General features: G+C 42.0%; 4 protein-coding genes across 7 annotated transcripts; 3 read left to right on the top strand and 1 right to left on the bottom strand.

Moving 5' to 3' along the window:
* Positions 1 to 14,653: 14,653 nt before the first annotated feature.
* LOC311138654 (serine/arginine-rich splicing factor 3-like) lies at positions 14,654 to 21,935 on the top strand. The gene is made up of 7 exons (XM_084173433.1): positions 14,654 to 15,006; positions 15,411 to 15,469; positions 15,696 to 15,906; positions 16,062 to 16,208; positions 17,858 to 17,896; positions 18,866 to 18,952; positions 21,440 to 21,935. Exons 2-7 carry the CDS (start codon positions 15,463 to 15,465, stop codon positions 21,465 to 21,467), a joined length of 519 nt encoding a protein of 172 aa, XP_084029559.1. The 5' UTR covers positions 14,654 to 15,006; positions 15,411 to 15,462; the 3' UTR covers positions 21,468 to 21,935.
* A 752-nt stretch (positions 21,936 to 22,687) lies between these two features.
* On the top strand, positions 22,688 to 35,688 carry LOC311138630 (uncharacterized protein). Of its 2 annotated transcripts, none has more exons than XM_084173395.1 (10): positions 22,688 to 22,775; positions 23,501 to 26,593; positions 33,338 to 33,485; positions 33,665 to 33,799; positions 33,935 to 34,016; positions 34,185 to 34,299; positions 34,431 to 34,535; positions 34,730 to 34,806; positions 34,950 to 35,048; positions 35,602 to 35,688. In XM_084173395.1, exons 2-9 carry the CDS (start codon positions 23,519 to 23,521, stop codon positions 35,041 to 35,043), a joined length of 3,831 nt encoding a protein of 1,276 aa, XP_084029521.1. In that variant the 5' UTR covers positions 22,688 to 22,775; positions 23,501 to 23,518; the 3' UTR covers positions 35,044 to 35,048; positions 35,602 to 35,688. The 2 variants fall into 2 exon arrangements, with proteins under 2 accessions (XP_084029521.1, XP_084029520.1); XM_084173394.1 differs by having other exon boundaries at positions 34,950 to 35,088; positions 35,602 to 35,673.
* LOC311138645 (ectonucleoside triphosphate diphosphohydrolase 8-like) lies at positions 35,637 to 47,391 on the bottom strand. Of its 3 annotated transcripts, none has more exons than XM_084173423.1 (10): positions 47,171 to 47,391; positions 46,202 to 46,358; positions 45,575 to 45,692; positions 45,101 to 45,251; positions 44,046 to 44,205; positions 39,399 to 39,629; positions 38,101 to 38,367; positions 36,580 to 36,690; positions 36,216 to 36,347; positions 35,637 to 35,852 (listed from the first exon to the last, which is right to left on the bottom strand). In XM_084173423.1, the coding sequence occupies exons 2-10, from the start codon at positions 46,328 to 46,330 to the stop codon at positions 35,643 to 35,645; spliced, it is 1,509 nt and encodes a 502-aa protein (XP_084029549.1). In that variant the 5' UTR covers positions 46,331 to 46,358; positions 47,171 to 47,391; the 3' UTR covers positions 35,637 to 35,642. The 3 variants fall into 3 exon arrangements, with proteins under 3 accessions (XP_084029549.1, XP_084029548.1, XP_084029550.1); XM_084173422.1 differs by having other exon boundaries at positions 39,399 to 39,632; positions 47,171 to 47,344; XM_084173424.1 differs by lacking the exon at positions 46,202 to 46,358 and having other exon boundaries at positions 39,399 to 39,632; positions 47,171 to 47,344.
* Positions 47,392 to 61,893: 14,502 nt separating this feature from the next.
* LOC311138834 (pseudouridylate synthase TRUB2, mitochondrial-like) lies at positions 61,894 to 63,509 on the top strand (the record flags this gene model as incomplete). Its single annotated transcript, XM_084173639.1, has 5 exons — positions 61,894 to 61,998; positions 62,136 to 62,226; positions 62,322 to 62,394; positions 62,635 to 62,732; positions 63,175 to 63,509. The coding sequence occupies 5 exons, from the start codon at positions 61,894 to 61,896 to the stop codon at positions 63,507 to 63,509; spliced, it is 702 nt and encodes a 233-aa protein (XP_084029765.1).
* Positions 63,510 to 71,655: the final 8,146 nt, after the last annotated feature.

Raw genomic sequence — 71,655 nt, 5'->3', positions numbered from 1 at the left:
TCTGGGATTGGTTTGATGTCACTTGAGAGGGAAATTCTTGCATGAGATCAGTATGAAAAAATAAATAATGTATGCACTCATTAACTGTAAGTCGCTCTGGATAAGAGCATCTGCTAAATGACTTAAATGTGAAACATGACATAAGGCCTCCCACCTCTGACTAAGGTCAATGATCTGCTGTTCTGCTGCTCAAAGTCTAGCCTACATTCACATCGCTTTCCATATCAGATTCAATCAATGTCCTGGGAATTTTAGAACATGCATAATAACACACAGTAATTGACATACAGGAAAGGTTCACCCTTTCATAAGAGTTTTGTTTTGTTTCACTTTGTAACCATTGTCCAGTTAATTACATGATATTGTCATTTAAATGTAGTTAGTTACTGTGTTATTAGTGTTAATAGTGTTATTTATCCTCAATACACAATTCAGTGGTGGGGGTATGATTTAATTCTAGACTGAGAAGTAGTGGTGGTGGTGACCAAAGATACCTGTCGGACTAAAAGATGGTCTGTCAGAGAGCCATGAGTTATTGGATGGAACATTATGTTCTTGTTAATTATAACAGTGACATAGCACAGGTGGAAATGACTCGGCTGACCAAACCCACAGGGATGTTACCAACACTGTGTACCGCGTGGGGACGGAGTCATCTTACAAGAATATATAATGCAATAACATAGTTGATACTTCATTTGTTGCATTTTTAAATCCTCAGTCATGACTCATTGCCTAACCCATTTGAAGTTGTCATCACTTTTATGTTCACTAAAAGCAGCTAGGACAGAGTGTTACTCAAGATAATTGGTTTACATTGTATCACTAAGCTACATGTTATCCTGTAATTAGTGCATTTAGGTTTCTGAAAATAACAATTATGATATCATGTATTAGCTATGACTATGAATCATAATACTCTGGCACTATTCCTATTTCCCCATCCATCACAGTAACTGTCACTTAATATGTTGGAAATAAGATAATCAGCATGATGATATTCTGTTGCTGTACTATAATAAATTCAACAATATACTGGACTTACATTTCTAATAAGTAATTTGTGTCTATTTCACAATAAGCTGTGATTGTGTGTTGACTGGACTAGGTAAGATGCACAGACAATCAGGAAAGCCTAATTCTATAATTCATTTGTTTTATATCCCTCAGGTAAAAGGAGTCAAGCCATTGGATAGTCAGTCCAATAAAGTAAGTTCTTTATTGGCCCTGTCCTGTCCGGTTCTGTTTTTGCTATGCAATGCCTACTGCTGGTTTGGTTACCCAGTTGGAATGAAACTACGCCTATACACAAATGTTGACATTGCACATTGCTCACCAGAATTCATTCCAAAAAAGAACTGTGATGCTAACATAGTTTTGGGGTTTTCGGTTCAAATAATGTTTTTCCCAACACAGCAGAAATGTATTTTTGAGTATGTGAAATTGTGAATCTCTATGTATTTATACAACAGTTTTTACAGTGAGCTAATTTAACTTAATTTGTCCATTCAATGTACACTACATGACCAAAAGTATGTGGACACCTGCTCGTCGAACATCTCATTCCAAAATCATGGGCAGTAATATGGAGTTGGTCTCCCCTTTGCTGCTATAACAGCCTCCACTCTTCTGGGAAGGCTTTCCACTAGATGTTGAAACATTGCTGCGGGGACTTGCTTCCATTCAGCCACAAGAGCATTAGTGAGGTCGAGCACTGATGTTGGGCGATTAGGGCTGGCTCACAGTCGGCCTTCCAATTCATTCCAAAGGTGTTCGATGGGGTTGTGGCCAGGGCTTTGTGCAGGCCAGTCAACTTCTTCCACACCGATCTCGACAAACCATTTCTTTATGGACCTCACTTTGTGCATGGGGGCATTGTCATGCTGAAACAGGAAAGGGCCTTCCCCGAACTGTTGCCACAAAGTTGGAAGCACGAATCATCTAGAATGTCACTGTATGCTGTAGCGTTAAGATTTCCCTTCAATGGAACTAAGGGGCCTAGCCCGAACCATGAAAAACAGCCCCATACCATTATTCCTCCTCCACCAAACTTTACAGTTGACACTATGCATTGGGGCAGGTAGCGTTCTCCTGGCATCCGCCAAACCCAGATTCATCCGTCGGACTGCCAGATGGTGAAGCGTGATTCATCACTCCAGAGAACGCGTTTCCACTGCTCCAGAGTCCAATGGCGGCGAGCTTTACACCACTCCAGCCGACGCTTGGCATTGCGCATGGTGATCTTAAGATTGTGTGGGGCTGCTCAGCCATGGAAACCCATTTCATGAAGCTCCCGACGTCTTGTGCTGACATTGCTTCCACAGGCAGTTTGGAACTCAGTAGTGAGTGTTGCAACCGAGGACAGACAATTTGCATGCGCTTCCGCACTTGGTGGTCCCGTTCAGTGAGCTTGTGTGGCCTACCACTTGGCAGCTGAGCCGTTGTTTCTCCTAGACATTTCCACTTCCCAATAACAGCACTTGCAGTTGACCGGGGCAGCTCTAGTAGGGCAGACATTTTACTAACTGACTTGTTGGAAAGGTGGCATCCTATGACGGTGCCACGTTGAAAGTCACTGAGCTCTTCAGTAAGGCCATTCTACTGCCAATGTTTGTCTATGGAGATTGCATGGCTGTGTGCTCAGTTTTATACACCTGTCAGCAACGGGTGTGTCTGAAATAGCCGAATCCACTAATTTTATGGGGTGTCCACATACATTTGTATATATAGTGTATGTTTGTGTTGACATTTTAAGGAATTGTTGTTATCATGGTATTATTGTTGAACTATTCCTTTGGTTATCGTCAGCAACAACAGATGTTTAGAAAATAATATAGCCTACGTATTCTTCTCCAGAATTCAATGCCGCTATTATAAGAAAGTGTGTGTGTGTGTGTGTGTGTGTGTGTGTGTGTGTGTGTGTGTGTGAGTACGGTAACTGCAAGCACGAGGACGGGTTCATGCAAGGATACCAAGTCATCAGGAAGTGAAACAGAACAGAATGTGCTGTACTAATCTGATTGAAAACACTGTGGTCGGAAGAAAGAAAGAAGATGTTTTATTTCAGCAGGCTAAAAGAGAATACTGTGTCACAGGGGAAGAAGAGCAACAACAATAACAAAACAAAAAAGTTGAACCACCACAGACACAGTGTGTTGGCCCATAGGTGTGAGAAAAGCTGCCTGGTACATTCAAACATGCACACAGAATGAAAATAAACCTGAGCAACATCATGCTCTTTGTTTGTTGACAAGGCATCTGTAATACAGAACCTCGTCAGTTTAATTTCCTGTCCTAATCCTTTTTAGCTGTGGACTTTTGGCCTCCAGAGGTCAGAGGGGGTGACAGTTGAGGAACATGGAAGTCGGCTGAACTCTAATTCATACATTCCGTTAGATATTGTGTCAAAGCTTAGAGCTGTAGGCCAGAGTCAACGACTAAGCCCTGTTTTTTGAATAACAACAAGATAACAATATGAATGTCAAAAGTAGGATGCAATAATATGTGGTGTGGTAGGCCAAAGCTAAAGTAGGCTAAATTGGCAGTGGCTATATAGTGTAGCATATAGCATGTGGGGTATACATTAAACAGTAGATACAACTCAAAGCTAGTAGGCAAACAAGCCAGCAGTATTAACACAAAAGCAGGCCTTAATTTGCATATAAATCAAGTGCACGAAAGGATGAAATGTGTCAATTAACAACCACATGCAGCATCAAGAAAACTGATCAATGAATCAAAATGGCTGTTTTACTTGGACTATTAGCATTAGAGGCCGAAATGCTACACAAAGCAAATGTTCGTATTGAGTGAATTCCTTTTGTTTCCTTCATCAATGTGATACCATTGTGTACTCACGTTTTCATTGAAGCATACTTTCTTGGATTATTTTGGAGCGTTTAATCTGAGCATTTGATGTGCTCTCACATGTCTGAGTTTGTGATGTACCCGAATACAGGGGAGGCACCTGCAAATTTGCCTGTTTTTATACTTCACCATAGAGTTTGCTAGAGGGCACACCTGCCCATGAATGCCCTCCCGCCACCTCTTATGCCTCAGACTGGGGAAATTCTGAACAGTACAAAAGCACAATGTTTGAAGATCACATTTTTCCTTTAATCTAAACATTTGTCTTCTGATATGAAGGTATGAAAAATAAAGGTGGAATTTCACACAAAAAACATTATGGTAAGCCCTATTCAGACTTGAGATAAGTTGATTTAACGTGGAATTTAAAAAATGATGACCATAGTCCTTTTTTCTTCAGTCCATGTTAAGTCTACTTATCTCAAGTCTGAATCGGGCCCAATGTGATCAGTGTAACAAAGGTGGTTCAGCACAATAGTTTACTCCTGAAGACTGACTGAGTGGACTAAGGCAGTGTTTTGACAAGCAACAGACATGGGTTCACATCCACCTTCTCACATGAATACCAGTGATGAAGTCTCACTTTATCAAATTAAATTTTATTTGCCACATGCGCCGAATACAACAGCTGTAGACATTACAGTGAAATACTTACTTACAAGCCCTTAACCAACAATGCAGTTTTTTAAAGATTTTTTTTATAAAGTGTTAAGTAAAAAATAGATTAAAGAGCAGCAGTAAAATAAAATAACAGTAGGGAGGCTATATACAGGGGGGTACCGGTACAGAGTCAATGTGCGGGGGCACCGGTTAGTCGAGGTAATTGAGGTAATATGTACATGTGGGTAGAGTTAAAGTGACTATGCATAAATAATAAACAGAGTAGCAGCATCGTAAAAGAGGGGGATGGGGTGGGGGGGGGTTGGGGGTTGGGGGGCAGTGCAAATAGTCCGGGTAGCCATGATTAGCTGTTCAGGAGTCTTATGGCTTGGGGGTAGAAGCTGTGAAGAAGCCTTTTTGACCTAGACTTGGCGCTCCGGTACCGCTTGCCGTGTGGTAGCAGAGGGAACAGTCTATGACTAGGGTGGCTGGAGTCTTTGACAATGTTTAGGGCCTTCCTCTGACACCGCCTGGTATAGAGGTCCTGGATGGCAAGAAGCTTGGCCCCAGTGATGTACTGGGCCGTACGCACTAACCTCTGTAGTGCCTTGCGGTCGGAGGCCGAGCAGTTGCCATACCAGGCGGTGATGCAACCAGTCAGTATGCTCTCGATCGTGCAGCTGTAGAACTTTTTGAGGATCTGAGGACCAATGCCAACTCTTTTCAGTCTCCTGAGGGGGAATAGGCTTTGTCGTGCCCTCTTCACGACTGTCTTGGTGTGTTTGGACCATGATAGTTTGTTGGTGATGTGGACACCAAGGAACTTTAAGTTCTCAACCTATTCCACTACAGCCCCGTCGATGAGAATGGGTGCATGCTCAGTCCTCTTTTTTTTCCTGTAGTCCACAATCATCTCCTTTGTCTGGATCACATTGCGGGAGAGGTTGTTATCCTGGCACCACACGGCCAGGATCTCTGACCTCCACCCTATAGGCTGTTTCATCGTTGTCGGTAATCAGGCCTACCTACCACTGTTGTGTCGTCGGCAAACTTAATGATGGTGTTGGAATCGTGCCTGGCCATGCAGTCATGGGTGAACAGGGAGTACAGGAGGGGACTGAGCACGCACCACTGAGGGGCCCCTGTGTTGAGGATCAGCGTGGCAGATGTGTTGTTACCTATCCTTACCACCTGGGGGTGACCCGTCAGGAAGTCCAGGATCCAGTTGCAAAGGGAGGTGTTTAGTCCCAGGGTCCTTAGCTTAGTGATGAGCTTTGAGGGCACTATGGTGTTGAACGCTGAGCTGTAGTCATTGAATAGTATTCTCACGTAGGTGTTCCTCTTGTCCAGGTGGGAAAGGGCAGTGTGGAGTGCAATAGAGATTGCATCATCTGTGGATCTGTTGGGGCGGTATGCAAATTGGAGTGGGTCTAGGGTTTCTGGGATATGATGTGAGCCATAACCAGCCTTTTTCAAAGCACTTCATGGCTACAGACGTGAGTGCTACGGGTCGGTAGTCATTTAGACAGGTTATCTTAGTGTCCTTGGACACAGGGACTATGGTGGTCTGCTTGAAACATGTTGGTATTACAGACTCAGTCAGGGACATGTTGAAAATGTCAGTGAAGACATTTGCCAGTTGGTCAGCACATGCTCGGAGTACACGTCCTGGTAATCCGTCTGGCCCTGCGGCCTTGTGAATGTTGACCTGCTTAAAAGTCTTACTCACATCGGCTATGGAGAGCGTGATCACATAGTCATCCGGAACAGCTGATGCTCTCATGCATGCTTCAGTGTTGCTTGCCTCGAAGCGAGCATAGAAGTGATTTAGCTTGTCTGGTAGGCTTGTGTCACTGGGCAGCTCGGAGCTGTGCTTCCCTTTGTAGTCTGTAATAGTTTTCAAGCCCTGCCACATCCGACGAGCGTCAGAGCTGGTGTAGTACGATTCAATCTTAGTCCTGTATTGACTCTTTGCCTGTTTGATGGTTCGTCGGAGGGCAAAGCGGGATTTCTTATAAGTGTCCGGGTTAGAGTCCCGCTCCTTGAAAGCAGCAGCTCTACCCTTTAGCTCAGTGCGGATGTTGCCTGTAATCCATGGCTTCTGGTTGGGGTATGTACGTACAGTCACTGTGGGGACGACGTCATCGATGCACTTATTGATGAAGCCAGTGACTGATGTGGTGTACTCCTCAATGTTATCTGAAGAATCCCGGAACATATTCCAGTCTGTGCTAGCAAAACAGTCCTGTAGCTTAGCATCTGCGTCATCTGACCACTTTTTTATTAACTGAGTCACTGGTGCTTCCTACTTTAGTTTTTGCTTATAAGCAGGATAGGAGAATAGAGTTATGGTCAGATTTGCCAAATGGAGGGCGAGGGAGAGCTTTGTACGTGTTACCTCTGCTATAACTTACATAGCCCTAAACATTTTGATTGTAACATTATTTATAATCTCACAAAGTTGCCTGGCAACTGCAGTCTATAATTAGTGCCAAAGTCTACCCTAGGAAAAGTATTCAATTCCCAGTGTCTTCATTAAAATGTTGATTAAAATCTTACCAGAAAATTCAATTTATATTTATAATCAATATTTATGCTATAAACCATTTGCAATTTAGAAACATTTGATTATATGAGAGACACAGTCTGCCAAAACATTTTGTGTTTGGATGCTACCTTTTATACTGAAACACCCCAAAAAATCACAACACTCTTAAAAACACAATTATTCAGATTGAATAACCACTTTCGGTGGCTCAGAACTTCCATTCTGTTTTGAAATACATTCAGTGTATTATAACACTTATATTGGTTTTACATTCAAACCCCCTCCAAGCACCAGATCTCAGCTTAGGTGCAGTACTTATCATGGTTTTACTACACAATGATGGTGTTTTGAGTCTTTCTATTTTAACAGTGTAGGCCTATCAGGGTGTTTCAAGTTTCACATTTTTCTTGTCACGTGCACAAGTACAGGTACAATGCCTTTCTTGCTTGCTCTTTCCCAACAATGCAGTAATCAATATCAGTGGTACTATAAAACATAAATACAAAAGTAAAGTAGAACAAAAAAATAAGAAGAACACAAGAGAGTATGTAAACTTTATACAGGGTCAGTTCCAGGGTCAATGCCAATACCATGTTTACAGTGTGCAGAGATACTGGAGTGGTAGGGGTACATATGTATAGGGGTAAGGTGATTAAGCATCAGGATACAGTATATGATAAACAGAGTAGCAGCAGAGTATATGATGATTGTATGTGAGTGTGTGTGCGTGTGTGTAGAGTCAGTATGAATGTGTGTGTGTGTTATGTGTGTGTGAGCAACTTAAGTGTGTGTGTGTGTGTGAGTGTGTGTGAGTGCGTTGGAGTGTCAGTGCGAATGAGTGTGATTGAGTGTGTGAGTGTGCATAGAGTCAGTACAAAAATAAACAAAATTATAGAAGGGTAAATGTAGATAGCCTGTGTAACCATTTTGTTGGCTATTTAGCAGTCTTATGGCTTGGGGATAGAAGCTGTTCAGGAGGCTGTTGGTCTCAGACTTGGAGCTCCGGTACCGCTTGCCGTGCAGAAACAGAGAGAACAGTCTATGGCTTGGGTGCCTAGAGTCTTCAACAATTTTCCGGGCCTTCATTTCACACCGACTGATATAGATGTCCTGGATGGCAGGGAGCTCGGCCCCAGTGATGTACTGGGCTTACTGCACCACCCTCTGTAGCTCCATGCAATCGAGGGCAGTGCAGTTGCCCTACCAAGCAGTGATGCAGCCAGTCAAGATGCTCTCAATGGTGCAGCTCAATAACTTTTTGAGGATTTCAGGGCCCATGCCAAATCTTTTCAACCTCCTGAGGGGAAGATGTCATGCCTTCTTCACGAATGTTTGTGTGTGTGTGGGCCATTTTATGCCCTTAGTGATTTGGTCACAGAGTAACTTGAAGCTCTTGATCCGCTTCACTGCAGCCCCGTCAATGTGGATGGGGCGTGCTCGCCCCCCTCGTTTCCTGTAGTCCACGATCATCTCCTTGGTCTTACTGACGTTGAGGGAGAGGTTGTTGTCCTGGCACCACACTGCCAGGTCACTGACCTCCTCCCTGTAGGCTGTGCCATTGTCACCGGTGATCAGGCCTACCACAGTTCGTCGTCAGCAAACTTGATGATGGTGTTGGAGTCGTGCATGGCCACGCAGCCGCGGGTGAACAGCGAGTACAGAAGGGAACTAAGCACATAACCCTGTAGGGCCCCCGTATTGCGGGTCAGCGTGGCAGAGGGGATGCTGCCTACCCTCACCACCTGGGATCGGCCCGTCAGGAGTCCAGGATCCAGTTGCAGAGGGAGGTGTTCAGTCCAAGGGTCCCAAGCTTGATGATGAGCTTGAAGGGGTCTATGGTGTTGAACACTGAGCTGTAGTCAATGAACAGCATTCCCACATAGGTATTCCTCTTATCTAGGTGGGTAAGGACAGTGCGGTATGCAAATTGTAATGGGTCTACCATGTCTGGGATGATGGAGTTGATGTGTGCCATAACCAGCATTTCAAAGCACTTCATGATTACAGATGTGAGTGCTACAGGGCAGTAGTCATTGTGGCAGGTAGCCTTAGGAATGATGGTGGTCATCTTGAAACATGTGGGGATTACAGACTGGGTCAAGGAGAGGTTGCAAATGACTGTGAATATGCCTGCCAGCTATTCTGCGCATGCTCTGAGAACGCGCCCTGGAATTCCATCCCCGCAGCCTTACGAGTAGTGACCTGATTAAACACCTTAGTCATGTCGGCCTCGGAGAGCAAGGGTCGCTCATGCGGGGTCGCTCATGCACAGCTAGGTGTTGTTTTTGTCAAAGCGTACATAAAATGCATTGAGTTCGTCTGGTAGAGAGGCATCGTTGGGCAGATCATGGCTTGGTCTTCCTTTGTAATCGATAATGAACTGTAGCCCCTGCCACAATCAGCAGGCGTCAGAGTCTGCTTAATAGGATTCCACCTTGTTCCTATATTTTCCTTTTACTTGTTTGATGGCTCTGCGGACGTCAAAGCAGGACTTCTTGTTCGTGTCCTCAGCTGTTGCCTCGGGATTGGCTGCGATAGCCCTGTGAGTGGTAGCCCTGTCCTTTACAGTGGCTTGTGAAATTATTCACCGCCCTTGGCATTTTTCCTATTTTGTTGCCTTAAAACCTGGAATTAAAATGGATTTTTTGGGGGGTTTGTATCATTTGATTTACACAACATGCCTACCACTTTGAAGATGCAAAATACATTTTTGGGTGAAACAAACAAGAAATAAGACAAAAAACAGAAAACTTGAGCGTGCATAACTATTCAACCCCCCAAAGTCAATACTTTGTAGAGCCACCTTTTGCAGCAATTACAGCTGCAAGTCTCTTGGGGTATGTCTCTATAAGCTTGGCACATCTAGCCACTGGGATTTGTGCCCATTCTTCAAGGCAAAACTGCTCCAGCTCCTTCAAGTTGGATGGGTTCCGCTGGTGTACAACAATATTTAAGTATTACCACAGATTCGCGGTCAAACGACCACCCCTCATCACTGTCAAACACTCCCTAAAACACTTTAGCGAGCAGGCCTTCCTAATTGACCTGGCCCAGGTATCCTGGATGGATATCGATCTCATTCCGTCAGTAGAGGATGCCTGGTTGTTCTTTAAAAGTAATTTCCTCTCAATCTTAAATAAACATGCCCCATTCAAAAAATACAGAACTAAGAACAGATATAGCCCCTGGTTCTCCTCAGCCTTGACTGCCCTTGACCAGCACAAAAACATCCTGTGGCGTACTGCATTAGCATCGAATAGCCCCCGCGATATGCAACTTTTCAGGGAAGTTAGGAACCAATATACACAAGCAGTTAGGAAAGCAAAGGCTAGCTTTTTCAAACAGAAATTTGCATCCTGTAGCACTAACTCCAAAAAGTTTTGGGACACTGTACAGACCATGGAGAATAAGAGCACCTCCTCCCAGCTGCCCACTGCACTGAGGCTAGGAAACACTATCACCACCGATAAATCTACAATAATCGAGAATTTCAACAAGCATTTTGCTACGGCTGGCCATGCTTTCCACCTGGCTACCACTACCCCGGCCACCAGCTCTGCACCCTCCGCTGCAACTTGCCCATGCCCCCCCCCGCTTCTCCTTCACACAAATTCAGACAGCTGATGTTCTGAAAGAGCTGCAAAATCTGGACCCCTACAAATCATCTGGGCTAGACAATCTGGACCTTTCTTTCTCAAATTATACGCCAAAATTGTCGCAACCTCTATTACTAGCCTGTTCAACCTCTCTTTCGTAACGTCTGAGATCCCCAGAGATTGAAAAGCTGCCGCGGTCATCCCCCTCTTCAAAGGGGGTGACAAGCTAGATCCAAACTGTTACAGACATATATCCATCCTGCCCTGCCTTTCGAAAGTTTTTGAAAGCCAAGTTAACAAACAGATCACCGACCATTTCGAATCCCAACGTACCTTCTCCGCTATGCAATCCGGTTTCTGAGCTGGTCATGGGTGCACCTCAGCCACGCTCAAGGTCCTAAGCGATATTATAACCGCGATCGATAATAGACAGTACTGTGCAGCCGTCTTCATCCTCCTGACCAAGGCTTTCGACTCTGTCAACCACCGCATTCTTATTGGCAGACTAAATAGCCTTGGTTTCTCAAATGACTGCCTCACCTGGTTCACCAACTACTTCTCAGATAGAGTTCAATGTGTCAAATCGGAGGGCCTGTTGTCTGGACCTATGGCAGTCTCTATGGGGGTACCACAGGGTTCAATTCTTGGGCCGACTCTTTTCTCCGTGTATATCAATGATGACGCTCTTGCTGCTGGTGACTCTCAGATCCACCTCTATGCACACGACACCATTTTGTATACATCTGGCCCTTCATTGGACACTGTGTTAACAAACCTCCAAACGAGCTTCAATGCCATACAACACTCCTTCAGTAGCCTCCAACTGCTCTTAAACACTAGTAAAACTAAATGCATGCTCTTCAATCGAACGTTGCTGGCACCCGCCCACCCGACTAGAATCACTACTCTCGACGGGTCTGACCTAGAGTATGTGGACAACTACAAATACCTATGTGTCTGGTTAGACTGTAAACTCTCCTTCCAGAATCACATGAAGCATCTCCAATCCAAAGTTAAATCTAGAATCGGCTTCCTATTTCGCAACAAAGCCTCCTTCACTCATGCTGCCAAACATGCCCTCGTAAAACTGACTATCCTACCGATCCTTGACTTCGGCGATGTCATTTACAAAATAGCCTCAACACTCTACTCAGCAAACTGGATGTAGTCTATCACAGTGCCATCCGTTTTGTCACCAAAGCCCCATATACTACCCACCACTGTGACCTGTACGCTCTTGTTGGCTGGTCCTCACTACATATTCGTCGCCAAACCCTCTGGCTCCAGGCCATCTATAAATCACTGCTAGGCAAATCCCCGCCTTATCTTAGCTCATTGGTCACCATAGCAACACCCACCCGTAGTGTGTGCTCCAGCAGGTATATCTCACTGGTCATCCCCAAAGCCAACACCTCCTTTGGCCGCCATTCCTTCCAGTTCTCTGCTGCCAATGACTGGAACGAATTGCAAAAATCTCTGAAGCTGGAGACACTTATCTCCCTCACTAACTTTAAGCATCAGTTGTCAGAGCACCTTACCGATCACTGCACCTGTACACAGCCCATCTGAAATTTGCCCACCCAACTACCTCATCCCCACATTGTTATTTATTTTGCTCATTTGCACCCCAGTATCTCTATTTGCACATCATCTCTTGCACATCTATCATTCCAGTGTTAATACTAATTGTAATTATTTTGCACTCTGGCCTATTTATTGCCTTACCTCCATAACTTGCTACATTTGCATTACATTTTAGTCATTTAGCAGACGCTCTTATCAAGAGCGACTTACAGTTAGTGAGTGCATACATTATTGAATTTTTCATACTGGCCCCCCGTGGGAATTGAACCCACAACCCTGGCGTTGCAAATGCCATGCTCTACCAACTGAGCTACATCGCTGCCGGCCATTCCCTCCCCTACCCTTGACGACGCAGGGCCAATTATGCGCCGCCCCATGGGTCTCCCGGTCGCGGCCGGCTACGACAGAGCCTGGATTCGAACCAGGATCTCTAGTGGCACAGCTAGCACTGCGATGCAGTGCCTTAGACCACTGTGCCATTTGCACACACTGTATATATATTTTCTGTTGTATTTTTGACTTTATGTTTTGTTTTACCCCATATGTAACTCTGTGTTGTTGTTTTTATTGCACTGCTTTGCTTTATCTTGGCCAGGTCGCAGTTGTAAATGAGAACTTCTCAACTGACTTACCTGGTTAAATAAAGGTGAAATAAAAAAAAAGATTCTCAATTGGATTGAGGTCTGGGCTTTGACTAGGCCATTCCAAGACATTTACATGTTTCCCCTCAAACCACTCTAGTGTTGCTTTAGCCGTATGCTTAGGGTCATTGTCCTGCTGGAAGGTGAACCTCCGTCCCAGTCTCAAATCTCTGGAAGACTGAAACAGGTTTCCCTCAAGAATTTCCCTGTATTTAGCGCCATCCATCATTCCTTCAATTCTGACCAATTTCCCAGTCCCAGCCGACGAAAAACATCCCCACAGCATGATGCTGCCATCACGCTTCACTGTGGGGATGGTGTTCTCATGGTGATGAGAGGAGTTGGGTTTACGCCAGACATAGCGTTTTCCTTGATGGCCAAAAAGCTCAATTTTAGTCTCATCTGACCAGAGTACCTTCTTCCATATGTTTGGGGAGTCTCCCACATACCTTTTGGCGAACACCAAACGTGTTTACTTATTTTTTTCTTTAATCAATGGCTTTTTTCTGGCCACTCTTCCGTAAAGCCCAGCTCTGTGGAGTGCACGGCTTAAAGTGGTCCTATGGACATATACTCCAATCTCCGCTGTGGAGCTTTGTAGCTCCTTCAGGGTTATCTTTGGTCTCTTTGTTGGCTCTCTGATTAATGCCCTCCTTGCCTGGTCCGTGAGTTTTGGTGGGCGGCCCTCTCTTGGCAGGTTTGTTGTGATGCCATATTCTTTCAATTTTTTAATAATGGATTTAATGGTGGTCCGTTAAAGGTTTAGGATATTTTTTTATAACCCAACCCTGATCTGTACTTCTCCACAACTTTGTCCCTGACCTGTTTGGAGAGCTCCTTGGTCTTCATGGTGCCGCTTGCTTGGTGGTGCCCCTTGCTTAGTGGTGTTGCAGACTCTGGGGCCTTTCAGAACAGGTGTATATATACTGAGATCATGTGACAGATCATGTGACACTTAGATTGCACACAGGTGGACTTTATTGAACTAATTATGTTTGTTTTTTTTTGTTTTTTTTTTAGTCATTTAGCAGACGCTCTTATCCAGAGCGACTTACAGGAGCAATTAGGGTTAAGTGCCTTGCTTAAGGGCACATCGACAGATTTTTCACCCAGTCGGCTCGGGGATTAGAACCAGCGACCTTTCGGTTACTGGCACAACGCTCTTACCCACTAAGCTACCTGCCGCCCAATGTGACTGTTATGTGACTTCTGAAGGTAATTGGTTGCACCAGATCTTATTTAGGGGCTTCATAGCAAAGGGGATGAATACATATGCACCCACCACTTTTCCGTTATTTATTTTTTAGAATTTTTTGAAATAAGTTATTTTTTTCATTTCACATCAACAATTTGGACTATGTTGTGTATGTCCATGACATGATATCCAAATAAAAATCCATTTAAATTACAGGTTGTAACGCAACAAAATAGGAAAAACGCCAACCTCAGTTTTAATCCAGGGCTTTTGATTGGGGAAGCAGCTAACCTTCATTGTGATAATGTCAGCGATGCATTTTGTAATAAAGAATGGTGACACTGAGGTGATTAGCGACGATCTATATATTACCACACCCCTTCAGGCCTTATTGCGTAATTGTAGACTTGGTGGTTCGAGGCCTGAATGCTGATTGGCTGGCAGCCGTGCGGTACGACAAAACATTTATTTTTACTGCTCTAATTACGTTGGTATTCAGTTTATAATAGCAATATGGAACCTCGGTGGTTTGTGATTTATGGACAATATACCACGGCTAAGGGCTGTGTCCAAGCACTCTACTTGCGTGGTACATAAGAACAGCCCTTAGCCGTGGTACAGTATATTGGCCATATACCACACCCCCTCTGGCCTTATTGCTTAATTATACAACATGCTGGATAAACTATATATTATGTACCCTGCAATGTATGCCTAAGAAGAACTATTGTATAAATAAATACATACAGGTATCTGGTCTCTACACAGCGCTTTTTATTGAAAGAAAAACATACTTGGTCAGTTAGTCATAATACTCCACTCCAGTAGACGGCGATAGGTTAGGGGTAAAGCACTTTACTGACCCCGCGCTGTCTAGATTATTTATTTCCGGTCAACGCCATTTTCGAACACCTTGTGGACTGCTGCTACGATTCGTCTGAGCCGTGCTGGGAGACTTTGACGCAGATATAACTGGTACAATTTTGATTAATGGATGTGGGAATGAAAAGCGTTTACTGTTTAACAACATCATGCACTGTAACATTGTTTTGCTTTAGTCGAATAGTTCGATTGAATCGTCAACAAAAGCCAGCAGCTCGCTAAGCTAACCGCGATGCTCCTCCACGGCTAATACTAGCTAATGGAAGCTAATAATGAACAGCATTTCTAGATTAATATAATACATGTTTTGTGTTGTCTATAATTTATGAATGCATTTAAACATGCACTTGTTACTTAAAGATGTAACTACCTAGCGATCGTATTAAGCTCAATTTAAACAATCGCATTGTTTTTGGGAGCTAGTTAAGCACGGTAACTTGTTAGCTAGCTAACACAGTAGCTTAGTTAACTAATCAAGTCTCCCTTTTTTCTTCCAGTTATTGATTGATATTTTTGTCAACCCTTCAAAGGAAACCAGGATCCTTCAAAATGGGAGGTAATTACCTAACGTGCTATGCATGCAGCGTCTTTTCTGGTCTCACTACTTATTTGGTAAAAAAAAAGATTACCTTGGGCGTTTGGCCACCTAATACAGCGTTGTCACAAATTACGTCGATAGGAGTGATATGAATTGTATAATAATGAATGTATTTGTAAATGACTGGATGTAGTACGTGTGGTATGTTATTTTCCTCTTTCCTTTCACTCTCTCTCTCTCTTAGAACCTGCTCATCTCAGAGATTGTCCTCTGGATTGTAAGGTATATGTTGGGAACTTGGGCAACAGTGGAAACAAGACTGAGTTGGAGAGGGCGTTTGGGTACTATGGCCCTCTGCGTAGTGTGTGGGTGGCGAGGAACCCCCCAGGCTTTGCCTTTGTCGAGTTTGAGGACCCCAGAGATGCAACTGATGCTGTGAGAGAATTGGATGGACGGTAGGCCACTACTTACTTACAACTTTATTGCCCCATAAGAAGGGGAAATTCAGTTGATCACTTGAGCAAAACAGAGAGTCATATATCATGACATATGAACATCCAAATAATATTCCAGCCTAACTAGTATGCTTCTGCAATTACTTTGTGAACAGGACGCTGTCTGGCTGCAGAGTGAGAGTTGAGTTGTCCAATGGCGAGAAACGCTCAAGGAGCCGTGGACCTCCTCCCTCCTGGAGCCGTCGCCCTGGACGTGATGACTACAGCAGCAGGCGCCGTGGGAGCCCGCCTGTCAGACGCCGGTATGATACATCGCCTTTCACCTACACTTGTTCTCACCCATCTTTAACATGTAGTCCTACAAGTGTTTATAAGCAGTCAACCCCACACCCTCCCATCACTTCCAACTGTACCATATATCCTATCATTTCAATTTACATGGCTGGATTTGGCAAATAGACACACACTCCTGCACTGTCTGTAGGTTGGTTAATACAGTGATACATTATAACGTTTTTACTGTGGACACAATCCGAGCTGGGAAAGGATCAATTACTCATCAGAGGGATTGGGTGCTTTTTTCAGGTCACAATTTAGGTGATTTTGAAAGGTTTAATTCAGGCATAATTTGTTGATCTAGGCAACACATTTTTTAAGTGAAATTCTTTTAGATAATAAACATTTATCACCTATCAAATTTCGGTAAAGGGGGTACATGTTTGATCATTTGATTGCTATCTGGATGTTAGTTTTGTTTCATTTTTCTCAGTTTCGTTTTTTGCCATCGATCTATATTAATAAAAATGAACCCCGTTGCAGAGTCATCACCATGCCTCTTCTCACCACCCCCTGAGACAGTCAGTCAACTAGTCCTCTTACAGCATCATGTGACCACTGACCAGCGCCAGCACCGTGCCCCACCCAATCAGCTTCGCTGGTGCCATGTCACATGACCCACGCATGGCCAGTCGTCATGTTCCGCTCCAGCCTATTGGTTCCTGAGCATGCAGCTCTCATCTTCCTCCTCCTCCAACCTTAACCCAATCGGCAGCGTCGCAGCCCACCCCACAATTCCGACCAATCAGCGATTTAACTACTTTCCCCAATTATCAACACAACTACCTACAAGCAGCACAGCAGGCCCCGGCTAACCACACAGACAGGGAAAATCTACAACTACTGTACCCCCTCCAGCCAACCAACTCCATAACTCCAACATTTGCAACATGTGGCAAATCCTCTCTGCAAATTCTACCTCCCTCGCCATCAGTCTGGCTTCCTTGCGTCATTTCTATCTTGTGTCCAAACCCCCCAAAATAGTAAGTTGCTTTTCTCCTGCTTTTTGTAGTGTCCTGCTTACCACAGGTTTGGTTTTACAGCTGCTTGACAATATGCAATTGGCAGTTTAGAAATTGTGGTGTAAATTTAGTTTCAAACATCAACTTGTGAGTACAATTATTATAATTTAGAATCTCCCTCTCATAGATTACAAATAAAAAGCCTTTATCCTGAAACTCAAAAGTTGTGGGGTCTTGGCGCTGCCCTGGTTAGCATGAACTGTGAATTATGTTTTATGAGGTCCAATATTGGTAGTGATTTAACAAATGTGCCCAAAACAGTACAGGTATGTAGCTTATAAGTCTGCCTACTTGTAATTATTTCCTTCTATATCTTCTAATTCATTCTCACTTTCTTTATATGCTTGTGTTCATTTAAACTTCCATGTTCTCCTGAGTTTATAAGAGATCTCATTTTGAACTCAGTTGGTTGTCCAGGCATTCTGTCCTCTAGCAGGGGTGCAGAGGATCCCCTGTTCTGTCTGCAGAAAGAGGAAGGCTGTGTGTGGTATTGTGGAATGATGCTGCTTCAGGAATAAGGAATGTCATATTTGACAGGTGTTTATTGATGCAATAATACCCTGTATTAAACCCGTTTTTCCTTCTCCATCCAGCTCTCCAAGGAGGAGGAGCTTCAGCCGCAGTCGCAGCAGGTGAGTCTAAATGCCTCTGCTACAGTCTCCATTGCATGCCTCTTTGCCCAGCCTCCACAACTTAAACAGTGATGTGGTAACTATCTAACTAGTAGGGATGTAAAGATTCACCAATCCGCGTCAGTCCCTGATTAAAATGTTTAAGATACAAGTTAATTGGTCGGTGGACTACAAACCGATCAAAATGTAGCATGCATCGGACAAACTATTCAAACGTTATGAATCGCCGGCTCATATTGCATTCTTTCTACCTTCCGAAAATACCTTTTATATTTTGTGATGCGTCCTCTCATTCAGTGGCAAACTTCATGTAACTGTTTACAGTCATTGATCTACAATTCATTTTGCATGCCGAACAACACTGGCAACATCAGTAGCCTAGTCAAACTGCACACTGTACCCAGCTTTGCATGCTGACCAATGCGAGTTAGGCAGCCTGTTCCTGATCTTGCACATCTGCTCGGCACCTTCAGCATTCAAATGCTAAAATGGCTTGCGTGATATTAGGCTTTATTAGTTGAGTGAGAACCTATGCAATTTGCTAGGTTTTTGTTATCTCTGCTCTGTTGAATTGTTTTACTGGAATAAACATTACTCATCTGGCTATACCTGCTGAACGGGGCTTAATATAGATTTTATTTTGATTTGTTCAGGTTCAACATCAGCAATAGTTTTGGTAATTTTGCAGTATTCCGGTTATGTAACGGTACCAAAACATCATGATACTTATGATACCAACATTTTAGAATACCGTAGTACCATTTCATATACTACAAAAATGTTTGTCCCTTCCGATCTAAAGAACCCACTGCCGCCTGTTATAAAATATTTATACATGGTTCTGACATTGTTAATACTAATTGGTGCTGTATAGTTTTAAGTGACCGTTGTTCAAATGTAATATTTCTGATTAGTCTGAAATACATGTGAGTACATCGGAAACACTCTAATTGACTTGTTCTTCTCTAGGTCTCTGTCACGAGACCGAAGAAGAGAGAGGTCTATCTCCAGAGACCGGAACCATAAACCTTCAAGGTCCTTCTCAAGGTCCCGAAGGTAAGTGTGTGTTCATGTTGTTAATTTCTTGTCGTTGTGTATCCACAGGCGTCTTCCTATATGGACAAGTACAGTGGATTTCAGAATTATTGACACCCTTGATGAAGATGCACAAACATTTATGTATAAAATAAATTTAAATACTGGATGCGGCAAACATTTTGTGAATTATATTAATACAATTGCGCATAAATATATTTTAAGTATTTAAAAAAGGTATGGGTAACTATTGACACCCCTGTTTTAATTACCTTTCAATACCTCACCTAGTGAGTATAACGCACGCCACTGAGCCTTTTTCAAAAATATTTTATGAGTTGGTGAACACATTGGGAGGAATGTGTTCCAACCTTAGTCTGCGCTTATGGACTGCCCTCTACAATTCAAACTACAGGTTTTCAATGGTTTTCAAGTCCGGAGACTGAGATGGCCATTCAATGGCATCATGAACTTTACACAGTACCAGGACATTTTAGCCAAGACACCCAATGTGTTTGAATAAAATAATCTATGTGCACTGAGCTTGTCTGATGCTTTAAGCGCACTGTCTGATTAAATAATTAAGACACAAATGACTCGAGGGAGCCTGATGGTCATGCGGTGTAAATTTAATAAGAATAAAATTACATTGAGTGACTGAAGAACGTCAAAGGCACTCGCGAACCGGTAACACAGTATAGTAACAAATAATTAAAGAGCAGCAGAAAAAATAACAATAGCGAGGCTATATACAGAGGGTACCGGTACAGAGTCAATGTGTGGGGGCACAGGTTAGTCGAGGTAAAATGTACATGTAGATAGTTATTAAAGTGACTATGCATAGATAATAAACAGAATAGCAGCATTGTAAAAGGGGGGGGGGGGGGGGGGGGGGGGGGCACTATGGTGAGGGCACTATGGTGTTGAACGCTGAGCTGTAGTCATTGAATAGCATTTTCACATAGATGTTCCTTTTGTCCAGGTGGGAAAGGGCAGTGTGGAGCGCAATAGAGATTGCATCGTCTGTGGATCTGTTGGGGCGGTATGCAAATTGGAGTGGGTCTAGGGTTTCTGGGATAATGGTGTTGTGAGCCATGACCAGCTGTTCAAAGCACTTCATGTCAGTGAAGACATTTGCCAGTTGGTCAGCGCAGGCTCGGAGTACACGTCTTGGCCTGCGGCCTTGTGAATGTTGGCCTGTTAAAATGTCTTACTCACATCGGCTACGGAGAGCGTGAACACACAGTCATCTGGAACAGCTGATGCTCTCATGCATGTTTCGGTGTTACTTGCCTCGAAGCGAGCATACAAGTTATTTAGCTAGTCTGGTAGGCTCGTGTCACTGGGCAGCTCGCGGCTGTGCTTCCCTTTGTAGTCTGTAATAGTTTGCAAGCCCTGCCACATCCGACGAGCATCGGCGCCGGTGTAGTACGATTCGATCTTAGTCCTGTATTGATGCTTTGCCTGTTTGATGGTTTGTCGTAGGGCATAGCGGAATTTCTTATAAGTGTCCGGGTTAGAGTCCCGCTCCTTGAAAGCAGCAGCTCTACCCTTTAGCTCAGTGCGGATGTTGCCTGTAATCCATGGCTTCTGGTTGGGGTATGTACGTACAGTCACTGTGGGGACGACGTCATCAATGCACTTATTGATGAAACCAGTGACTGTGGTGTACTCATAAATTATTTTTTTATTTAACCAGGTAAACCAGTTGAGAACAAGTTCTCATTTCCACTGCGACATGGCCAAGATAAAGCAAAGCAGTGCGATTAAAAAAATAACACAGTTACATATGGGGTAAACAAAACAGTCAAAAATACAACAGAAAATATATATACAGTGTGTGCAAATGTAGCAAGTTATGGAGGTGGGGCAAAAAATAGTCCATAGTGAGAAATTATTGCAATTTAGTATTAGCACTGGAATGATAGATGTACAAGAGATGATGTGCAAATAGAGATACTGGGGTGCAAATTAGCAAAATAAATAACAATATGGGGATGAGGTAGTTGGCTGGGCTAATTACAGATGGGCTGTGTAAAGGTGCAGCTCTCTATTGATTATGGACCTAATTAAGTTGGTGTCTTCTCTCTCCTCAATTTTCTTAGACAATTAAGGCAAGGGCTGTTTCCTCGTCTTCTCACTCCGCTGCTGCCTCTGCCGCATTGTTCTCAACACCAATATGCCGGTTAACTTTGATATTACGCACGTAGCAACAAAAAATCTATTTGTGACTGCTCGACTACAGAAATCTTGGTTGACCAACAGTCTATTGACTGAACAATCGACCAGTCGACTAAATTGGGTCTACTATAGTATGCGCACTACTGTACGTTGCTCTGGAGAACAGCATCTGCTGAATGACTCAAATGTAAATGTCTTTACACAGTCATTTTTGCTCATCTTTATCAAGGAGTCAATACTTTCAGACCCCACTGTATTTATAGGGCTATGGGGGATTGGATTGTAGTGCAAGTTATTGTTTCTGACAGGTCCTCGTTTTCCCCCCAGCCGCTCTAGGACCGCGGAGAGAAAGTGAGTGACCGTCTGAAGTCGAAGTCCAAACCCGAGGATGTCTCCTTGTATTGAATCAGGTTTTGGATGAGTGCGTTTCATTTTTAAATGATTAACCTTTTAGATTTGTTTTTTTCTTTCTTCCTTTTTATGAAGTGAAACGGCCATGTCTGTCCATCTCTGAAACAATTCCGTCTTTGCAAACTGTATGTTCACAAATTACTGTCTTTATTTGACCAAATGTGTCCTGTTTTCATTTTTTTAAATTTACATTACACATTGTCCAATGGGGTAAAGGATTGGTGTTGACAAATTTTTTGTCCACTTGGCAATTATTTCCCCCCATAAATTCTGAAGTAAATACTTAATACAGGAAGTAGCTGTCACACTGCATGTTGAAGGAGTTGAATAGAATGTGGTAATAACTCAACTACTTTGTGTTTTGTTTCTGTTAAACTGTTTGAAATGATTGAATTAAACATTTGGTAACGTTTCCCTGGGCATACGTCTTTCCATTATATTGCATTTACTTTTGATTGTGACACACTGAACGTTAGATTCTTGGATGGGCGATGGAAGGGTTGACGTGTAAATCAAAGCTTAGTCATTCAATTGTTCTTAAGATGGACATTTGTTGAACACCACCCATTTTAACTTCTACGTAGTTCATTGATTGTGACGACTGATTTGGTTAACTCATCTGCATTGCACGTTTATACCTTTCAATTTATTCTAAGTTTTGTTAACTTGCAATCCCTTAAGTCATAGTGAAATGGTGCCAGGAAACAATGGCCACTGCTAATTCAGAGCTGTATTTGGTCAAACAAAAGCTGACTGATATTCCCTTAATTTCACCCATCCAGCATTTACTGTAATCATAACGCCAGTTAAACCATGAAGGGTAGTAGGCCCATGTGTATGATATTGGGCTGTTGTGTAAATACATCACTATTGGTTGCACAAACCCAGGTAGCAACGGTGGTTGGTAACAAATAGGGAGAAATTGTCATGTTTTGGTGAACTTCCCCATAACATTCACAGTGAAGTTCTCATGACCAGAGCTGCCTCAAAGCTATTAGTTTAGCAGTTTCCAGGAAGGATCCTTTTTGTACAAGGATGTTTGCGCAGTTCAGTTTGTTTCTACACATATGGGTTAGCACAATTGCACAGGAAGTCTTTGGTCACAGTTGCAGAAATCGGAAACGGTTTCAACAGAATAATTAAACCTGGCATGCAATACTAGCCAGCACTTGACATTATACAGTGTATTCGGAGGCGTTAAAGGATTTCCTGAACATTTCATCAAGGTAAAAGTCACAAGTGGACTCTGGAGGTGAGTACATAAAGTATTATGGTTGTTGGAGGAAGGCATATGTCATGTCAAGGGTTTATTTGCATTGGAACTTTTCAAAAGATTAGATATGACATTACAATTCTTTAAACACATTTTGTAATGACATGGTTTCAGCTATGAAAACACCAGTATCTACATTTACTGTTGACGGCAAAACTCCTCACCTTTTAAAAAAGGACATTAGAATTTTGAGAATTGGGAGTAGTCAGTTTGATCTGTGTTTTCAAAATGTTTTCTGATTAGTGTAATGTGTAGCCTCAAACCAGACCCTAAGCAATAAGCCGGAGCATTTGAAAGTTGTGGGAGGCAATACGGATGTCTAGAGAGAAACAGGAAATTATTAATCATACATTGTTTAAAATGAGGTGTAGTTGCAAACCTATTTTTTGCATCACATGTAATTGGTAACCCCTATGTGATTATTAGTTGGTGCATTTAATGTGTATTCACCATAGCTTTTGTGAATATCGTGCCTAATCTTGGCTTTGAGTTTAAATGATTTTCAGCAAATATTTGTGCGTTAGTTATGCATTAGTTACATAACTGGGAGTGTGTTGGCTTAAACATCTTAGTGGTGCCTAAAATTTTTTTGTGGTGCCTTCACAATAAGTAATTGTATTGTGTAAAAGATGCAAAGAGCAGGAAGCCTTTTAATTCCAGCAGGGTTTAAGGATTAACAACCTACCGTCTGTGTGGTGATATAGGAGTGACTTTGAAGAACCATGTCTGAAAAGAAAACAAGAAAAGTGAAAATGGGGTCATCACGAAGACGCCCTCGGAATCAAGATGAAAATGAGACTAAGAAAGAAGATGATGGGTCCGAAATGTTGTCAGAGCAAAGGAAAGGAGTTGGGGCTGATTCAGTTTCATTAACCATACAAACAGACCTTTTCTCATCGGATTACTTCTCTTCAATAACACCACAATTCATGGAAGATGTTAATCCATCACTAAATAACCTCACAGAGTCACAGCTGTCTCAACCTGGAAACCCATATCTGCTAGAATCACCTGACACCGCAGGAAAGAGAAAGAAAATGGGGTCTACTCGTAGGAATAAAGGTAAACAAGAAGAGACAGACTTTGGGGAGAAACAACATGCTGAAACTGGAGACACACAAACCTCCCTAGAACTTCAGGCATCCATTGCAGTTGTGGAATTTGAGTCCCACAACAACACAGAAGAGCTCCTGGGACCAAAAGAAATTGAAATGGACACTAAGAGCAGAAGTCAAAGTGAGTTTATTTTGATTGCTTCTAACACACTCGACCAATCAGATGACAGATGTAAAGCGGAAGTTGGTGAGGATACTGAACCAAGTAGTGAAGCTGTGGCTAGTTATAGCAGTGAATTGCTTCAAGATACTGCTGGAACCGAATCACACTCCCATCTGTCTCTTCAAATTGCATTGCAAGCTGTTCAAGGATTCACTACTGAACCCATAGCAGAGGAGTGGAAGAAACCGGAAGAGAGGAGGCAGAAAAGTGAGCATGCTGAGGCGGAGTCCTCAACATTTCACAGCTCTAGGCATTCATCAGATCAATTCCTTGAGTCAGATGCTTCAACCATCACAGAAGAGTTTGAGTCATTCAATAACACAATAATCCTCCAAAGTGGAGAAGGTGAAGAGAAACCTGCTCTAAATGAGTCCGAAGTCCAAGATGATATTAACTTTATTAGACCAACATTGGAAAAGTCTCTGTTATTGGAACCGGAGCATAGAGCTGATGAGAAGAAAGGAGAGGATGATGTTCTGATTGAACCCACCCCTTTTGACCATGTCATCTATTCATTTGGTATTGAAGATCAATTGTATAACAAAGAGAAAGGCAACAGAGCCTCTGTATTTATAGAAACTGGCAATATAGAAACTGAGAGCAACAGTGAAGGGAGCATGGCCCACATAGTTGACCCATTGGAGGTCTTCATTGTTGGACTGGAACAATCAGGAGACACTTTACTAGGCGAGGAGGAAGTTAGTGATTATACGTTGCTTGTGAATGATTCTGAAGTGAGTGACCGCAGCCAAATAATATATGATCGTGCTCTTACAATAGAGTCAGATGACACTTTGAGCACTGATTCCAATATCTCTCCTAGTCAACTCATCCATACTCCATGTGCGGAAATCACTAACCCCTTTCTCAACCCAATATTACTGCAGCGTATTCAAGGGAATGCAAACACTGACTCCAATACCACAGGTGGACTGGACACATCAGTCATTTTACTCAGCGAGGAGGAAGTTAGTGATCACGTGCTGCTTGTAAATCAAGTAAGTGTTAGTAGCCAAATGACATATGATGACGGAACTCTCACAACAGAGCCCTGCCAAACAGATGAGGCTTTGCACACTGATCACAATATCTCTGCTAGTCAACTCAACCAAACTTCATACTTGGATGAAAGCACTAACTCCTTTCTCAAACCACCCTTACTGCAGAGTGTTCAGGACCAAGGTGATAATGCAGCAAACACAGACTCCAATCAGAGTCCTTTTCCAGGCAGGAGGAGAAAGATGGGGTCGACTCGTAGGCATCCTGTTCAAAGAGAAGAGGGCACGAAGGAGAAACCAGAAGAAGAAATAAAAAAGACAGAGGCGATAGAAGGCAAGGGGGAGGAGTTTGAAATGTTGATGGAATCAAAGGATAGAGCTGGTAAAGATGAGAATGTCCTGACTGACCTCAGCTGTTCATCCAGTACTTTAAATCAAGAAGGAAGAATAGATGGTGACGAAATAGAAAGTAAGAGCCAATCAATTATAAATTATGAATCCATGGCAACTAAACTCATTCTTCTAAGTGAATCAGAGTTGGCTAATATTAGCCAGACTCTTCACAACCCTTACCCTGATTTTCCTACTATAGAGTCCTACCTGACCGATGACACACTGAACTCAAATCCTGCCATCTCTGGTTTGCAACACGAAGAAACGTCATTGGCGGTAACACTCTGTGAATCAAGAGAAAACACTGACTCCCCTCCAGATCCCTCCTCACTGCAGAGTTCTCTTGGTCTGAAAGAAACGGCAGACGTAGAACCTATCACCCCACGGAGGAAAAGGAAGATGGGATCCACTCGCAGGACTCCTCGAGGTAGTCAAGGAGTGGAGAGAACAGAGGAGAGACAGGAGGAGGAGAAAGAAAAATACACAGAGGTTATAGGAGATGTGGGAGCGGTCATGAGAGCAGTAGAAATGGAGTCTAGCATAGAAAAGACTGAGCTTGAGGAACCTATAGAAACTGTGACAGTGGAGCAGGCAACAGGAGACCCAGAGACCATAGTAGTAGAAGAAGAATCTGCCTTGGAAAAGTCTGAGCTTGTAGAACCTAACAACGTTAGAGATGCAGAGGAGGTAGTAGTGAAAATAGTCGCTGAGAGCGAAAGCAGCCAAACTCCCTATGGCACAGCAGCCCAAGAGTCAGGTGATATGGTTTGTATAGATCCTCATAGACTCACCAAAACAGCACACATGGAACAACGTCTGTCAACACCAAGCCCCAGTCTTCCTTCGAAATCATCTCTGTCTCTGAGTTCCCAATCTCACAAGGATGTTGGTCAATCCAAAGCTACAGGGAAGAGAAGAAAGATGGGCTCTACCCGTCGGACACGAGGAGGACTCCACTCAGAGGAAGAAAAGCAGGGGACAGGGGAAGAGGTAAGAGGGGAAGCCATTGGAGATCTGGAAGTCAGTGCTATTTCGGAAAGATTTCAAGAGGAGCGCATGGCTGAAGCAGTCAGTCTGGAGGACCAACAGGAGAGGCAGAGCACAGAGAAGGAGACAATATTCATAGAGGTACTGTGGCATTCCTTACAAATTGCATCACTTATAAATTATTCTCATAGCATTCTTGACGTACAGTACCAGTCAAAAGTTTGTACACACCTACTCATTCCAGGGTTTTTGTTTTTACTATTTTCTACATTGTAGAATAATAGTGAAGACATCAAAACTATGAAATAACACATATGGAATCATATGTTTTGATGTCTTCACAGTTTTGATGTCTTCGCTATTATTCTACAATGTAGAAAATAGTAAAAAATAAAAAGTCCCTTGAATGAGTAGGTGTGTCCAAACCTTTGACTGGTACTATATGTAAAAATGTTATAACAAAGAGCTGCAGTGATGAAATACTTCAGAAAAGAGAACATGTTGTCACAAATAGGAATTTGGTGTGTTTATGGGTAGGCCCATTAGTCTTTGGAAAGAGGAACTTGTTTGACCTACTTCCTCTTGTCTAAGACAGTATACACTACCGGTCAAAAGTTTTAGAACACCTACTCATTCAAGGGTTTTTCTTTATTTTTACTATTTTTTACATTGTAGAATAACTATGAAATAACACATATGGAATCATGTAGTAACCAATTATCAGGTGTGCCTTAAAAGTTAATTTGTGGAATTTATTTCCTCCTTAATGCGTTTGAGCCAATCAGTGGTGTTGTGACAAGGTAGGAGGGGTATACAGAAGATAGCCCTATTTGGTAAAAGACCAAGTCCATATTATGGCAAGAACAGCTCAAATAAGCAAAGAGAAACGACAGTCCAATATGGCAAGAACAGCTCAAATAAGCAAAGAGAAACGACAGTCCATCATTACTTTAAGACACGAATGTCAGTCAGTACGGAACATTTCAAGAACTTTGCAAGTTTCTTCAAGTGCAGTCGCAAAAACCATCAAGCGCTATGATGAAACTGTCTCTAATGAGGACCGCCACAGGAATGGAAGACCCAGAGTTACCTCTGCTGCAGAGGATGAGTTCATTAGAGTTACCAGCCTCAGAAATTGCAGCCCAAATAAATGCTTCACAGAGTTCAAGTGACAGACACATCTCAACATCAACTGTTCAGAGGAGACTGTGTGAATCAGGCCTTCATGGTCAAATTGCTGCAAAGAAACCACTACTAAAGGACACCAATAAGAAGAGACTTGCTTGTGCCAAGAAACACGAACAATGGATATTAGACCGGTGGAAATTTGTCCTTTGGTCTGGAGTCCAAATTGGAGATTTTTGGTTTTCAACAGGACAATGACCAAAACACACCTCCAGACTGTGTAAGGGCTATTTTACCAAGAAGGAGAGTGATTGAGTGATGCATCAGATGACCTGGCCTCCACAATCCCCCGACCTCAACCAAATTGAGATGGTTTGGGATGAGTCGGACCGCAGAGTGAAGGAAAAGCAGCCAACAAGTGTTCAGCATATGTTGGAACTCCTTCAAGACTGTTGGAAAATCCTTCCAGGTGAAGCTGGTTGAGAGAATGCCAAGAGTGTGCAAAGCTGTCATCAAGGCAAAGGGTGGCTATTTGAAGAATCTCAAATATAAAATATATTTTGATTTGTTTATCACTATTTTGGTTACTACATGATTCCATATGTGTTATTTCATAGTTTTGATGTCTTCACTATTATCCTACAATGTAGAAAATAGTAAAAATAAAGAAAAACCCTTGAATAAGTAGGTGTTCTAAAACTTTTGACCGGTAGTGTGTTTTTTTTTCATATACTAGGAAATTGTACACATGCTGTAAGTCTGACCTCGGCCCTAACCTTTCAATGCCTTCAGAAAGCATTCATACCCCTTGACTTATTCCACATTTACAGTGGGGAAAAAAATTATTTAGTCAGCCACCAATTGTGCAAGTTCTCCCACTTAAAAAGATGAGAGAGGCCTGTAATTTTCATCATAGGTACACGTCAACTATGACAGACAAATTGAAAAAAAAAATCTCCAGAAAATCACATTGTAGGATTTTTAATGAATTTATTTGCAAATTAAGGTGGAAAATAAGTATTTGGTCACCTACAAACAAGCAAGATTTCTGGCTCTCACAGACCTGTAACTTCTTCTTTAAGAGGCTCCTCTGTCCTCCACTCGTTACCTGTATTAATGGCACCTGTTTGAACTTGTTGTCAGTATAAAAGACACCTGTCCACAACCTCAGTCACACTCCAAACTCCACCTTGGCCAAGACCAAAGAGCTGTCAAAGGACACCATAAACAAAATTGTAGACCTGCACCAGGCTGGGAAGACTGAATCTGCAATAGGTAAGCAGCTTGGTTTGAAGAAATCAACTGTGGGAGCAATTATTAGGAAATGGAAGACATACAAGACCACTGATAATCTCCCTCGATCTGGGGCTCCACGCAAGATCTCACCCTGTGGGGTCAAAATGATCACAAGAACGGTGAGCAAAAATCCCAGAACCACACGGGGGGACCTAGTGAATGACCTGCAGAGAGCTGGGACCAAAGTAACAAAGCCTACCATCAGTAACACACTACGCCGCCAGGGACTCAAATCCTGCAGTGCCAGACGTGTCCCCCTGCTTAAGCCAGTACATGTCCAGGCCCGTCTGAAGTTTGCTAGAGTGCATTTGGATGATCCAGAAGAGGATTGGGAGAATGTCATATGGTCAGATGAAACCAAAATAGAACTTTTTGGTAAAAACTCAACTCGTCGTGTTTGGAGGACAAAGAATGCTGAGTTGCATCCAAAGAACACCATACCTACTGTGAAGCATGGGGGTGGAAACATCATGCTTTGGGGCTGTTTTTCTGCAAAGGGACCAGGACGACTGATCCGTGTAAAGGAAAGAATGAATGGGGCCATGTATCGTGAGATTTTGAGTGAAAACCTCCTTCCATCAGCAAGGGCATTGAAGATGAAACGTGGCTGGGTCTTTCAGCATGACAATGATCCCAAACACACCGCCCGGGCAACGAAGGAGTGGCTTCGTAAGAAGCATTTCAAGGTCCTGGAGTGGCCTAGCCAGTCTCCAGATCTCAACCCCATAGAAAATCTTTGGAGGGAGTTGAAAGTCCGTGTTGCCCAGCGACAGCCCCAAAACATCACTGCTCTAGAGGAGATCTGCATGGAGGAATGGGCCAAAATACCAGCAACAGTGTGTGAAAACCTTGTGAAGACTTACAGAAAACGTTTGACCTGTGTCATTGCCAACAAAGGGTATATAACAAAGTATTGAGAAACTTTGACCAAATACTTATTTTCCATCATAATTTGCAAATAAATTCATTAAAAATCCTACAATGTGATTTTCTGGAAAAAAAAATCTCAATTTGTCTGTCATAGATGACGTGTACCTATGATGAAAATTACAGGCCTCATCTTTTTAAGTGGGAGAACTTGCACAATTGGTGGCTGACTAAATACTTTTTTCCCCCACTGTAGTTGTGTTACAGCCTGAATTCAAAATTGATTAAATAGGTATTTGTTTCTCACCCATATGCACAATATCCCATAATGACAAAATGAAAACATGTTTTTAGAAATGTTGGCAAATGTATTGAAAATGAAATACCTAATTTATCTAATTTAGTTAAGTATTTACACCCCTGAGTCAATACAAAAAAATGTATGCACTCACTAACTGTAAGTCGCTCTGGATAAGAGCATCTGCTAAATGATTAATGTAAAAAATGTAGTCTTGCCATAGATTTTCAAGCCAATGTAAGTCAATATTTTAACTAGGATACTCAGGAACATCCAGTGTATATTTGGCATTGTGTTTTAGGTTATTGTCCAGCTGAAATGTTAATTTGTCTCCCAGTGTCTGTTGGAAAGCAGACTGAACCAGGTTTTCCTCTAGGATTTTGCTTGTGCTTAGCCCAATTCCATTTATTTTTATCAACAAAGAAATACTCCCTAGTCGTTGCCAATGACAAGCATACTCATAACATGATGCAGCCACCAGCATGCTTGAAAATATGAAGAGTGGTAGTCAGTGATGTGTTGTGTTGGATTTGTCCCAAACATAACGCTATATATTCAGGACATAAAGTTAATTTCTTTGCCACGTTGTTTGCAGTTTTACTTTAGTGCCTTATTGCAAACAGGATGTATGTTTTGGAGTATTTGTAATCTGTACAGGCTTCCTTCTTTTCACTCTGTCATTTAGGTTAGTATTGTGGAGTAACTACAATGTTGTTGATCCATCCTCAGTTTTCACCTATCACATCCATTAAACTCTGTAACTGTTTTAAAGTCACCATTGGCCTCCTGGCTAAATCCCTGAGTGGTTTCCTTCGTCTCCTGCAATTGATTTAGGAAGGACACCTGTATTGTTGTAGTGACTGTGTGTATTCATGCACCATTCAAAGTGTAATTAATAACTTCACCATGCTCAAAGGGATATTCAATGTCTGCTTTTTATTTTATTTTTACCCATCTACCAATAGGTGCCCTTCTTTGGAGCCATTGAAAAACCTCCCTGGTCTTTGTGGTTGAATCTGTGTTTTAAATTCACTGCTCGACTGAGGGACCTTACAGATAATTGTATGTGTGGGGTACAGATATTATGTAGTCATTCAAAAATCATGTTAAACACTGCTATTGCACAGAGTCCATGTGACTTATTATGTGACTTGTTAAGCAAATGTTTACTCCTGAACATACACTGCTCAAAAAAATAAAGGGAACACTAAAATAACACATCCTAGATCTGAATGAATGAAATAATCTTATTAAAAACTTTTTTCTTTACATAGTTGAATGTGCTGACAACAATCACACACAAATTATCAATGGAAATCAAATTTATCAACCCATGGAGGTCTGGATTTGGAGTCACCCTCAAAATTAAAGTGGAAAACCACACTACAGGCTGATCCAACTTTGATGTAATGTCCTTAAAACAAGTCAAAATGAGGCTCAGTAGTGTGTGTAGCCTCCACGTGCCTGTATGACCTCCCTACAACGCCTGGGCATGCTCCTGATGAGGTGGCGGATGGTCTCCTGAGGGATCTCCTCCCAGACCTGGACTAAAGCATCCGCCAACTCCTGGACAGTCTGTTGGTGGATGGAGCGAGACATGATGTCCCAGATGTGCTCAATTGGATTCAGGTCTGGGGAACGGGCGGGCAAGTCCATAGCATCAATGCCTTCCTCTTGCAGGAACTGCTGACACACTCCAGCCACATGAGGTCTAGCGTTGTCTTGCATTAGGAGGAACCCAGGGCCAACCGCACCAGCATATGGTCTCACAAGGGGTCTGAGGATCTCATCTCGGTACCTAATGGCAGTCAGGCTACCTCTGGCGAGCACATGGAGGGCTGTGCGGCCCCCCAAAGAAATGCCACCCCACACCATGACTGACCCACCGCCAAACCGGTCATGCTGGAGGATGTTGCAGGCAGCAGAACGTTCTCCACGGCGTCTCCAGACTCTCACGTCTGTCACGTGCTCAGTGTGAACCTGCTTTCATCTGTGAAGAGCACAGGGCGCCAGTGGCAAATTTGCCAATGTTGGTGTTCTCTGGCAAATGCCAAACGTCCTGCATGGTGTTGGGCTGTAAGCACAACCCCCACCTGTGGACGTCGGGCCCTCATACCACCCTCATGGAGTCTGTTTCTGACCGTTTGAGCAGACACATGCACATTTGTGGCCTGCTGGAGGTCATTTTGCAGGGCTCTGGCAGTGCTCCTCCTGCTCCTCCTTGCACAAAGGCGGAGGTAGCAGTCCTGCTGCTGGGTTGTTGCCCTCCTACGGCCTCCTCCACGTCTCCTGATGTACTGGCCTGTCTCCTGGTAGCGCCTCCATGCTCTGGACACTACGCTGACAGACACAGTAAACCTTCTTGCCACAGCTCGCATTGATGTGCCATCCTGGATGAGCTGCACTACCTGAGCCACTTGTGTGGGTTGTAGACTCCGTCTCATGCTACCACTAGAGTGAAAGCACCGCCAGCATTCAAAAGTGACCAAAACATCAGCCAGGAAGCATAGGAACTGAGAAGTGGTCTGTGGTCACCACCTGCAAAACCAGTCCTTTATTGGGGGTGTTTTGCTAATTTCCTATAATTTCCACCTGTTGTCTATTCCATTTGTACAACATCATGTGAAATGTATTGTCAATCAGTGTTGCTTCCTAAGTGGACAGTTTGATTTCACAGAAGTGTGATTGACTTGGAGTTACATTGTGTTGTTTAAGTGTTCCCTTTATTTTTTTGAGCAGTGTATTTAGGCTTGCCATAACAAAGTGGTTGAATACTTATTGACTGAAGACATTTCAGATTTTGAATTTATTTGTAGACATTTCTAAAAACATAATTCCACTTTGACATTATGGGGTATTGTGTGAAGGCCAGTGATACAAAATCTAAATTTTTAATCAATTTTAAATTCAGGCTGTAACACAACAAAATGTGGAAAAAGTAAAGGGGTGTGATGAATACTTTCTGAAGGCACTGTGTGTGTGTGTGTGTGTGTGTGTGTGTGTGTGTGTATATATATATATATATATATATATATATATATATAACAATACTTAGATTAAACATCTAAATTAAATCCATTTTAAATTCAGGCTGTAACACAACAAAATGTGGAAAAAGTCAAGGGGTGTGAATACTTTCTGAAGGCACTGTATGATAAACATCTGATTTGTTACGTTTAAAAGTTTTTTTTACAAACAGTATGTAGGATATTGAACATACAACAGTATTACACTTTTCAGGTTGAAGAGATGATCATATCCTTTTCTTTGTAAGAGATAATGTTTTCTATTTGTCAAAGGTTGTTCCCTCAAGCACTGCTTTGAGGGGAGGAGGGTCTGAACAAGTGGCTCCAGCTCCACAGCCAGGCCCTGGGAATAAAAGAGGTCAAGAAAAGGCAGAGCGTGTGGAGAAGAGCCCGTTCACCAGAGAGAAGGAACCGCCATCTGGTAAGAATTTAATGACAGTAGTGAGGGGGTACACAGGGTATAAGGTTGGTCTTGAGTAAGTAAGTCAACTTGGAATTCATTTGCTGGAAATGCACTATTGAGGCCCTTTGCTCCACTTGACTTTGAGTGAGAGAAATGACAGTGACTGTAATAGACCGCTCTCTCTGATCCTCCTCCAGGTACCTTAGGAAGCAGTGGCTCTAGATCAAACCCCTACAATGTGGTGATGGTTGGAAACAGCAGTGTGGGCAAAACCTCCTTCATGAAGCGCTTCCAAAGTGGCGAGTTCTGTAACGACCACTATGCTACCATTGGTGAGTATCATTATCCTATTTGTATGTTTGGCACCATGCCCTTTCATGTCGTGTGAAGAAACAAACACCATGGTACAGTTTTACTGTACATTACTGTGCTGCTCATTCATGTTTTTTTGTTTATGTTCTGAGCAGGTATTGATACCTGTATACAGCCTGTGACAGTGGATGGCAGCCCAGTGACTTTACAGTTATGGGATACTGCAGGTCAAGAAAGGTGCGTCTCTAGCCCTAAATTCATCACAGTTGGTCATTGTACATCATGCATCGATACAGAATCTGTTCCTCTGTCCTTATTTGAACCCATCATGTGTGTTTTATTTGTCAGTATATAATTACATTCATGTTAGACTATTGTAACATTATTCTTTACTGTCTTCCCCAGGTATCACAGTATCACCAGGCAGGTGTTCCACAGAGCCCAGGGTCTAGTGCTGATGTATGACATCACTTCCTCTCAGAGCTTCTGTGACGTCCGCTACTGGGTCAACTGCATTCAGGTAGGGGGCATTTAAATCATGCCTTTCATTTTATAACCAAAGAACTATGTAACAACACAAACAATTGTTTGCAGGATTCACAGTTTTTCCATTGCTATCTATTGTACAGTCAGAAACTTTGTATTTTGTAGGAGGGGGCCCCAGATGATGTCATCATTATACTCCTTGGGAACAAGGCTGATTGTGCTAATCTAGAACGAGAGGTTCAGACTCATGAAGGGGAAAACCTGGCAAAGGTATGTTGACGTTACTGTAACTTTAACAGCCTGAATGTGGGTAACTGGGCTGTAGGATTAACTTGTGGTAAGGGTTGTGTTCAAAATGAGGGTTTTACAGTTTTATAGCTGGTTCTGAAATGGAGGTGTGTACCAAAGCAGGATTCAAATAATTCATTATAAATACAATGCTATTATTGATGACATTCTTACAGGGGTATGGCATGCTCTTTATGGAGTGTAGTGCTGCAACAGGTGACAATGTGACTCTGTCTATGGAAACGCTGGCAAGGTAAGACATGCAGGCACGTCTTTAATGTACAAGCTGTTGTTAGTGTTATGTGTAGTGTGGATTTGTCTGTTGTCATCTTCTGCATGTGGAAAATGACTGTCTGTGAATAGTCAAACATTGAGTTGGTGTGTTGTTGCTTCAAGGATGCTAAAGCAGTTGGGAGAGGAGACGCGACAAGAAGAGGGAAGCTTGGTGTTGCAGAAAGAACCCCCAAAGAAGAAATTGGGCTGCTGCTGATCAAGGTGGAGAAGATTGGTACATCTCACAATCTGCAGCACACACGTATGCACATGCACACACACACACATTTGTGCCTCATACTCCCTTATGATTGTATTTTATTTCTAAATGTTTTATGTCATATCAGATTAATTAAAGAAAATGTTTTGTTAATGCATGCCAAATCATGTAGTAATAGTAATGTGACACTTGAAATGATCCTCCCTTTGGTACTTCCTTTAATTACTGTTTATGGGGGGGGGATATAAAATCATTGAGGTATATGTTCATACAAACACAATTCATTTATAGTAGATAGTTTAATATTATAATTGTAGGGTTTCTATTTGCATAAAAAATATCCAGCTATGCAGCTTATAAATGCCTAATAAATTCATAATACAATCAACTGCCTCCATAATTAGTCATATTGACAGAAAATATTACTAAGTATTTCTTTAACTATCACTGAGTTCCAGGAGCTGCCACACTCTTCCAATCCATTGATCTTATTGACACAGTGCTTGATAGCTGCTGTTACATCACATTATGACATTGTATCTCATCACTATATAGACTAGAAGACCGAGACGTTCAGAGTGTGATTGCATCGATTGTCATTTGTTGCCTCGTCCGTCCTGTGGGTTCCAGAGCCACAGTAGAACCAGTACCATCAGGCTGAGGAACACAGCAAACACAATGAAGAAGACCTCTGCTGCCCACTGGCCGCGCTGCACACCTGTCACCACCAGGGGGAGCTCTGAGGGGATCAGGTTGGTCAGGTTCAACATGTAGCCCAGCGTCCAGCCAATGTCTGTGTCTGCCACCTGATAGACACCGATGATGTGTATATATGAACATATACTATATCACAGGAGGTTGGTTGCACCTTCATTGGGGAGGACGGGCTTCGTGGTAATGGCTGGACTGGAATGGTATTGATGCCATTCCATTTACTCCATTCCAGCCATTATTATGAGCCGTCCTCCCCTCAGCAGCCACCACTGTACTGTATGTATGTATATGATAGACACACAGCTTCATTAGGGCAGCACATCTATTAATATTGACTGCCACACAATAATATTTAGTTCATTCTGTGGTATCATTTCATACATTTTGTGTCCTGAAGTTAAATCTTTGAATAGGATGTTGACATTTTTACGTCATATGTATAGTTAAACACACACCTGTCTCTGGAAGTATATGTTTCCCCAGGTCTGGTTGAACTTGTAGCCGTCTAGTAGTACTGTCATTATGTAGTTGGCTGAGGCACAGTAATCACGAAGGTACTTGTCTTTTACGCTATACTGTTTCTTGAGCTGCCAAAAGAGTTAAGAACATTGTTGTAACATTGGGAATTAGGTCATTACAAGGTATAGTTTGTAGGCTACTGTGGATTGATGTCTGTGTTATAAAGAATTACATTTTATGGATGTTCAGTCTGTGTTTAGCATGTGATTGAGTATGAATTGATGAATCTGTGTACCGGTTTACAGTTTTGAGGAAGTGTACTGTCAATGTGAAAGGTCAGCAGAGGTCTCTATATCTCACCGAGTCCCAGGTCCTTTTACAGAAAGTGTCTATAGTGGTGGTAGCCTGAGACAGAGTGGGCTGAGGAGCCAGACCAAGGAAGTCAAAGGTGTAAAAGTATGCGGAGAAAGCCTGGGGAAAGGAAACAGAATGATGGTGACAATATACACTGAGTGTACAGAACATTAGGAACACCTTCCTAATATTGCGTTTCACCCCTTTTTGCCCTCAGAACAGCCTCAATTTGTCAGGGCAAGGACTCTACAAGGTATCGAAAGCATTCCACAGCGCTCCAATGCTTCCCACAGTTGTGTCAAGTTGGCTGGATGTCCTTTGGGTGGTGGACTATTCTTGACACACACGGGAAACTGTTGAACTTGAAAAAACCAGCAGCGTTGCAGTTCTTGAGCCACTCAAACCAGTGCGCCTGGCACCTACCCCGTTTAAAGGCACTTAAATCTTTTGTCTTGCCCATTCACCCTCTGAATAGCGCACATACACAATCCATGTCTCAAGTCTTAGAAATCCTTCTTTAACCCGTCTCCTCCACTTAATCGTTTTAAGATAAAGCAAAGCAGTGCGATTAAAAACAACACAGAGTAATTACAAATAATGACAATTTAGTATTAACACTGGAGTGATAGATGTGCAGAAGAGGATGTGCAAATAGAGATACTGGGATGAAAATGAGCAAAATAAATAACAATGTAAATAACAATATGGGGATGAGGTAGTTGGGTGGGCTAATTACAGATGTGCTGTGTACAGGTGTAGTGATCGGTAAGCTGCTCTGACAACTGATGCTTAAAGTTAGTGAGGGAGATAAGATTTTTGCAGTTCGTTCCAGTCATTTGCAGCAGAGAACTGGAAGGAGTGGCGGCCAAAGGAGGTGTTGGCTTTGGGGATGACCAGTGAGATATACCTGCTGGAACGCATACTACGGGTGGGTGTTGCTATGGTGACCAATGATCTAGGCAAATCCCGCCTTATCTTAGAAATGATTTATAGATGACCTGGAGCCAGTGGGTTTGGCAACAAATATGTAGTGAGGGCCAGCCAACGAGAGCGTACAGGTCACAATGGTGGGTAGCATATGGGGCTTTGGTGACAAAACGGATGGCACTGTGATAGACTACATCCAATTTGCTGAGTAGAGTGTTGGGAGCTATTTTGTAAATGACATCACCGAAGTCAAGGAACGGTAGGATAGTCAGTTTTACGAGGGCATGTTTAGCAGCATGAGTGAAGGAGGCTTTGTTGCGAAATAGGAAGCCGATTCTAGATTTAACTTTGGATTGGAGATGCTTAATGTGAGTCTGGAAGGAGAATATACACTGAAGTGGACGTAATAAGTGACATCAATAAGGGATCATAGCTTTCACCTGGATTTACCTAGTCAGTCTGTCATGGAAAGTGCAGGCATTCTTAATGGTTTGTACACTGTATACTGTTAGACATCTTTCAAATACTTGGAATGTTTGATTGAGGCTGCATGGAGTGCCAGTTGAGTGGGGTTTGCATAGATATGGGTTGAATACTCACAAAGAAGTTTCCACTGACAGGGGGCTGGTAGACCCCGTTGAAGCCACAGTCAGGGGCCAGGGAGCAGGCAGACAGGTTCATGATGTTCTTAATCTGGTTGAGACACTGAAGCGGCTCACTGGTCCCTGTGAAGGTGACCACTGAGGCTGGGTTAAAGGTCACAGATTTGGCCACGCAGGGGGAGTCATAGAGGTCACCCAGAGTCAGGGTTAGGTTGTCACCCAGGTGGTAGCAGGGGTGGTTGACTGGGCGGGTAGACCCACTCATCTGGTAGAGGAGGAAGTTTGCTTGAATCATACAAGAAAACTCAGCTAAGGCAGCCATGAAATGCTTCTGACTCAACTGAGACACATTCAGTCAAACTGCTTTAGGGCAAATCTACACTGAATTGGCCCAAATATATTTATGATGTGTCTTAAAGAAGGCTAAGGCTGAAATGTCACATACTGTATATCCCAACTTTATTATTATTATTGAATTATGTTGGATAAAGATTGCAAAGGTATGCCAAAAATCATTTTCTCAAATGACCTTTCTTTGGATTTCATTTCAGGAAGTTCCAAAACAACACATATTTGGGCCAATCTCGTATAGAATCTGTCAGGTTTTGGCCATGACTGTTCGGGTTTTGGTCACTAGATGTCCCCATTGCACCTTTTTGTACCTTTTGTTTTTCTTGCTCTAATTATTGTTTGCACCTGTAGGTCATTCCCTTGTTAGTATTTAAACCCTGTGTGTTCCTCAGTTCCTTGCTCAGTGTTTGTAAGTTAGCACCCAGCCCCAGCCCAAGCCTTGTTTTATATAGATATTTCTCTGGTGGGATTTTCCAGAGGTTCTCTGGTTTAGTTCTTGTGTTTTGTTTGAGTAGTCTTTTGAGGTTTGTTTTTTCCCTGCTGTTTTTTACCACTTTGTGGAGTTTCTTTTGTTTTTGGAGGTTTTCCTCTTTGTGCCTCTTGGCTTTATTTTTGGACATTGTGGATTTAGCTTCTTTGCCTGAAGATTTTGTTCTTTAATAAACCACCATCTCTAGTACAGCTGTGTCTGCCTCATCTTCTGGGTTCTGACAATTATTAGTGACTGTTTCTCGCACCGGGTCGTGACAGAATCGCCCTTTAGCAATGTTTGTTCAGTATCTTTATTTAGAACACTACTGCCTGTTTGCACATTTTTCTTCCTGAAAACTGGTTTTATACAATATCTACATGTAGGGGAAGTTTTATATAGTATTATTACAATACCTGAAACCATTCTGCAATTTCTCAGAGTTTCATCAAACTGGTGACCAGACAGCTACTTACCTTGAGTAGATGAACCTGTAGCTGCCTCATGGTCTGCTCCTTGCCATAGCACAGGTAGCTGTGTGTGTACACCTCATATTGGTAACCATAGAGCTTGGATCCCAGGGTGGAGGCAGGGTCCCGTACGGGCTGGCTGGGGGTAAAGGCTATCTGGGTGGAAGAGCCTCCCATATCCAAGGCACCCCAGGTCTTCCTTCCGTTAGGACGCACCCATCCTCCCTCAAAGCCGTGCTGCTTAGAAGTACAAATACTGTATGTTAGCTATAGTTTTAAACTGCAGACCTGCAATTGACCAATATAACAGGTTATTACAGTGGTAACAAGTAGTATTCCTACTTGTAGTACTCCTACTGTTAATTATGCCTAAACAAGCTTGATACCATTGTCTGAGGAGAGCAAGCCTCTGTAGTTCGGACACTTCAGTCAAGGTTAACACTTTGACTCAACCTCATAGATGGAGAAGCCGCTGCACACGGAATGGGTTTGGGGTCGGCTATGGGCGGGGTCGTCCCGGGCCGCCCCTGCCCACCACACGTTTTCATTTGCGGAGGCTTTCCAGACAGACAAGTGATGGGCAGAGCGGGATTCGTAAATAGCTCAGTTGGTTTGCCTGGGCAAGTTCAGTACAAAAACGTTTTGGAACGTTTCAGATAGAAATGCCATGAATAGAAATGACATGATTCCTTAGAATCAGAGGCATGTGTTCTTCTACATAATACATTTCTATCTGTATGTTGGCCAATGTTGTCTGTTCTTCTGCTGAACGCTAGCCACAATAATGAAATTTGCGGTTCACTTTTAAAATAAAAGTCCCTCATTGAAAGTGATGCAAACAGATTCAAATAGTGGAATCATGCCATATTTGGACTAGATAATGCTAAACAAAGTTGGAATGTTGTTACATAATTTAAAATGAAATACATTTAGTTAATTAGTTTGACAATTAACAGAAAAAACTGTCAAAACCGCACTGTGAATGTACAGTTGATGTCGGAAGTTTACATACACCTTAGCCAAATACCTTTAAACTCAGTTTTTCACAATTCCTGACATTAAATCCTAGTAAAAATTCCCTGTCTTAGGTCAGTTAGGATCACCACTTTTATTTTAAGAATGTAAAATGTCAGAATAATAGTAGAGAGAATGATTTATTTTAGCTTTTATTCCTTTCATCACATTCCCAGTGGGTCAGAAGTTTACATACACTCAATTAGTATTTCGTAGCATTGCATTTAAATTGTTTAACTTGGGTCAAACGTTTCGGGTAGCCTTCCACAAGCTTCCCACAATAAGTTGGGTGAATTTTGGCCCATTCCTCCTGACCGAGCTGGTGTAACAGAGTCAGGTTTATAGGCCTCCTTGCTCGCACACGCTTTTTCAGTTCTGCCCACATTTTCTATAGGATTGAGGTCCGGGCTTTGTGATGGCCACTCCAATACCTTGACTTTGTTGTCCTTAAGCCATTTTGCCACTACTTTCGAAATATGCTTGGGGTCATTGTCCATTTGGAAGACCCATTTGCGACCAAGCTTTAACTTCCTGACTGTCTTGAGATGTTGCTTCAATATATCCACATAATTTTCCGTCCTCATGATGACATCTATTTTGTGAAGTGCACCAGTCCCTCCTGCAGCAAAGCACCCCCACAGCATGATGCTGCCACCCCCGTGCTTCACGTTTGGGATGGTGTTCATCGGCTTGCAAGCAACCCCCTTTTTCCTCCAAACATAACGATGGTCATTATGGCCAAACAGTTCTATTTTTGTTTCATCAGACCAGAGGACATTTTTCCAAAAAGTACGATCTTTGTCCCCATGTGCAGTTGCAAACCGTAGTCTGGCTTTTTTATGGCGGTTTTGGAGCAGTGGCTTCTTCCTTGCTGAGCAGCCTTTCAGGTTATGTCGATATAGGACTTGTTTTACTGTGGATATAGATACTTTTGTACCTGTTTCCTCCAGCATCTTCACAAGGTCCTTTGCTGTTGTTCTGGGATTGATTTGCACTTTTCGCACCAAACTACGTTAATCTCTAGGAGACAGAATGCGTCTCCTTCCTGAGTGGTATGACGGCTGCGTGGAATATGAAATAACACAAGGAATCATGTAGGAACCAAAAAAGTGTTAACAAATCAAAATATATTTTATATTCAAGATTCTTCAAAGTAGCCACCCTTTGCCTTGATGACAGCTTTGCACACTCTTGGCATTCTCTGAACCAGCTTCATGAGGTAGTCACCTGGAATGCATGTCAATTAACAGGTGTACCTTCTTAAAAGTTAATTTGTGGAATTTCTTTCCTCCTTAATGCGTTTGAGCCTATCAGTTGTGTTGTGACAAGGTAGGGGTTGTATACAGAAGATAGCCCTATTTGGTAAAAGACCAAGTCCATATTATGGCAAGAACAGCTCAAATAAGCAAAGAGAAACTACAGTCCATCATTACATTAAGACATGAAGGTCAGTCAATCCGGAAAATGTCAAGTACTTTGAAAGTTTCTTCAAGTGCAGTCGCAAAAAAACCATCAAGCACCATGATGAAACTGGCTCTGTTCATTAGAGTTAACGGCACCTCAGAAATTGCAGCCAAATAAATGCTTCAAGTAACAGACACATCTCAACATCAACTGTTTAGAGGAGACTGCGTGAAACAGGCCTTCATGGTCGAAGTGCTGCAAAGAGACCTCTACTAAAGGACACCAATAAGAAGAAGAGACTTGCTTGGGCCAAGAAACACGAGCAATGGACATTAGACCGGTGGAAATCTGTCCTTTGGTCTGATGAGTTCAAATTTGAGATTTTTGGTTCCAACCGCCGTGTCTTTGTGAGACGCAGAGTAGGTGAACGGATGATCTCCGCATGTGTGGTTCCCACCATGAAGCATGGAGGTGTGATGGTGTGGGGGTGCTTTGCTGGTGACACTGTCAGTGATTTTATTTAGAATTCAAGGCACACTTAACCAGCATGGCTACTACAGCTGCGATACGCCATCCCATCTGGTTTGCGCTTAGTGGGACTATAATTTTTTTTCCAACAGGACACACCTCCAGGTGTGTAAGGGCTATTTGACCAAGAAGGAGAGTCATGGAGTGCTGCATCAGATGACCTGGCCTCCACAATCACCCGACCTCAGCCTAATTGAGGTGGTTTGGGATGATTCGGACCGCAGAGTAAAGGAAAAGCAGCCAACAAGTGCTCAGCATATGTGGGAACTCCTTCAAGACTGTTGGAAAAGCATTCCTCAAGAAGCTGGTTGAGAGAATGCCAAGAGTGTGCAAAGCTGTCATCAAGGCAAAGAGTGGCTACTTTTGAAGAATCTCAAATAAAATATATTTTGATTTGTTTAACCCTTTTTTTGGTTACTACATGATTCCATATGTGTTATTTCATAGTTTTGATGTCTTCACTATTATTCTACAACGTACAAAAGAGTAAAAATAAAGAAAAACCCTTGAATGAGTAGGTGTGTCCAAACTTGACTGGTACTGTATCTCATTCTAATATTTCTACTACTATTGCATTTTAGTTACACTGTTTATTTATTTATATACTGAATTCTTGACATAGCTCACTCTAACATATCTACTGCTGTGCATATCATTCCTATAGAAGTATACAGTATCTTGTTTAAATTCATCGGGGGTAGATACTTACAGATTGCATTTGGATTACTGTTAGTGCTATTTGGGTTCATTCCACCATTTCTTAATTCCAAAAGTAAAAAGAAAGAAATTATCTGTGTACTTTTTTGTATAGCTAGGTATTACTGCACTGTTGGAGCTAGAAGCACAAGCATTTCGCTGCACCTGCGACAACATCTACAAATCTGTGTATGCGATCAATAAACTTTGATTTGATTTAGACTGCATAATTGCATTGGGGGCATACTTATATGCACTGTACAGCCTTACCTATAGATTGTGCACCCATGAAACAGGGTATCAGGGTTCTCAGTGAAACCCACAGAACATAACTATGTAGAGTTTACATAAATATTAGCGTCTTAGCTCTTATTGCCCACAGCCGACCCCGCCCCGTTCTGTGTGCCGTTGTGTGTGTAGCCTATTCTCAGTGGTGGAAAAAGTACCCAATTGTCATACTTGAGTTAAAGTAAAGATACCTTAATAGAAAATGACTCAAGTGAAAGTCGCCCAGTAAAATACTAGAGTAAAAGTCTAAAAGTATTTGGTTTTAAATATACTTAAGTATCAAAGTAAATTTAATTTCAAAAATATACTTATGTATCAAAAGCACAAGTATAAATCATTTCAAATTGCTTATATTAAGCAAACCAGACGGCACAATTGTTTTTTAAAATGTATTTACGGATAGCCAGGGGCACACTACAACATCATTTACGAACGAATCATTCGTGTTTAGTGAGTCCTCCAGGTCAGAGGCAGTAGGGATGACCAGGGATGTTTTCTTGATAAGTGCGTGAATTGGACCATTTTCCTGTCCTGCTAAGCATTCAAAATGTAACGAGTACTTTTGGGTGTCAGGGAAAAAGTATGGAGTAAAAAGTACATTATTTTCTTTAGGAATGTAGTGAAGTAAAAGTAAAAGTACAGATACCCCAAAAAACTATTTAAGTAGTACTTTAAAGTATTTTTACTTTACACCACTGCCTATTCTATAGGCCCTATACACACCTTGATGAAGCCCTCTTGTAGATAGTTGGTGGTGATCCATCCGTAAGCACCTTCCTCCATCCCAGAGAGAATCCGTGCCCCCCGAAAGTCAAAGGGATACCCCTGGATCACCTTGGTTACCTGCTCCAAAACCTGATCAGACTGGGTCTGATTCTGTAGCCTGAGGAGAGGACAATATTCAGTCACTCTTGCAGGATAATGGAAGTCGATTTCAGAAATGCTTCTTTATTATTAAAACCAGGTTTTGCAGCCTGAAAAAGCACACAGTACCCAGTCATACTGTACAGGAGGTTAAATAGTCACCACATAGATCAGTGGGATGTTTTCCTCAACCTGGTCTCAGAGCATTTTATATTATTCTGTATGTAAATCCAAGACACTCCATTTAGTATGATATGTTACGTTTGGGGGTTGTTGGTCGGCGTGGTGGATGGGTGGGTGTGTAACTTGAACATCTAGCAACCCTGGATGGGTGGGCTTATAACACAAACATCTAGCAAACCAAAGGTTGCGAGTTCGAATCTCATCACGGACAACTTTAGCATTTTAGCAACTTTTCAACTACTTACTACTTTTTAGCTACTTTGCGACTACTTAGCATTTTAGCTAAACCTTCCCCTAACCTTAACCTTTTTAGCTAACCCTTCCCCTAACTCTAACCTTAACCCTTCAACCTAAATCCTAAACGTAACCCTAACCTTAACCCTAAACCCTAGCCTAGCTAACGTTAGCCACCTAGCCACCTAGCTAGAATTCATAACATATTGTACGTTTGGCAAATTCATAACATATTGTAGGTTCTGCAAATTCGTAACATATAATACAAATTGTAATTTCATACGAAATGGGTGATGGACATCCACAAATGAATACATACCATACGAAACGTAACATATCATACTAAATAGTGTCCCGGATTTACGTACAGAATAATATGAAATTCTCAGAGACCAGGTTGTTTTCCTAGCACATTCATTCATAAAGTCAGATTGTTGGGATGTGGTAAATGCAAATGATTACACCTATCAAGATAAAACAGCGCAGTCTTGACTTACTGCAAGAGTCGCATGCCAGCGGTAGCACCAAGGTACACAGGAGTTGCCCTGTGCTGGTTGGCAGGGACGAATGCCAGTGCACTGTCCAGGCACTTCCTCAGACTGAGCCCTGCAGCAGGGGGGTCCTGGGCATAGCTAGAGATGCCATTTCCTATGGAAGAGCAGGGGACAGGGGTGTGAGACAAAGGCATATACTGTATGTTTTGATATGACAACCATTACTGAGTGATAAATTATGATTTGTCTTACGATCAAGCTGCCATCAAAATAGGTATGATGGCTGAGGGGCGTATTCTAACTTCTAATGTACCTTCTAGGGACGAATCCTAACTTCTCCCATTGACGTCAACTATTTCCAGATATACCCCCCCCCCCCCCCCCCCCCCAACTTATGTGGAAGTTAGGATTTACCCCTAAGAATGAGTTAAATAATAGAGTAGTAATACTGGTTCACAGACAGCACTTGGCACTGACCGTCAACATCACAGACCAGCATCTGTGACACCACCCCAGTGTTGTTTTCTTTGTTGCCAGGCCAACGGTACATGTAGAGAGACGTGTGTGTGGATCCTGCATCAAACACCATCCCATACTGAAGGACACAGACAGAGAAGTCAAATACCATTCCATATTGGGCAATCCTGTGTGTTTGGGAAAGCCTGTGTGTTTGATACAGAGAGGGAGAGGGAGAGCGGTAAACTAAGATTAATGTTGTCCTTACTGGGAGAATAAAATAAATAAATAAAATAAGTTCAGTCCCATATTCATCCCCTTTTCATGTTGAATACCGTCCCATATTGGAAGCTTGACAGGGGCCCTGTCGTATCCTGTCAGGTATGTGCTTTATGAAATAACGAAGTCTGAGACATGACAAAAACAATGTGATATCCAATAGGGTCAAGGGTGGAATTGGGAAGGAACACGTTGGAACTGAGTTACCAAAGTTAAACGATTTGGACATGTACATTTAGGTGAATTCTAGGATTTTACATGGGTGAGTTCCCAGAGTGAATTTTCCCCAATTCTGCCCCTGATAAGGGTTGTCAAGTGAAGTAAATTACAGTAGTCACATCACAGATAACAGTTGTAATTTCTCATCACCTGCATGCGATGGGGGAGATCCACCGAGTGGTGGTGAACTAATGTGAGGATTAGAGCGATGACGCCCATGCATCCCATCGCTACCACCACTACAGCCACTGCTGCCTGTTTCACCATTGACATCTTCATTCCAAATACACCTGTAAACCAACTCTTCCTGACACACATACACACAGGCACAACAAAGCAAATTACACGTTGGTTTCCTTTTTATTGCCACCAATGCAGAAGATAACATCCATTTCACCATTGACATCTTCAAACACACCTGTTAGCCCACTCTCCCTTAAACACATACACACAGAGAGAGCCAATGTCACCCTAATAGACAATTTGTTGAGAACCAATCAACCATCTCTGTAAAATCAATCCTTTGATTATCAAAAACAAATGACACCGGAGTTTTTTCATGCCGTCAATGTTCATGTATTGCTTCATAAATAGACACAATGGACACATGGTGAATCCTAAAAGCATTCCTATCTAATCTGATGTATCTGCTTTGTCTTATGATTCTCATCAGAGGGCACGGAAATATATTTTCATAAAATGTTTATATTCTAATTAACATTTTACCACAGGAATTGTGAGTTTAATTTCTTTATGCTACTTGTCTCCTCTGCCACTGTTTCCTCTTCTTCAAGGGGTAAAGAAATGAGAGCGTACCGCACAATATCTCATCTTAAAATGCACATGCAAAACTCATATCACATAACAGTACAGTATATTTGTCTTGGTTTACTGCATATTGCTTTTATAGAGAGAGATGTTAAAATGATGCTTTACATATTGAACAGATAATGCTGCCTTTGAAATAACCATGAAAGACGAATAGGAGCAGTGACTGACCTAGTAGTCAACCATTAACAGAGAAGGTACTTGAACTGTTCTATTAAAACGTGAGATACACGACCAGTGTTTTCCACTTAATCCTCCACGGTTCAACATGGTCAAAACAACTGGACTTACTGACAAGGAGGTTTCTTCTCTGTGATCTCTTCTCCCTGACCCCAAGGTCAAACTAGAACCATACGCGTTATCTTAGAAATTTTCTGAATTTACTAAATGTACAGTCTCGTAAGATCTTACACTGACCAGAGCATAGGCGTTCTGCCTTTCTCTTGTGCTCTCACTCACTCTCACTCACACACTCTCTCCCATTCACTTGCTCAATCTCGCTCTCGCTCTCTGTTTCCGTCTCTCTCACCTCTCTCTAATAAACTCACATTCTCTCTCCTCCTCCCAAGCTCTGATGCAAAGTACAATTTGTCATCTTTATTCCTCACGTGGTAGGCTGAACTGTAATGCCCTCACAACTATTCACAAATGTTATTACATTGATCATGTGGACATTTGAAGTGTGTGATGTCTGATGTTTGGCCATTCAACACATTGACCACGCATTTGTAGACAAAATTCCAAAGTTGGTTGGCCCTCTTTGATGTCGCATAAGTTTATACATTGCTATGTTTTCATTTATAAAGCCCTTTTACAAAAGTCCCACTGTACCTAACATCTTTACTAAACTTTAGACATACTGTATGAGATACCACAACCGTTCTCAGGGATGGCTAACTCTGGAAATTCCTTTGGTCTCTACTGAGTTAGGTACAGTAAATCAGCTAAAATAAATACAGGGAAGGGCAGTGGTTCCAAAAAACGGTGTCTTATAGGGGTCAATACATTCCTAAATAACTCTGTGACTAAATTCTATTTGTACACACAAACAATATTTTTATGCAACTTTTTAAATAGACAATTCATTTACCATATTTCCATAATTTGGTTTATGCAGTTACACAATAGGGCGAGGTTCGATGGGAAAGTTTTGATATTTTCAAATATTACATTTTTCATCACATAATATTATTTGTTGATAGTGTGCTTTACAGAGTGTTGCATGTTTTGTTTCAGAAGTGAGTGTAATGAATGAAACCTGTGTTTCTGAGCCAAGGACATTGACAGCCTTCATGGACCACAAACTGTGATAGAGGAGGCACAGACAGCACACTGTTGGGTGCAATGACAGAATTAGTTATTTGTAGCCACTAGCTCCTGTACACTGATAATGCTTATAGAAGTATTATTCAAGGACGTACTCGAAGACGTATATACTTGTACTGAGAATGCCGTGGGTCATACATTTTTTAAACCTGAGCTCAAATTTGATGTGTCACAGACATGGCCCTTCTTTTTGATAGTACCGATACCAATGTTAAAATGTGTCATTCAATTTACATTGATGAGCACTCCTATATACTGTAAGTGGTATTGAAATATACACTACATAAACAAAAGTATGTGGACACCCCTTCAAATGAGTGGATTTGGCTATTTCAGCCACACCCGTTGCTGACAGGTGTATAAAATCAAGCACACAGCCATGCAATCGCCATAGACAAACATTGGCAGTAGAATGGCCTTACTGAAGAGCTCAGTGACTTTCAACGTGGCACCGTCATAGGATGCCACCTTTCCAACAAGTCAGTTTGTCAAATTTCTGCCCTGGTAGAGCTTCCCCGGTCAACTGTAAGTGCTGTTATTGTGAAGTGGAAATGTTTAGGAGCAACAATAGCTCAGCCGCTAAGTGTTAGGCCACACAAGCTCACAGAACGGGACCGCCGAGTGCTGAAGCGCGTAGTGTGGAAAAAATGTCTGTCCTCGGTTGCAACACTCACTACCGAGTTCCAAACTGCCCTTGGAAGCAACATCAGCACAATAATTGTTAATCGGGAGCTTCATGAAATGGGTTTCCATGGCCGAGCAGCTGCACACAAGCCTAAGATCACCATGCGCAATGCCAAGCGTCGGCTGGAGTGGTGTAAAGCTCGCCGCCATTGGACTCTGGAGCAGTGGAAATGCGTTCTGGAGTGATGAATCACGCTTCACCATCTGGCAGTCTGACAGACGAATCGGGGTCTGGCGGATGCCAGTTGAACGCTACCTGCCCGAATGCATAGTGCCAACTGTAAAGTTTGGTGGAGGAGGAATAATTGTCTGGGGCTGTTTTTCATAGTTCGGGCTAGGCCCCTCAGTTCCAATGAAGGGAAATCTTAACGCTACAGCATACATTCTAGACGATTCTGTGCTTCCATCTTTGTGGCAACAGTTTGGGGAAGGCCCTTTCCTGTTTCAGCACGACAATGCCACCGTGCACAAAGCGAGGTCCATACAGAAATGGTTTGTCGAGATCGGTGTGGAAGAACTTGACTGGCCTGCACAGAGCCCTGACCTCAACCCCATCGAACACCTTTGGGATGAATTGGAACGCCAACTTCGAGCCAGGCCTAATCGCCCAACATCAGTGCCCGACCTCACTAATGCTCTTGTGGCTGAATGGAAGCAAGTCCCCGCAGCAGTGTTCCAACATCTAGTGGAATGCCTTCCCAGAAGAGTGGAGGCTGTTATAGCAGCTAAGGGGGGACCAACTCCATATTAATTTCCATGATTTTGGAATGAGATGTTCGATGAGCAGGTGTCCACATACTTTTGGTCATGTAGTGTATCAATGTTAGGTAACTTGCTATAGCAGTTGCTGCATTTTTCCACATCTCCATGGCAATGACCCTCTGGACTCCGAGCACCTGTGTGAGCACCCTCTCATATGTCTTTTCTCCACACTCACTATGGCACCCTGACTAGTCCCCTACAAAGGCTTACCTCTATCAAGTGCCTCCCACACAAAGACTGCAGCCCGTCACAGTCAATTATAAATTTACGTTTTGCATTGATAACGGTTAGGTGTGAATAAAAACGATCAATAATTACAGATCAGTCTCCGTTTACAGAATACCGGTGCTTCATTCAATTGTTCAGAATCACAAAAACGTGGTAATTGCACAAGCATACACACAGGCATTCATGCACATGTACACAGACACACATACACGCATACAAATATTCACACACAGTCACACACACGCCAAGTTGCTTAATAGATGGAGCGATCGGTTACACATCTTTTTTGTTGTTGTTTCCTTTTTTCATTAGATAACCAAATAAATACTTAACTATTTGCAATAAATCTTTATCAATCAACAAATCTCAGGACATTACCTGAAGCTCCATAGAACATTACCACTAAAGTTCCACAGAACTAGGGTTGCAAAACTGGGAATTTTGGGAAAGTTACCTGATTTTTGAAACCTTACATGACAGAACATTACTAGGCTACTGAAGTTCCTCAGGACATTACCACTGAAGCTCCATGGGTAGGCTAGTGCTGGAGGCTAATGGAGTCCACTCCAAAATAATTGATTCCATTCTACCACTGAAGTTTCACAGAATATTACCGGAGGCATGACGACAGAGCAATACAACTGAAGCGCCATGTGATATTTCCAGTGAAGTAGGCTAGAGCGATTGTTTTCCTCTCTTTTTGAGGAAAGCATTGAGCAACGCTTCCAGTCTTAGGTTCCATGGGAGGTCAATGGGACATGGTTTTGCTAAAACTAAGAAAAAAGAGAAATTGCCATGTCCACGTGCATCACATGTTCATCAAGTTGTCCAAACATTCTGTTTAACATGAATAAAGCATACAGTTTGATGTTTGGATACAATGTCACATATAGCACTGGACTCAGGGTAGGCTTATGTCCCTGTATCGTCTTTAGTTTTGTACTAATTATTCATTGATTCTTGTGTGTTTTCATTATGGATAGCTCTAACAGAAAATTGCTTTACTTGGGTTTAGGTTGCAATAAATAGTCCAGCACATTTAGGTGGTGGGCCGTAGCAAGCTGATTTAGTTTTTGAGATGATCGATCTCTGTCGAGGGAGGAGCTGGTTTTTACATGTTGTGTATATTTATTTATTATTTCCGTTTGTTGGCAATGTCAATTCTTGCAATTTTTTTTCAAAATACTTACTTTTATGTTCGCTAGCTGGACAGGCAAACTATGGTAGTAGAAAGCTGGTGACAGCTCGAGAGAGATCTCCGTCCGACAAACTGCTATCAGGTAAAGTATTATTTTTTTGTTGTTGTAATCTATCTATTTCGTTATAGAAATGTGATACCATCAATGCAAGCTGTAAAATGACTCCCAACACACTGTAGATAGCAGCAACCTTAGTAATGTAGATAGCTAGCTAGTTACAACAAGTATACAGTGGGGAGAACAAGTATTTGATACACTGCCGATTTTGCAGGTTTTGCTACTTACCAAGCATGTAGAGGTCTGTAATTTTTATCATAGGTACACTTCAACTGTGAGAGACGGAATCTAAAACAAAAATCCAGAATGTATGATTTTTAAGTAATTACTTTGCATTTTATGGCATGACATAAGTATTTGATACATCAGAAAAGCAGAACTTAATATTTGGTACAATATATTTGTTTGCAATTACAGAGATCATACGTTTCCTGTAGGTCTTGACCAGGTTTGCACACACTGCAGCAGGGATTTTGGCCCACTCCTCCATACAGACCTTCTCCAGATCCTTCAGGTTTCGGGGCTGTCGCTGGGCAATACGGACTTTCAGCTCCCTCCAAAGATTTTCTATTGGGTTCAGGTCTGGAGACTGGCTAGGCCACTCCAGGACCTTGAGATGCTTCTTACGGAGCCACTTCTTAGTTGCCCTGGCTGTGTGTTTCGGGTCGTTGTCATGCTGGAAGACCCAGCCACGACCCATCTTCAATGCTCTTACTGAGGGAAGGAGGTTGTTGGCCAAGATCTCGCGATACATGGCCCCATCCATCCTCCCCTGAATACGGTGCAGTTGTCCTGTCCCCTTTGCAGAAAAGCATCCCCAAAGAATGATGTTTCCACCTCCATGCTTCACGGTTGGGATGGTGTTCTTGGGGTTGTACTCATCCTTCTTCTTCCTCCAAACACGGCGAGTGGAGTTTAGACCAAAAAGCTATATTTTTGTCTCATCAGACCACATGACCTTCTCCCATTCCTCCTCTGGATCATCCAGATGGTCATTGGCAAACTTCAGACGGGCCTGGACATGCGCTGGCTTGAGCAGGGGGACCTTGCGTGCGCTGCAGGATTTTAATCCATGACGGCGTAGTGTGTTTCTAATGGTTTTCTTTGAGACTGTGGTCCCAGCTCTCTTCAGGTCATTGACCAGGTCCTGCCGTGTAGTTCTGGGCTGATCCCTCACCTTCCTCATGATCATTGATGCCCCACGAGGTGAGATCTTGCATGGAGCCCCAGACCGAGGGTGATTGACCGTCATCTTGAACTTCTTCCATTTTCTAATAATTGCGCCAACAGTTGTTGCCTTCTCACCAAGCTGCTTGCCTATTGTCCTGTAGCCCATCCCAGCCTTGTGCAGGTCTACAATTTTATCCCTGATGTCCTTACACAGCTCTCTGGTCTTGACAATTGTGGAGAGGTTGGAGTCTGTTTGATGGAGTGTGTGGACAGGTGTCTTTTATACAGGTAACGAGTTCACACAGATGCAGTTAATACAGGTAATGAGTGGAGAACAGGAGGGATTCTTAAAGAAAAATGAACAGGTCTGTGAGAGCCAGAATTCTTACTGGTTGGTAGGTGATCAAATACTTATGTCATACAATAAAATGCAAATTAATTACTTAAAAATCATACAATGTGATTTTCAGGATTTTTGTTTTAGATTCCGTCTCTCACAGTTGAAGTGTACCTATGATAAAAATTACAGACCTCTACATGCTTTGTAAGTAGGAAAACCTGCAAAATCAGCAGTGTATCAAATACTTGTTCTCCCCACTGTATATGTTGCTAGCCAGCAGCAGCAGATGGCTTTAATCACTAGCTAACATGTCATTCCTGGACAAGGAGTGTTTTTTAGTTATTAGTTTATTCCAAGTAATAATTGAAGACTATAAAAATCTATAGGACAAGTAGTGTAAAGCTAATACAGTCATCAAGGCAGGACTCACTAATGTAATTTATAATGGCAAATAAGAGGTGCCATATTATCCCTGTCAATAGTTGGAGTAGGACGATTGCGGAGTACCCTGCCAAAGACTGTCAGGATGTACATTTCCGAGCTTACAAATCAAATCAAATTTTATTTGTCACATACACATGTTTAGCAGATGTTATAGCGGCTGTAGCAAAATGCTTGTGCTTCTAACTCCGACAGTGCAGTAATATCTAACAAGTAATATCTAACAATTTTACAACATATACCTAATACACACAAAACTAGTAAGGAATGGAATTTAAGAAAATATACTTATATGGACAAGCAATGACAGAGCGGCATGGACTAAGATACAGTAGAATATTATAGAATGCAGTATATACATATGATATTTGTAGTGCAAGATATGTAAACATTATTAAAGTGACTGTAAACATTATTAAAGTAACTAGTGTTCCATTTCTTAAAGTGGCCAGTGATTTCAATAGGCAGCAGCAGCCTCTAATGTGCTAGTGATGGCTATTTAACAGTCTGATGGCCTTGAGATAGAAGCTGTTTTTAATTCTCTCGGTCCCAGCTTTGATGCACCTGTACTGACCTCGCCTTCTGGATGATAGCGGGGTGAACAGGCAGTGGCTCGGGTGGTTGATGTCCTTGATGATCTTTTTGGCCTTCCTGTGACATCGGGTGCTGTATGTGTCTTGGAGGGCGGGTAGTTTGCCCCCGAAAATGCGTTCGGCAGACCGCACCACCCTCTGGAGAGTCCTGCGGTCACGGGCCGTGCAGTTGCCGTACCAGGTGGTGAGAACCATCCTACTGCATCGTACATTATGCAAAACATCCCAAGCGAATCTTTTTTATATTTTAATATGTTACAAGTATTCTAAAGTATACTTAAAACTTAAATATACAATTACATTTACGTCATTTAGCAGACGCTCTTATCCAGAGCGACTTACAAATTGGTGCATTCACCTTATAGCCAGTGGGATAACCACTTTACAAATATATATATATATATATATATATATATATATATATATATTATAATTTTTTTATTTTGGGGGGGGTGGATAGAAGGATTACTTTATCCTATCCCAGGTGTTCCTTAAAGAGGTGGGGTTTCAAATGTCTCCGGAAGGTGGTGAGTGACTCCGCTGTCCTGGCGTCGTGAGGGAGCATGTTCCACCATTGGGGTGCCAGAGCAGCGAACAGTTTTGACTGGGCTGAGCGGGAACTGTGCTTCAGCAGAGGTAGGGGAGCCAGCAGGCCAGAGGTGGATGAACGCAATGCCCTCGTTTGGGTGTAGGGACTGATCAGAGCCTGAAGGTACGGAGGTGCCGTTCCCCTCACAGCTCCGTAGGCAAGCACCATGGTCTTGTAGCAAAACATAATAATGATATAAATTACTTCAAATAGTATATTAGTATATCTTAAGTATACTATAAATATACTATCATTACACTTCAACAAACTTATTAAAAGTGTACTTTATATTGATTGTTTTTTCAGTCTTTTAGTGTACTATAAAAATTACTATCATCAACCTTCAATACACTTGTTAAGTGTACTTTAAATTAATTGTTTTCAGTCTTTAAGTATACTATAAATATACTATCATTACACTTCAACAAACTTATTAAAAGTGTACTTTATATTGATTGTTTTTTCAGTCTTTAAGTATACTATAAATATACTATCATCAACCTTCAATAAACATATTAAAAGTGTACTTTAAATTAATTGTTTTCAGTCTTTAAGTATACTATATGTTCATTATCATTCAACTTAAACACACATTGAAATTGTACTTCAATTTCAAATGCATAATTTGTAATTTAGTATGAAAAATGTATGCACTCACTAACTAAGTCACTCTGGATAAGAGCGTCTGCTAAATGACTAAAATGTAAATGTAAAAAATGTAGTATTTTCATTCAAAATACACTTAGAGTTGTTTTAAAGTTGAATCAGTTATATTTGTTTTATGAAACTCTGTGTGATGAAGTACACTAAGTATACAGTGCCTTGCAAAAGTATTCATACCCTTTGGATTTCTTCACATTTTATTGTGTCACAAAGTGGGGTTAAAATTCATTTAATTGTAATTTCAAACAATGTCAACAATTTACTCAAAATACTATAACGTCAAAGTGGAATACTTTTATCAGTAAAAATTAGATAACTTAAAATATAGTAATTGCATATGTTTTCAGCCCCTTTGGTTAGGCAAGCCTAAATTAGTTCAGGAGTAAAATCTGGCTTAACAAATCACATAATATGTTAGATGTTCACTCTGTGAAATAATATGGGTTGGCATGATTTTTTAATTACTAACCCTTCCTCTGTTCCCCATACATCCAACATTTGTAAGGTCCCTCAATCAAGTATTGAATTTCAAACATAGATTCAACTACAAAGACCAGGGAGCCTTTCAAAAGCCTTATAAAGAAGGGCATTGATTGGTAGATGGGTAACAATATCAAATCAGACATCTTTAATGATGGTGAAGTTAATAATTATGCTGTGGATTATGTATACACAACCTTCTGAACTGAGCTGCAGGACAGGAATGAAACTGCTCAGGGATGTTACCATGAGGCCATTGGTGATTTTAAAACAGTTACATTTTTACTTTAGTCATTTAGCAGACGCTCTTATCCAGAGCGACTTACAGTTAGTGAATACATCTTTTTTTATACTGGCCCCCCGTGGGAATCGAACCCACAACCCTGGCGTTGCAAACGCCATGCTCTATCAACTGAGCTACATCCCTGCCGGCCATTCCCTCCCCTACCCTGGGCCAATTGTGCGCCGCCCATGAGTCTCCCGGTCACGGCCGGCTGCGACAGAGCCTGGATTCGAACCAGGATCTAGTGGCACAGTTAGCACTGCGATGCAGTGCCTTAGACCACTGCGCCACTCAGGAGACAACAAGTTACAGAGTTCAATGGCTGTGATGGGAGAAAACTGAGGATGGATCAACAACATTGTTGTAACTCTACAATAATGACTTAAATGACAGAGTGAAAAGAAGAATACAGAATAAAAACATTCCAACACATGCAACAAGGCACTAAAGTAATACTGAAAAGAAAAAAATGCAAAGGAATACACTTTTTGGCCTAAATGCAAAGCCTTATGTTTGGGGCAAATGCAACACAACACATCACTGACTAAATGCCTCCTTATTTTCAAGCATGGTGGTGGGTGCATTATTGTATGGGTATGCTTGACATATTGGGGAGTTTTTCAGGATAAAAAGAAATTGTATGGAGCTAAGCACAGGCAAAATCCTAGAGGAAAACTTGCTTCAGTCTGCTTTACACCAAACACTGGTAGAGAAATTCACCTTTCAACAGGACAATAACCTACAACACAAGGCCATCTACACTGGTTGCTTACCAAGAAGACAGTGAATGTTCCTGAGTGGCCAAGTTACAGTTTTGACTGAAATCTGCTTGGAAATCTATGGCAAGACTTAAATTGCTGTCTAGCCATGATTCCCAACATCTTGAAAAATTATGAAAATAATAATTGGCTAAAGCTCTTCGCTGTAATCGCTGCCTATGGTGTTTCTAACATGTATTGACTCAGGAAGCTGAATACTTACTCAACGACTATGTTTTAGTTATTTAAGTTCTATCAATCTTTAAAAATAAATAAAAATCGTCTTACACTTTGACATTACAGAGTATTTTGTGTAGATTGTTGACTTTTTTTATTTTATTAAATCAATTTTAATCCCACTTTGTTACAAAATGTGAAGAAATCCAAGGGGTATAAATACTTTTGCAAGGCACTGTAGTTTCAGTGCCAATAACGAGTTTTAAAGTACTTTCTGAATTCCTTTTCAGAAGAGTGCAGAGACAATTGAAAATGATAACGACTGTTTATTCCACAAAAGGAAACATGCAGAGCTGAGGACCATGCTTCATGAGTGTACTTTTTAATATCTCAAGACAATATACTTAAGTATACTTTCAAAAAAGTATGTTTAGCTTAAATGTCCACAAAATATATTTAAAGTATACTTTCAAAAACACGTGCCAAAAATGTACATATTATACAGCATCCTTTTCTGCAGCTGAGGTTTTGATTTATAATATGATATTGTTCCTCATATTTAGCTTATTCAAATGTATTGATGTTCATTTTCAAACTAAATAATGTTGTACTTTTAATTACACATTACATATTTTATTGAAATGTTAATTTATCCCACTGGTGCACAGTTATTAGACACCTTACTTATATATTGCTGCTCCAGCCATAACTGCTTTGTAAATACCGTGTTAACATTGGCTGGGAAGATGCCTTGGCCAATCAAAGTAACATTTACATCAAGATAACTAATATAAAGCATACTGTGTCCATAATAAGTAAATAGGTTATAGGTTGAGAGCTTTTGTGAAAGAGCACAGTTCGAAAGATAAGGCATATAGAAGCAAACCGGATGGACATCATGAAAATGATCGGAGAGGTTGAGGGTAGAGGAAGTTCAGGAGTAAAAACTAACTAAATAGAATTATTGTAAAATTGACTGTCCATAAAATGTATATCGTATGTATAAGCTGGAAGTAGAGGCCTAAGCATTGTTGTTCACTAGTTTACTCCAATTAGGGAAGGGGTGGTGGGGTTGGAAAGTAATAAAGGGAAATATATTTTTTTAAAGGTTATGTGTATATACAGTGGGGAGAACAAGTATTTGATACACTGCTGATTTTGCAGGTGTTCCTACTTACAAAGCATGTAGAGGTCTGTAATTGACTTGGTCTTGACCAGGTTTGCACACACTGCAGCAGGGATTTTGGCCCACTCCTCCATACAGACCTTCTCCAGATCCTTCAGGTTTCGGGGCTGTCACTGGGCAATACGGACTTTCAGCTCCCTCCAAAGATTTTCTATTGGGTTCAGGTCTGGAGACTGGCTAGGCCACTCCAGGACCCTGAGATGCTTCTTACGGAGCCACTCCTTAGTTGCCCTGGCTGTGTTTCGGGTCGTTGTCATGCTGGAAGACCTAGCCACGACCCATCTTCAATGCTCTTACTGAGGGAAGGAGGTTTTTGGCCAAGATCTCGCGATACATGGCCCCATCCATCCTCCCCTCAATACGGTGCAGTCGTCCTGTCCCCTTTGCAGAAAAGCATCCCCAAAGAATGATGTTTCCACCTCCATGCTTCACGGTTGGGATGGTGTTCTTGGGGTTGTACTCATCCTTCTTCTTCCTCCAAACACGGCGAGTGAAGTTTAGACCAAAAAGCTCAATTTTTGTCTCATCAGACCACATGACCTTCTCCCATTCCTCCTCTGGATCATCCAGATGGTCATTGGCAAACTTCAGACGGGCCTGGACATGCGCTAGCTTGAGCAGGGGGACCTTGCGTGCGCTGCAGGATTTTAATCCATGACAGCGTAGTGTGTTACTAATGGTTTTCTTTGAGACTGTGGTCCCAGCTCTCTTCAGGTCATTGACCAGGTCCTGCCATGTAGTTCTGGGCTGATCCCTCACCTTCCTCATGATCATTGATGCCCCACGAGGTGAGATCTTGCATGGAGCCCCAGACCGAGGGTGATTGACCGTCATCTTGAACTTCTTCCATTTTCTAATAATTGCGCCAACAGTTGTTGCCTTCTCACCAAGCTGCTTGCCTATTGTCCTGTAGCCCATCCCAGCCTTGTGCAGGTCTACAATTTTATCCCTGATGTCCTTACACAGCTCTCTGGTCTTGGCCATTGTGGAGAGGTTGGAGTCTGTTTGATTGAGTGTGTGGACAGGTGTCTTTTATACAGGTAACGAGTTCAAACAGGTGCAGTTAATACAGGTAATGAGTGGAGAACAGGAGGGCTTCTTAAAGAAAAACTAACAGGTCTGTGAGAGCCGGAATTCTTACTGGTTGGTAGGTGATCAAATACTTATGTCATGCAATAAAATGCAAATTAATTACTTAAAAATCATACAATGTGATTTTCTGGATTTTTGTTTTAGATTCCGTCTCTCACAGTTGAAGTGTACCTATGATAAAAATGACAGACCTCTACATGCTTTGTAAGTAGGAAAACCTGCAAAATCGGCAGTGTATCAAATACTTGTTCTCCCCACTGTGTGTGTGTGTGTATGTGTGTGTGTATGTATGTATGTGCAGTTCGGGGCTGATTTCTCACCGTTCTCATGATCATTGCAACTCCACGAGGTGAGATCTTAAATGGAGCCCCAGGCTGAGGGAGATTGACAGTTCTTTTGTGTTTCTTCCATTTGCGAATAATCGCACCAACTGTTGTCACCTTCTCACCAAGCTGCTTGGCGATGGTCTTGTAGCCCATTCCAGCCTTGTTTAGGTCTACAATCTTGTCCCTGACATCCTTGGAGAGCTCTTTGGTCTTGGCCATGGTGGAGAGTTTGGAATCTGATTGATTGATTGATTGCTTCTGTGGACAGGTGTCTTTTATACAGGTAACAAGCTGAGATTAGGAGCATTCCCTTTAAGAGTGTGCTCCTAATCTCAGCTCATTACCTGTATAAAAGACACCTGGGAGCCAGAAATATTTCTGATTGAGAGGGGGTCAAATACTTATTTCCCTCATTAAAATGCAAATCAATTTATAACATTTTTGACATGCGTTTTTCTGGATTTTTTTGTTGTTATTCTGTCGCTCACAGTTCAAATAAACCTACCATTAAAATTATAGACTGATCATGTCTTTGTCAGTGTGCAAACGTACAAAATCAGCAGGGGATCAAATACTTTTTTCCCTCAGTTTGTGTGTGTGTGTATATATATATATATATATATATATATATATATATATGAAAGAAAAAAAATATGGGGGATTGGAAGTGATGCAGACAATTACATTGATGGAAGTTACAATCGATCTGCAATATTAAAGCTGATCTACCCCCTAAAAAAAATATTAAATTTATATTTTTTATTTTTACAAAAACTAAGAAAGAAAATATATTTAAAAAATTAAATGGCTAATTACAATAGCAAATGTGGTTAATGAATAGTAGTCTATTTGTAAAAGTATACTTACATTTACATTTAAGTCATTTAGCAGACGCTCTTATCCAGAGCGACTTACAAATTATATATATATACTTTATTTGTGAAGGAAATAAAGAAATTCTAATTCAAATACATTTTAGTATACTTCAAATGTATGAGAAATATACACTACCGGTCAAAAGTTTTAGAACACCTACTCATTCAAGGGTTTTTCTTTATTTTTACTATTTTCTACATTGTAGAATAATAGTGAAGACATAAAAACTTAAATAACACATATGGAATCATGTAGTAACCAAAAAAGTGTTAAACAAATCAAAATATATTTTGTATTTGAGATTCTTCAAATAGACACCCTTTGCCTTGATGACAGCTTTGCACACTCGGGGCATTCTCTCAACCAGCTTCATGAGGTAGTCACATGGAATGCATTTCAATTAACAGGTGTGCCTTCTTAAATGTTAATTTGTGGAATTTCTTTCCTTCTTAATGCGTTTGAACTAATCAGTTGTGTTGTTGTAGAGTGGCCAGACGGAAGCCACTCCTCAGTAAAAGGCATATGACAGCCCGCTTGGAGTTTGCCAAAAGGCACCTAAAGACTCTCAGACCATGAGAAACAATATTCTCTGGTCTGATGAAACCAAGATTGAACTCTTTGGCTGGAATGCCAAGTGTCATGTCTGGAGGAAACCTGGCACCATCCCTACGGTGAAGCATGGTGGTGGCAGCTGTGGTGATGTTTTTCAGCGGCAGGGACTGGGAGACTAGTCAGGATCGAGGCAAAGATGAACAGAGCAAAGTACAGAGATCCTTGATGAAAACCTGCTCAAAAGCGATCTGGACCTCAGACTGGGGCGAAGGTTCACCTTCCAACAGGACAACGACCCTAAGCACACAGCCAAGACAACGCAGGAGTGGGTTCGGGATAAGTCTCTGAATGTCCTTGATTGGTCAAGCCAGAGCCTGGACTTGAACCTGCAGCGACGCTCCCCATCCAACCTGACAGAGCTTGAGAGGATCTACAGAAAGGAATGGGAGAAACTCACCAAATACAGGTGTGTCAAGCTTGTAGCATCATACCCAAGAAGACTCGAGGCTGTAATCGATGCTAAAGGTGCTTCATCAAAGTCCTGAGTAAAGGGTCTGAATATTTATGTAAATGTAATATTTTCGTTTTTATTTTTCATACATTAGAAAAAAAATCATTATGGGGTAGTGTCTAGATTGATGAGGGGGAAAAACAATTTAATCAATTTTAGAATAAGGCTGTAACGTAACAAAATGTGGAAGAAGTCAAGGGGTCTGAATACTTTCCGAATGCACTGTGTTATTACTGCAGCATAAGCTATGCTGCAGCAAATGTAGGCCTACCTGTCACAAGAAAAAAAGTTGCCATTATGAGGTGATACATGCATAGTGAACTGCGCTCCATACTGAGATGTGCGCTGTCTGTCCCCACCCCATACTGAGATATGCGCTGTCTGTCCCCACCCTGAGCATTGATGATTGATCGTGCAGAGAGAAGGCTGTAGAGAATACAGATTTAGACATTGCATATAATTTAACTGTTCCATTTTACGTCATGCAGTTCATAAAAACAATTTATTATAATTTACAGATTTCTCGCAATTATTTTACCCTGGAAATGGGAGTGGGTTTGGGCAGGAAATCTCAGTAACCCGGTTCCTGCTATTCAACCCTAGTAGAGCCCGGTCATGTCCTTTCCAAAAAAACAACAAAAACGTACTGCTGAGGGATGTGTTCATTTGAACCACTTCGGGCCTGCATTACTGCACTGATTATGTTTTCACTTTTCATGTGATGTTTGAGGATGTACATCATCATGCCATCTGTTTCTCCTCAGTTCTAGGTGTTGGCCAAGCAAACAAGGCTCTGGCTGATCTCTACAGATCTCATGTCACTAGAGTAAGCTTTCATCTCTATTTATGATACATGTAAAAGAGTATGCAGGTTATTGGAGGTGGAAAATCCATATGGCATCATTGTGATACAGTGCTGAGATTGCCATGATTCGTTTCATGTTCAACTTTTAATTTATTCAGGATTATACATTGGAGGGTGAATTCGGGATGGCCACAGACAATTTATCTCACGCAGGCCACCTCATAGAGAAGACCACATATGTTAGTTACAGTGCTTTCTTTTTTGTCTTCCACCTTAATGAAAGAAATACTGAATCTATAAACATCTTATCTTGACTGCTTTGCAACCCTTGACATGTCTTCCAGATCACATCACACTGGACAAGCTGGAGAAAGTCCTGGCCATGATGCAGGGATCCAATCAGAAGGCCTTGCTCACATATGTCTACCATTCATTCTAGTTCTGTGGTCCACCTCTTATCCCTCTCTGTCCACCTTACTCTATCTACTCACTTAGCCACGGTATATAGTGATTAGAGCATTCCCATAGACCTGTACCAATTCAACCCCATTACTTACCACAGTAGTGATATAAGTGCCTGTCAGTTGTCAGTGCCAGCTCAAGCTTATTTGTAATTTTGCTATACCAAGTGTAGGATAACTGTGTTTGTTCTGGCAGGTACTCTAAGGTGGACATGAGCACCCAGGAGGTCTATAAGCTGGCTGTGAAGGGGGAACTACGTTTATTACACTTCCAACCACCCCACTTTACCTTGAGTAAGTATTTTAACTCCTCCAATTTCTAATAAAAAGCATGAGCTGGCGCACACCCAGAGAACATTATTTAGTGTAGAGGTGCTGACGAACGGTGAATAAACTGCAAGCTACAAAAACAAAGAGTCGCACACTCCATTATGTTTAAACTCCCAGTAATTTATTGGGTAAAAAAACACCAATGTTTCGGCATCACTAAGCCTTCTTCAGGGTTTTCACCTGTACTGTACAATACCCTCCTGGATAGACACTTGCTTACACACATGGCTACAGAGACACAGGGCAACACTCATACATGCAATAGGACTTGGCACATTGCTCTTTTGAACTAATGAACTGTAACAGACACCTTAAAATGTTACATTAGATATGTATTAGATATTCTGTAATCGTTTGCTAATTCAACTTGTCACATTACATTAATCAGTTCTCTCCAACCTCACAGAGGTGCAGTGTTTGAATGAAACCCAGCGATACCTGTGCAGAATCCTGCATGAGGTGGGCTTGGAGCTCCGCAGCACGGCAGTATGTAAAGGAGTGCGCCGCACGCGAGACGGATCCTTCACGGTACAGCACGCCTTGACCCACCAACACTGGACTGCCCCTGATGTCATACAGGCCATCCAACAGTCCAGGAAGGCTAGAAAATCCAAGAGCACACAGCCAGGGGAGGATACAGGAACAGCCCGTCGAAGACAGGAGATAGAGGAAGATGCAGTAGTCACTGGTGATTCCCACCGGTTACACTTGGTATTGACCTCTAAAGCATTTGGCTCTTGATGTCCTTGGGAATAGATATCCTCGAAAGCTACACCATCCGCAAAATAGACTGGTTTTAGTTAATCAATGCACATGTGGAAAGACTGAGATATATTTCATGTGCAATTTTTGTGCAATGTGCTTTTTTTATGGCAATGTAAAATGTGTGACGCCTTATGTTTAATTATCAATGTGTCTGTTCATCTTATAAATTAAATAATATTCCAACTGTGATGATATATGATATCAAAATACACTGTACCAACCAAGAAATACCAGTGCGCTCTACACTACTTCTAGGTCAACACTAGATGGAAGCACAAGACAAATTCAATTTGTCACATTTCAGAAATCATGTCTAAACAATCTGTTGTGTAATTTTGCAACCCAATTTTGGATTATATATAAAACATTTATGTAAAGGATTAACACAAAAACAATACATTCATTCTAGTAATGCATTCTCAAATGGAACCCTTCCTTCCTTAGCAAGAGATTCCATGCGGATGTTTTAGTTGCTGCACATGACCGCCGTCAGTAAGGCCCGTACTATCGGGGATCCCCCCCGTGTGCACAAATTTGTTTATATCCCTTTTAGTGAGCATTTCTCCTTTGCCAAGATAATCCATCCACCTGACAGGTGTGGCATATCAAGCAGTTGATTAAACAACATGATCATTACTCAGGTGCACCTTGTGCTGGGGACAATAAAAGGCCACTTTAAAATGTGCAGTTTTACATTTACATTTACATTTTCCCTGACACCCAAAGTTACTTGTTACATTTTGAATGCTTAGCAGGGCAGGGAAATTGTCCAATTCATGTACTTATCAAGAGAACATTCCTGGTCATCTCTACTGCCTCTGATCTGGCGGACTCACTTAACACACGCTTAGTATTCTATACTACTCTACTGTATCTTAGTCCATGCCGCTCTAACATCGCTTGTCCATATATGTATATATTATTAATTCATTCCTTACTTAGATTTGTGTGTATTGGGTATATGTTATGAAATTGTTAGATATTACTTGTTAGATATTACTGCACTGTCGGAGCTAGAAGCACAAGCATTTCGCTACACACGCAATAACATCTGCTAAACACGTGTATGTGATCAATACAATTTGATTTATTTTATAAATTATGTCTGAGTGTTGGAGTGTGTCCCTGGCTATCCATAAACTAAGAAAACAAGAAAATTGTGCTGTCTGGTTTGCTTAGTATGAGTCATTTGAAAGGATTTTTACTGTTGATACTTAATTATATTTTAGCCATTACCTTTACTTTTGATACTTAAGTATATTTAAAACCAAATACTTACAGACTTTTATTCAAGTAATATTTTACTGGGTGACTTTCCATTTTACTTGAGTCATTTTCTATTAAGCTATCTTTACTTTTACTCAAGTATGACAATTGGGTACTTTTTCCACCACTGGTTGTGAAGAACACCCTGCGGAAGGTACGCAGGTCTGTGGGGGACCACACTGCCAGGAGGCCAAGCGAACAACAGGTTTCAGTCTCAACCCTACATAGGTGGAGGCTGCCTTCTGCCAGTCCTTCCGCCAGTACTCCAAACTCTACCCCAACTACGGTACGGCCCAGGGCCTGGGGGTGGGGTGGGGCAGTGACCTCAGACACAATCTTCGATGTGAGGAAGCTACATTTCTGAAGCACTGTGGTCGAGATGCTTGCTGCATTCATCATTCTGGAATCTTCCTGGGGTCCTGCTGTACTCTTTGATTTGCTGAAGTACAAAAGACTCTGCTTCCCATCAGTGGCTCCATCTCTGTTGAGCGAGGTGCCAGAGACATACTTGGGTCCATCAGGCAAGCTGCATGCGAAGTGCTCATACAGTGACTTCAAGAGGACCTGTGTCAACTGTTTTGTCTAGTGTGCCTGAAGGTTGAGAAGGCACTGCACCACATCAGACAGCGATTGGCTGTCAGTTTGAAGTTGTCAGTGAGAATTGTGAATGTCTCCAGCAACTTCACAAGCTGCTCTAGCTTGGCCCAACCACACTTTGTGCTTGCCCTCGGATTTCTTCCCTGTTAGCTAGTGATGGCTAGTGATAGTGATCCACGAGCTAGGCCTCTTTGAAACATCGCCATCTACTGGCAGCATTAGAAAAAAAAGCTTGAAAACCCCCAGAAGTTTAGGAGAAAAAACTAAAACTAAACATAATGTATGATGGTTTTAATTTTATATTGGTTCGTTTTGCAGTAAAAGGTAATAGTTTCAGTATAGTTTTACAAATGTTTTTTGTTGTTGTTTTTTTTGTTTACTAATTATTTTTTTTTAATTGTAGTTTTTACTTTCAGTTTTTGTTTACTATAATAACCTTGCTTACTATCTATGTTAGTGAAACCAGCCCGAAAACTATTAACATATCCAATGACCACTTTTAGATTATCTAAAAATGTACTCTCCTCTCTGTATGTATTTGGATAGTGAAGCAAAATCTTTTAAATGTGCCTCTACACTCCAGCATTTTGGATTTGAGATCAAATGTTTCATATGAGGTGGCAGTAGGGTAAAGTGGGGTAAGTTGAGCAAAAGGGGTAAATTGAGCCATCCTTGTTTCTAGGAAACCATACAAAATGTTTATAATTTGACCTAAAATGTAGGAAGAGGTCAACATTTCATGGAGTCTGTGAAGGAAGAAACCACATTAAAAGTGTGGTAAGCAAGTTAGGTCCAAAAACGGATTTTCACCCAAGTCATATACATGTATTTTGTAAGAGGTTTCATGATGCTTGTATCTAAACCAAAGTAGATAATTTCAAGATTGTTCAATACATCAGTTGGGGTCTCTATAAGCTTCAATATGAGGCCCTAAACCTAGCATGAAAGTGCATCCCTGTAGCTTTATGGGCTAATATAGTCCAAATGTTTGTCTTGGAGTAAGTTGAGCCAATGGCAAGTTGAGCAAATTTAAGTGTTTTCTTCCCAGGTGTAATGCAAGGCATTATCGCTGTGATATGAGGTAAGAACAGGGCCTGGCCTATGTTAACAGTGTTAAAAAAAAGAAAAGTGTTTGTTAGGTGTTAAGCCTGTGCTAAAAGATTGTTAAAATGATTAAAATACAACAACGTTATTGTGATTGTGTTGAATTGTGTTTGGGAATTAAAGATAGACATGGTTTTAAAAAGGTAAGTGGAAATATTTCATTCAGTACAGAAATATGTAGGAGGCTTAGTTTACAATAACCCAGAGTAAGTTGTGCCAAGATACCACTTTCTTGGACAAGCTATGTTTTCAAAACTCTAATGTTTACATTAATTCTGATTATTTCCAGGAATACATAACATCCTGATATATATGTAAATATTTTTGTTAGAAAGAATACTATATTTTCCTTGACGGAATGTAAAAAGAAAAGTCACTAAAATTAACGCACTCTACCCTACTAGGGCTGGGAATTGCCAGGGACCTCATAATGCAATATTTTCATGATACTTAAGTGCCGATATGGTATGTATTGCGATTCTCATGATTCTATATGTATTGGGAATCGATACTGCGATGTTATTGCGATTTGATGTTCCAAACATATTGCTCACTATATGTCTGCTGCAGAGAGACACGAGAGAGCATGAGAAAATGAGTTTTGATCATGGAAATAAAAGTGCTGAAAACATGTTGGCTCACTATTTTCAAAAGAAGATGGAGAACAAGCTATAGGATGCAAAATACCAGAGTTATTTTCATTTTAATTTCTTACAAATCAATACTTGGAGTCAAAGTATCAATATAATATCATCCAAAATAATATTGTGATATGTATCTGTATCGATTTTTCCCCCATCACTAGACAGTACCGAACATGAAGGTAAACAAAACAATGTAATTAAATGGAATGGTAATGTAGGCTATACCAACTGAAGGGAACTAACAGTAAATTGGCAGTTGAATATGTGTTGTTATTAGGCCTACTGACAGTCGATACTGATAGTTGCTAATATTTAACATAATAGAAATAGGAAACAGAAAGTTGGTGTAGCCTATAATTAAGACATTCGAGAGTGCTGATCCCTGCAAGTTAAAAGGCCGTACAATTTAAATTCTGCATAACGGCACAGCATTTCATAAACTTTACTGTGGCAAAGTTGGCATGTTGATATGCTTCAGTTTGCTGCCAAGTGACTGGTTTCACATTTGTCTCCAGCGATTATAAGGTAAAATATAACTAAAACAAGTGTCATTTATATTTACAATTCCCTTATCAAAATGGATTCTTAATTTATATAGCTCTTATTATTTTGTAAATTACAGTGCAAGGAGAATGGTGTTATTTCTATCGGAAAAAATAAAGTAGATGTTTTTTTCCACTTGGAACCGGTAGGTTTGCTAGACCTTATTCATGATTTCCTTGCGTGTAAAGGTGATAGAATTATTTGGGAATTAAGTCAAGGTCAGAATACGGCGTATCTGTAGACACACCTCCGCCACACCTTCATTTATTTGATCTCCACCCAAAACGAATAGCAGGTGAATAGCATACAATTCTCATGCTTAAGTTCAAGGTCAGAATACGAATAGAGAGAAAAGTGCATAAAAGGGAATTGTTCCATTTATGCTGCATTTAGAGGAGGGATACAAAAAACTTGATACCAGTCGGCATAGCGGGACAAGAAAGCAAGAAAGATGGTGACAGCAAAAGCAAGACAGCACCACACAGTATGTGTTGCTATGGTGATTTCAGTAAACAAACATCCGGTAGAAAACAACTCTATGGCAGATGGAAAAAGTGGAAATATTTTAACTCTGGCGCCAAGTCCCATCTACCGTGGTGGCTGACTGCATTCACCACCAGCCTCAACTATATTTACCGACATTTACCATCTTGCTCTCATTGAAAACAATGACATCCGGTTTGCCGTCTACCTCGTACCATCTAAACGCAGCATTACGCACACTTAACTCGGGTCGCTATCGGGCCCTATGAGCTATCCACACCTGGATTGTGCAACATTTGCCCAATCTTATTTTCAAAATTCTTCAAGCTCTGTCAAATTGGTTGTTGGTCATTGCTAGACAGCCATTTTCAGGTCTTGCCATAGATTTTCAAGTAGATTTAAGTCAAAACTGTAACTAGGCCACTCAGGAACATTCACTTTCTTCTTGGTAAGCAACTCCAGTGTAGATTTGGCCTTGTGTTTTAGGTTATTGACCTGATGAAAGGTGAATTAATCTACCAGTGTCTGGTAGAAAGCAGACTGAACCAGGTTTTCCTCTAGGATTTTGCCCGTGCTTAGCTTAATTCCATTTATTTTTTATCCTGAAAAACTCCACAGTCCTTAACAATTACAAGCATACCCATAACATGACGCAGCCTCCAGTATACTTGAAAACATGAAGAGTGGTAATGTGTTGTATTAGATTTGCCCCAAACATAACACTTTGTATTCAGTACCAAAAGTTAATTGCTTTGCCATATTTTTTGCAGTATTACTTTAGTGCCTTCTTGCAAACAGGATGTATGTTTTGGAATATTTTTTATTCTGTAAAGGCTTCCTTTCACTCTGTCAATTAGGTTAGTATTGTGGAGTAACTACAATGTTGTTGATCCATCCTCAGTTTTCTCCTATCACAGCCAAACTCTGTAACTGTTTTAAAGTCACCATTGGCCTCATGGTGAAATCCCTGAGTGGTTTCATTTTTTACATTTACATTTTAGTCATTTAGCAGACGCTCTTATCCAGAGCGACTTACAGGAGCAATTAGGGTTAAGTGCCTTGCTCAAGGGCACATTTACGTAATTTAGCAGACGCTCTTATCCAGAGCGACTCACAAATTGGTGCATTCACCCTATAGCCAGTGGGATAACCACTTTACAATTTTTTTTTTGGGGGGGGGGGGTAGAAGGATTACTTTATCCTATCCCAGGTATTCCTTAAAGAGGTGGGGTTTCAAATGTCTCCGGAAGGTGGTGAGTGACTCCGCCGTCCTGGCGTCGTGAGGGAGCTTGTTCCACCATTGGGGTGCCAGAGCAGCGAACAGTTTTGACTGGGCTGAGCGGGAACTATGCTTCCGCAGAGGAAGGGGAGCCAGCAGGCCAGAGGTGGATGAACGCAATGCCCTCGTTTGGGTGTAGGGACTGATCAGAGCCCGAAGGTACAGAGGTGCCGTTCCCCTCACTGCTCCATAGGCAAGCACCATGGTCTTGTAACGGATGCGAGCTTCAACTGGAAGCCAGTGGAGTGTGCGGAGGAGGGGGGTGACGTGAGAGAACTTGGGAAGGTTGAACACCAGACGGGCTGCGGCGTTCTGGATGAGTTGTAGGGGTTTAATGGCACAGGCAGGGAGGCCAGCCAACAGCAAGTTGCAGTAATCCAGACGGGAGATGACAAGTGCCTGGATTAGGACCTGTGCCGCTTCCTGTGTAAGGCAGGGTCGTACTCTCCGAATGTTGTAGAGCATAAACCTGCAGGAGCGGGTCACCGCCTTGATGTTAGCGGAGAACGACAGGGTGTTGTCCAGGGTCACGCCAAGGCTCTTCGCACTCTGGGAGGAGGACACAACGGAGTTGTCAACCGTGATGGCGAGATCATGGAACGGGCAGTCCTTCCCCGGGAGGAAGAGCAGCTCCGTCTTGCCAGGGTTCAGCTTGAGGTGGTGATCCGTCATCCATACTGATATGTTGGCCAGACATGCAGAGATGCGATTCGCCACCTGGTTATCAGAAGGGGGAAAGGAGAAGATTAGTTGTGTATCGTCAGCGTAGCAATGATAGGAGAGGCCATGTGAGGATATGACAGAGCCAAGTGACTTGGTGTATAGGGAGAAAAGGAGAGGGCCTAGAACTGAGCCCTGGGGGACACCAGTGGTGAGAGCACGTGGTGCGGAGACAGCTTCTCGCCACGCCACTTGGTAGGAGCGACCGGTCAGGTAGGACGCAATCCAATAGTGAGCCGCGCCGGAGATGCCCAGCTCGGAGAGGGTGGAGAGGAGGATCTGATGGTTCACAGTATCAAAGGCAGCAGACAGGTCTAGAAGGACAAGAGCAGAGGAGAGAGAGTTAGCTTTAGCAGTGCGGAGAGCCTCCGTGACACAGAGAAGAGCAGTCTCAGTTGAATGACCAGTCCTGAAACCTGACTGGTTTGGATCAAGAAGGTCATTCTGAGAGAGATAGCAAGAGAGTTGGCTAAAGACGGCACGCTCAATAGTTTTGGAAAGAAAAGAAAGAAGGGATACTGGTCTGTAGTTGTTGACATCAGTGGGATCGAGTGTTGGTTTTTTGAGAAGGGGAGCAACTCTCGCTCTCTTGAAGACGGAAGGGACATGGCCAGCGGTCAAGGATGAGTTGATCAGCGAGGTGAGGTAGGGGAGAAGGTCACCGGAGATGGTCTGGAGAAGAGAGGAGGGGATGGGGTCAAGCGGGCAGGTTGTTGGGCGGCCTGCAGTCACAAGTCGCAGGATTTTATCTGGAGAGAGAGGGGAGAAAGAAGTCAAAGCATAGGGTAGGGCAGTGTGAGTAGGACCAGCAGTGTCATTAGACTTAACAAACGAGGATCGGATGTCGTCAACCTTCTTTTCAAAGTGGTTGACGAAGTCATCCACAGAGAGAGAGGGGGGGGGGGGGGGGGGGATTCAGGAGGGAGGAAAATGTGGCAAAGAGCTTCCTAGGGTTAGAGGCAGATGCTTGGAATTTAGAGTGGTAGAAAGTGGCCTTAGCAGCAGAAACAGATGAAGAAAATGTAGAGAGGAGGGAGTGAAAAGATGCCAGGTCGGCAGGGAGTTTAGTTTTCTTCCATTTCCGCTCCGCTGCCCGGAGCTCTGTTCTGTGAGCTCGCAATGAGTCATCAAGCCACGGAGCTGGAGGGGAGGACCGAGCCGGCCGGGAGGATAGGGGACACAGAGAGTCAAAGGATGCAGAAAGGGAGGAGAGGAGGGTTGAGGAGGCAGAATCAGGAGATTGGAAGGTGAAGGATTGAGCAGAGGGAAGAGATGATAGGATGGAAGAGGAGAGAGTAGTGGGAGAGAGAGAGCGAAGGTTGCGGCGGCGCATTACCATCTGTGTAGGGGCAGAGTGAGTAGTGTTGGAGGAGAGCGAGAGAGAAAAGGAAACAAAGTAGTGGTCGGAGACATGGAGGGGAGTTGCAGTGAGATTAGTAGAAGAGCAGCATCTAGTAAAGATGAGGTCAAGCGTATTGCCTGCCTT

This window comes from Coregonus lavaretus, assembly GCF_964263955.1.
Source record: "Coregonus lavaretus genome assembly, chromosome: 12".
Classification (NCBI taxonomy): Eukaryota; Metazoa; Chordata; class Actinopteri; order Salmoniformes; family Salmonidae; genus Coregonus; species Coregonus lavaretus.
Note: the sequence above shows the minus strand (reverse complement) of the source record. Positions and strands in the feature narration are given on the sequence as shown.

Excerpts from the sequence above, each read along its gene's own strand:
- LOC311138654 (XM_084173433.1), top strand. Across the intron at positions 15,907-16,061 it reads GTGAGAGAATTGGATGGACG|GACGCTGTCTGGCTGCAGAG; the intron begins GTAGGCCACTAC and ends CTTTGTGAACAG. Across the intron at positions 17,897-18,865 it reads TTCAGCCGCAGTCGCAGCAG|GTCTCTGTCACGAGACCGAA; the intron begins GTGAGTCTAAAT and ends GTTCTTCTCTAG.
- LOC311138630 (XM_084173395.1), top strand. The coding sequence starts at position 23,519 with ATGTCTGAAAAGAAAACAAGAAAAGTGAAAATGGGGTCATCACGAAGA. Across the intron at positions 26,594-33,337 it reads AGGAGACAATATTCATAGAG|GTTGTTCCCTCAAGCACTGC; the intron begins GTACTGTGGCAT and ends TATTTGTCAAAG. Across the intron at positions 34,536-34,729 it reads AAGGGGAAAACCTGGCAAAG|GGGTATGGCATGCTCTTTAT; the intron begins GTATGTTGACGT and ends ACATTCTTACAG.
- LOC311138645 (XM_084173422.1), bottom strand. The coding sequence starts at position 46,330 with ATGAAGATGTCAATGGTGAAACAGGCAGCAGTGGCTGTAGTGGTGGTA. Across the intron at positions 45,252-45,574 it reads GCTGGTCTGTGATGTTGACG|GAAATGGCATCTCTAGCTAT; the intron begins GTCAGTGCCAAG and ends GCTCTTCCATAG. Across the intron at positions 36,348-36,579 it reads GTAAAAGGACCTGGGACTCG|CTCAAGAAACAGTATAGCGT; the intron begins GTGAGATATAGA and ends CTCTTTTGGCAG.